This window comes from Ochotona curzoniae, unplaced genomic scaffold, assembly GCF_017591425.1.
Source record: "Ochotona curzoniae isolate NIBS_2020 unplaced genomic scaffold, NIBS_Ocur_1.0 patch22, whole genome shotgun sequence".
Taxonomy (NCBI): Eukaryota; Metazoa; Chordata; class Mammalia; order Lagomorpha; family Ochotonidae; genus Ochotona; species Ochotona curzoniae.
In genome coordinates, this window is record NW_024466773.1 from 1 (window position 1) to 68,926 (window position 68,926).

Genomic DNA, 68,926 nt, shown 5'->3' on the forward strand with positions numbered 1-68,926 from the left:
TCAAAATGGCTGCCTGCACTGCAGCCCCATATGCTACTGCTTCATCAGGATTGATGCTTTTGTTAAGGTCACGGCCGTTAAAATAGTCCTGGAGCAACCTCTGCACCTTGGGGATGCGCGTGGAACCCCCTACCAAAACAATGTCATGGATTTTAGCTTTATCCATCTTGGCATCCCGAAGAGCTTTTTCAACAGGTTCCAAGGTACCCCTAAACAAGTCTGCACACAGCTCTTCAAACCGGGCTCTAGTGATGGATGTGTAGAAGTCGATGCCCTCATAAAGTGAATCAATCTCCAAGTTGGCCTGCGTGCTGGACGACAGGGTGCGCTTGGCCCGCTCGCACGCCGTGCGCAGCCGCCGCACCGCGCGCTTGTTCTGGCTGATGTCCTTCTTGTGCTTCCTCTTGAACTCCTCCACGAAGTGGCTCACCAGCCGGTTGTCGAAGTCCTCGCCGCCCAGGTGCGTGTCGCCCGCCGTGGCCTTCACCTCGAAGATGCCGTCGTCGATCGTCAGGATGGACACATCAAAGGTTCCTCCACCCAAATCAAAGATCAGGACATGTCGCTCTCCCTGACCAGCTTTATCTAAACCATAGGCAATGGCAGCAGCTGTGGGTTCATTGATGATTCTTAGCACATTGAGTCCTGCAATCACACCTGCATCCTTTGTGGCCTGGCGCTGAGAGTCGTTGAAATAAGCTGGCACTGTGATCACAGCGTTGGTCACTGGGTAGCCCAAAAAAGCCTCAGCAGTCTCCTTCATCTTGGTCAGCACCATGGACGAGATCTCCTCCGGGTAGAAAGCTTTTTGCTCCCCTTTATAAGAAACCAGCACCTTGGGCTTGCCCCCTTCATTGATCACTTGGAAAGGCCAAAGTTTCATGTCTGATTGCACAACAGGATCATTAAACTTTCTGCCAATTAGACGTTTGGCATCAAAGACAGTGTTCTGGGGATTCATGGCCACCTGGTTCTTGGCCGCGTCGCCGATCAGACGCTCTGTGTCCGTGAAGGCCACATAGCTGGGCGTGGTGCGGTTGCCCTGGTCGTTGGCGATGATTTCCACCTTGCCATGCTGGAATACGCCCACACACGAGTAGGTTGTGCCCAGATCAATGCCTATGGCCATTCCTTTGGCAGTAGTCATGGTTTTCCGAGGTCTGTGCGGTAAAGAAGAAATATTGTTTTGGTAAAGTGCTTTCAGATTTTCAAAATTTTATTTATTTATTTGAAAGAGTTTTTTTCCATCTATCAGTTCACTTCTCAAATGCTAATGAGAGTCCATACTGGGCCAGGCCAAATGCAGGAGTCCAGAACTCCATCTAGGTTTTCTACATAGATGGCCGGGAACCAAATACTTGAGTGGTCACCTTCTACCTCCCAGCATGCACCTTAGCACTAAGCTGGAATCAGGAATAAATTGGGCATTAAACCCAGGAACCCTGATAATGGGATACAGGTACCCCCAAGAGGCATCTAAATGCTTACAATCATCTCAACATTTTAAAATATATTGTCCATTCACAGTAGTGACCAGTTTATCTCTTGAATTTTCAACTTACAAACCTGAAACCTTATGGCCACTAAAATACCAACTCTTCCACCCTAGTCCCTGGAAACTACTCTTCTTCAGTGTCTGCGAATGTGACAACTCTTACTTAGTAGGCCATATAAGTGTAATTACACATGTTTATCCTTTTGTGACTTGGCTTAATTTCACTGAGCATGACTTTATCAAGTGTTACCCAAGTTGTAGCACATGTGTCATAATTTCCTTTTTTAAAAAAAGGATTTACTTAGTTATTTAAAAGAGAGAGAGAGAGGAAGGGAGAGAATCTTGCATCCAATTGTTCACTTCCTAAATGCACACAATAGTCAGTAGCTGGGAGCTTCATGTGGAACTCCCACAGGGGTAGCAGGTACTCAAGTGCTTGGGAGATGATGTGCCACCTTGCTAGGTGGATTGTAGAAAGCTGGATCAGAAGCAGGATGGCTGAGTCTTCAACTGGCGCTTTTATATGGATGTGGCATCTCCCATGTGCTTCACTGACTGAGCATCGACACCCACTCCACAACTTCCTTTTTAAGCTAAATAATATTTATTATATTTATATACATTTTGCTTGTTCATCTTTGGATGGAAATCTGAATTACTCCCACCCTCTTGGCTAAAAGGGTGAAATACTGCTAGGAACAGGTGTATACAAACATACAGAGAATCTGGCTTTCACAGCAAAGGTGTGACACCTTGGACAGAAATATTCTGTTACTCAAAGGGGAAGGGAGGGAAGTGAGTGTGTATTATGTTCAACTTTTCATAGAGCCTGAATCAAGGACACTGCCCATGTGTCTGTAACATGTTCTATTGTGGAACTTTACTTCTGCTGAACTAAGATTATTTTACATTCTGGTCTCCTTGAGAAGAGCTTTACACTAGGGTTTTGCTGCCTTCTTCAGTTCCATCACTCTCCATCAGATATTCATAGGGAGAAAAGTCAGGCCAGTCTGAGCATGGCAGCTGGAAGCCAAGCAAACCCTTACAAATTTTCTCAGAATAGGTGAGGCACTATGGGTGGTTTCTCTAGTCTCTTCCTGAATAACACTCCTATATTTTTTTCTGGAACAAATAAAAAACCAAGCAATTTTGTAAAGGGTTGTTAGGACACAGCAGGTGAAGTTGCCCCTTGGGATGCCAACATCTTACAGAACTGTTGGTTAGAGTTCAGGTTTCTTGGCTTCTGATCCAACTTCCTCCTAATATAGCTTAGCAGGAACCTGTAATGGCTCAAGTAATTTAAAAAAGACATTTACTTCTATTTTATTCAAAGTCAGGGTTATATAGAGAGAGTGCATGTGAGAGATCTTTGGAAAGAGCTGGTTCTCTTTCCCAACGGTCACAACGAATAGAGCTAAGCTAGGCTGAAGCTAGGTGCTCCATTCAGGTTTCCCATGAGGGTGGCTGAGGGCTCAAGCACTTGGGCCATGCTCTGCTGCTTTCCAAGGTGCAGTAGCAGGGAGGTAGACCAGAAGTAGCACAGCTGAGACTAAATCAGCACTCATAGGCTGTGCTGATGTTGCAGGAATGGCTTAACTCACTACACTATAGCACTGACTCCTGGCTCAAGCATTTGAGTTTCTGCCAGCCATGTAGAAGTTCCTGGCCCCTGCATCATCCTGACCCTGGTGATTTACCAATTTAGGGAATGAAGCTAAATGGTTGGACTTCCTCCCTTTGCCTGAGTCACTCTGTTAATCAAACAAATACATTTTTCAAAAAAGGTGGGAGGGATAGGATCTTTCCATTTCCCCCTCCTTTTTGTTCTGAAGCTACACCACTCCCCTTTCTTGCAGCTCTGATCTATGAAAGTTACCCTCGCGTTCTTCACAAGGACTCTCCTGAGGGGTCCTTGTGGCTTAGCTGGAAGGGTGTCACTGGGGCTCCCACATTCCATTTCAGAGAGCCCACTGGAGTTCTGGCTCTTGGGTTTCAGATCCAGCTTCCCACTAATGCCACCTGGAAGGCCTGAGATGATGCACCTGCTTTTGTGCTACTGTGAGAGATGGTGAGGAGCTTCTGGCTGCCTGCCTCACCCAGCCCTGCTATCGCTTGCATTTTAGGAGTGAACCAGAGGATAGTGGTTTCTCTCTCTCTCTGCCTTTCAAATAAAAATAATCCCCCACCCACCCACCCCAAGTGATTTCCAGAGGCTGGTATTGTGCTGTAGTCAGTTAAGCCATCATCTGAGATGTTGGCTATCCCAAATGCGAGCTGGTTCAGTTCATGTCTTTGCTCCTCCACTTCCCATTCAGCTCCCTGCTAATGCTCCTAGGAAAGCACTGGAAGATGGCCCTAATTCTTGGGTCTCTACACTCATGGAAGACCTGATAAAAACTCTTGGGTTCAGCCTAGTCAAGCTATAGCTTTGCTGTGATTTGGGGAATGAGCCAGCAGACAGAAGCTCTCTCTCTCTCTAACTCTGCCTTTCAAGTAAATCTCCTTAATTTTTTAAAAGGACTTTGGCAATGTCCCCATACCTTAGACTTAAACCCAAATAGTAAATTTGTCATTAAAATTTCTAATGAGCACTTACTAGACTGTAACTATTGCCACCCTCCTTCCAATCAGCCCCTCCTAGCTCACCGAGTGTCTCTTCGTCTTCGATCCAGTTTGGAAATTTCAAGTTATGGAGCCCCTGTGAGCGGTGGCTCCCAAAACATCCAAACTGTTCCGGTGGCGTTCCCCCCACCCCCCACCCCTCCCGGCTCTACAACTTTTGAGCTGTATCCCATGAAGTTACAATACTCCAAAACGGCTCTGAGGTCAAAGGCAGTCCCCCCATTGTAACGTGGATAGAGGAGGTGCCTCAGCCCACACACCTCAACCCCGCCTCAGGGCGTCACCACGCGCCGCCCCCTCACAGCCGGCCCTGCAGACTACCCTAGCCTGGACACTTCCCGCACCTTTCACAATAAGACGCTGGCGGGACGCGGAATCCACAGCCACTTTCCCATGCTGACCCACCCCCCACTTTCCCCTTTCCTCAGGGACTCGTGGAATGCAGGGAATCGCAGAAGGCTGTGGAATTCTGCCGATGCCTGGTTTCGGGTTCCGGGGAGCCTGATCAACGCGAGGCAGAAACCTCGAAATAGTCAGGTCCTGTCCGTCCACTCTGACTTGCTGAGATGACCACCTCTGGAGCACGGGAACCACATATTAACTGGGAAACTCTGCAGGCTCCAGAGAGCGCCTGTGTGGACGGCAGGGGGCTGCAAGAGAAATACTAGAGCCCAGAATATGGCTTTATTAATGAGTAACATACTCCTACTACTTTGTCTTTTAGGTTTTGTTAACCTCAAAAGACTAAGAAAAAAGATGCCAGAACCCGGTTCTCCCTGGGTCTCCACTGCAGTGCAGCCCTCGCCTTCTGCCAGGACGGCTCTATAAAGGGACGTCTAGTGCAGTGGGTAACAGAATCCTTGCCCCTCCCGGCCCGCCAGCAGCAGCGGCTTCAGAGAGCAGCACCAGGGCCAAGGGGACAGGGCCCAGGCTGGCCTGGAAAACCGAGCCTCAGAGCCACCCCCTCCCATCGTCCGCAGGGACCGGCCTGAGGCGGCCTGGGAGCCTTGGACGCCCAGCCCACAGGTCCCAACAACAGGGAGCATGCCGGCCACGGGCGGTGGTAGGGGTGGGGGGCTTCTCCTGTCCGGTTGCTCAGCTTCCCTGTTGCTCAGGCTTGGGTTTCTTGCCCCTATTGTTGGCTGTAGCAGGAATTTTATCTTTAGGCTGGCAGGCAGGGACGGACGTGTCGTTATTATTAGGAACACTGCTCAACCAACAAACTACTCTGCCCGAGTCACCCCATCCCAACCCTGCCAGAATACCAGGCTTAGTCAGGGCTCAGGATCGACTAACCAGAAGGTTCTGTTGGTTGCGTGCCAGCCTTGCAGACTAAGGAGTAATGACGGCTCTGCCTCTTCTGTTTCTGACCTGCCGGCTTGTTCTACAGGGAAGGGGGAAGGCTGGGAGACTCTGGAAGAAGGGGCCAGTGGACCCTGGACAAAGAAACATCCACCAGCTGGTGGCTCATAATGTTCAGTAGGCCTCTTTATCCTCACCTCTTCCTCTGTGTCCAGTTGTTTTCTTCCTTATTTGAAAAAAATTTCACAGGAAGGGCAAAAGAAGAGAGAGGGGCTGGCACTAAATGTAAAGGTTAAGCTTCTTGTCTGTGTTGCCTGTGTTGCTTTCGGTGTCAGATGTTCCATTTCTCCTAGCTCCCTGCTTGTGGCCTGGGAAAGCAGTAGAGGACGGCCCAAAGTCTCGGGACCCTGCACCTGTGTGGGAGACCTGGAAGAGGCTCCTGGCTTCAGATCGGCGCAGTTGTGGCCACTGGGGGTGGAGGTGGGGGTTAATCCTTGGACGGAAGATCTTCCTCTCTGTCTTTCCTCTCTGGTTTTCTAATAAAGAAATCTTTTTTAAAAAACACATTTTTAAAAGATTTTTTATTTTTATTGGAAAGGTAGATATGCAGAGAGGAGGAGAAACAGAGGAAGATCTCTGATGATTTACCCCCTAAGTGGCTGCAACAGCAAGAGCTAAGCTGATCTGAAGCCAGGAGCCTCTTCTGGTTTCCCATGTGGGTGTAGGGTCCCAAGGCTTTGGGCCATTTTCGATTGCTTTCCCAGCATGCAAGCAGGGAGCTAGATGGGATGTGGAGCCACCGGGATTAGAACCAGTGCCCATATGGGATCTCGGCTTGTACTAGGCAAGGACTTTAGCTACTAGACTACCGCACTGGGCTCCCAGGAGCAATATTTTTAGTGCAAATTCTGAAAAGAGGCAATAAAGTAAATGCCCTATTAACTACTGCCGTCACCATCCTGTGAAATAGATGTTAATTCTGTGTATAGATATAAACAGATAAGAGGTATTGTCTTTTATATGAGGGCTTCACCTGTAATAAGAAAAGAAAAACGGTTTCAACAAAGAAGCAGCATCCAGACTGAAAGCCAGGCCTTCTTGCAGGTGTTTTCCACACTGCCAGGAATATCCAGGGCTCCCACATCACTGCAGACTTGCAAATTGGATGTTTAGGATGCCTGCCTGTGAGCTTCACATTAGCTTTCTTGCTTTATTCTGAGTGGACTTAGGATTATGCCATCATTAAAATAAATGCAACTAAAAAATGAATGCAACTGAGAAGAAAATAGTAGTGCTTGAGAAACTATAAGAAAAAGAGACAGAAGGAAAAAAGATCTAGCAACATCAGGGGGAGGAACGTGCCTCGGCTGACTCACTGCTGTGGAAGTCATTGCTTTTACCTACTCCCTGGGCCCCTCCTCCCCTTAAAATTACTTGTCATGGGGCCAACACTGTGGTACAGGGGTTAAGCTGCTACCTGAAACACCAGAATCTGCATGGGAGACCCAGAAGAAGCTCCTGGCTCCTAGCTTCAGATAGTCTGGGCTCTGGCTGTTGCAGCCACCTTGGGTGTGAACCAGCAGATGGAAGATGTTTCTTTGTGTATCTCCTTCTCTCTGTAAAGTTGCCTTTCCAATAAAAATAAACAAGTATTTGAAAATAAATGTTCTTTTTTTTTTTAAAGATTTATTTTTATTATTTTTTTTAATTGGAAAGGCGGATATACAGAGAGGAGAGACAGAGAGGAAGATCTTCCATCCGATGATTCACTCCCCAAGTGAGCACAACGGGCCGATGCTATGGCCGATCCGAAGCCAGGAGCCTCTTCCGGGTCTCCCACGCGGGTGCAGGTTCCCAAAGCTTTGGGCGGTCCTCAACTGCTTTCCCAGGCCACAGGCAGGGAGCTGGAAGGGAAGCGGGGCTGCCGGGATTAGAACCGGCGCCCATATGGGATCCCGTTGCGTGCGAGGACCTTTAACCACTTGCGCCACCGTGCCGGGCCCGAAAATAAATATTCTTTTAAAGATTTATCAATTTTATTTATCAAAGCTATCACTTCTGCCTTGGGAAGCATCCAATCTAAAAGAGAAAACTCAGCTAATTTTTTTATTATGAAGACACAGACATAGAAACTGATGAATAAAGTTTCCAGGCCAAAGAGAAAAACTTTACACAAAAGGTAGGTCAGTTATTGTACTGTAGACTCTGGGCTGAAGTGAGTAGAGGGCTGCCTGATTCCTGAAGGGCTCTTCCAGTGGGTCTTTCTGTGACCTGTTGGCAGCAATGTATAGGACCTTATGACCTTGTCCACTTCCAGGCAGTGGAGAGGTGGTGCTATTTGCTTCAAACTAGTAAAGAAGTGTATTGCAGCGCAGATCTATAGACAAGGACACAGAGAATAGAGAAGTACTCTCATGGTGAGTGAAATTGAGGGTAATTGTTGATTTGGAGAAAGTTTCCAGAGGGACAGTGTGAGGTTAAGAGTGTCTCCAAGTGATAACATTAGATGCTGAAGGTGAAAGTAGGGGGGGAATCCCCAGCCAGAGGCTGTGCTGACAAATGGAAAATTTTTCAAGTTTCACCGGTCTAACTAGGGGCTGTGCCTGACTGTCCAAAAAGTATTGCCTACTTGCAAAGACATGTGCAAGTATACACGCATGTGATTGTTATATCTTGCCATATTGCTTAGATCAGCAAATGAATAAATAATACACAATTAAATGCACTAAGGATAAATGAAAAACAGAGACATGGAGACAGCGACAGAAGCGGAAGGGGTTGGGGACTGTATTTAAGAAAGCTAAAAACAGGCTTTCCTTCACTGAAAACTGAATCCTCTCCCTTGTGCACAAGATATGTGGTGGTGGTAATTTTATCATGGGGTGCCAACTCAACACTTACTTCAATGTCCCTCATATTTTCTTTATCTTTTTTTTTTTTTAAGATGTATTCATTATCAGGCAGATTTACCCAGAGATGGAGAGACTGAAAGGACTTTCATCTGCTGGTTCACTGTCCAACAGCTAGAGTTGAGCTAAACTGAATTCAGGAGCCAGGATCCTCCCTCAAGGGTGCAGGGTCCTAAGGCGTTGGGGCATCCTCTGTTGCTTTCCCAGACTACAAGTGGAAGCTGGATGGGAAGTGGAGCAGCCTGGATACCCACCGCACCCATATGAGATCCCTGTGCTTCCAAGGGGAGGATTAGCTGATTGGGCTAACCTGCTGGGCCCCCTCACATTTTCTATCCAGGCATCTAACACGGAACCTTACAACCCCACAAGTGAGGAAGCACAAAAGGGCAAAGCCAAATTACCAAACGTATTTATGTTTGAAAAAAGAAGAGGGCATGCAGAGCACTGGTATGCAGGGTAAAAGTCTAAATGGGTGAGTTCAGTGCATGATGAGTCACCTGGGGTATTATCAGATCTACAACTGGAATTTGCCTCTGAACCCCTTGTTCCTGTCTCTAAGAGTCTGCTTTACAAGATCCACTGACGCAGCGCTGGGATACACACTGTGTTTGCTGTACAAGCAGCCTGAAGGTGCAGCCAGGGCTCTGTTACATTTAGTCAGAAGGAAGAGAACGAACAACACAGCTGAGAGAACGGCAAAGAAATATTAAACTGAGACACGGAGGTTGAACTGTGGCGCCACTAACCTAGCCAGAAAGCACCAGGGATTGAGAAGGCAAAGGGAGGGACGGGACAGGACACATTGGGAAGGGTGGGAGAACTCGTAAAGGACCACGAAACATTAAAGACTGCAAACTTTTTTTCCCTTTTTTTGCAGGCATCCAAGCAGTCAGAAACAACAGGAGTGACCCTGGCAGGGAGAGGAGCCCTTTCTGATTCACCCATGCCCTCCCCCGCATCCGCTAGAAACAAGCCTTATTCGGTCAAAGACAGCTTCACTTCGTAAACAATGCCTCTCCACAGAATTGTTCTCTTTTAAACTCTAAAGCACCAAACCTCTGTTTACCTCATACAGTACATTAAAAACAATATCCAAAATCAGAGGCATCAACTTTAGCTGAGGTTGAAACAAGACCGAAGTTGCCAAGAGGGAAGCCAAGGGCGGGGAGGGGCAGAGTGTCCCTCAGGCAGCCCACCAAGTCGGCCCCTAACAAAGTGACCCTGCGCCGCACACCGCGGGCACACAGAAGCGCCATCTCCCCTTACTAGAAAACTCCAAGCTTTCTCCGTCCGGGGCGTCCCCGCATTCACGGAGCCCGCATTCCAACCCGACACCGCCCAACCACTTCAGTCCCTCCCTCGGCGCTCACCGCCCCGCGCCCACAGCGCCCGCCCGCCGCCCTGCCCGTCCACAGCCGCCGCCCCGCTCGCTCCCCCGCCCCGCGGCTCCTCGGCTAGGCTCCAGAGAACCCCAGAAGCGTCTGGAGACTTCTGCCGAAGGACGGCCCCCTGCGCTCCCATTGGCCGCCAGAAGCCCGAGGGCCGGGCGCCCGGAGAAACGCCTGGAAGCTTCCCGAGCGGGCGGCCCGGCCGAGCTCGCTGATTGGCTGAGGAGGCGCGGGGCGGGGTGCGGGCGCGACGGATAAAGGCCGCGGCCGGCGGAGCGGGGCCACTGCGCTCCCGCGGTCCTGACGGGCAGCTGAGGGACAGCGGGCGGACAGCAGGCGGATAGCCGACGGACAGCGGCTGACGGACAGCAGGCAGGCGGATAGCCGGCGGGCAGCGGCTGACGGACAGCAGGCGGACAGCGGCTGACGGACAGCAGGCGGACAGCGGGCGGACAGCGGCTGACGGACCGAGGCCAGCAGCGCCACCGCGAGCATCTCCCCCGGCGCGAGCCCGAGCGCGACTCCCGGTCCCTGAGCAGAGGCGGCGAGAGCGAGGCGGCGGCATGGCCAAGACGGTGGCGATCGGCATCGACCTGGGCACGACCTACTCGTGCGTGGGCGTGTTCCAGCACGGCAAGGTGGAGATCATCGCCAACGACCAGGGCAACCGCACGACGCCCAGCTACGTGGCCTTCACGGACACGGAGCGTCTGATCGGCGACGCGGCCAAGAACCAGGTGGCCATGAACCCGCAGAACACGGTGTTCGACGCGAAGCGGCTGATCGGGCGCAAGTTCGGCGACCCGGTGGTGCAGTCGGACATGAAGCATTGGCCGTTCCAGGTGGTGAGCGAGGGCGACAAGCCCAAGGTGCGGGTGAGCTACAAGGGCGAGAGCAAGGCGTTCTACCCGGAGGAGATCTCGTCGATGGTGCTGACCAAGATGAAGGAGATCGCCGAGGCGTACCTGGGCCAGGCGGTGAGCAACGCGGTGATCACGGTGCCGGCGTACTTCAACGACTCGCAGCGGCAGGCGACCAAGGACGCGGGCGTGATCGCGGGCCTCAACGTGCTGCGGATCATCAACGAGCCCACGGCGGCCGCCATCGCCTACGGGCTGGACCGCAAGGGCAAGGGGGAGCGCAACGTGCTCATCTTCGACCTGGGCGGGGGCACGTTCGACGTGTCCATCCTGACGATCGACGACGGCATCTTCGAGGTGAAGGCCACGGCGGGCGACACGCACCTGGGCGGCGAGGACTTCGACAACCGGCTGGTGAGCCACTTCGTGGAGGAGTTCAAGAGGAAGCACAAGAAGGACATCAGCCAGAACAAGCGCGCGGTGCGGCGGCTGCGCACGGCGTGCGAGCGGGCCAAGCGCACCCTGTCGTCCAGCACGCAGGCCAGCCTGGAGATCGACTCGCTCTTCGAGGGCATCGACTTCTACACGTCCATCACGCGGGCGCGCTTCGAGGAGCTGTGCTCGGACCTGTTCCGCGGCACGCTGGAGCCCGTGGAGAAGGCGCTGCGCGACGCCAAGCTGGACAAGGCGCAGATCCACGACCTGGTGCTGGTGGGCGGCTCCACGCGCATCCCCAAGGTGCAGAAGCTGCTGCAGGACTTCTTCAACGGGCGCGAGCTCAACAAGAGCATCAACCCGGACGAGGCGGTGGCGTACGGCGCGGCCGTGCAGGCGGCCATCCTGATGGGCGACAAGTCGGAGAACGTGCAGGACCTGCTGCTGCTGGACGTGGCGCCGCTGTCGCTGGGGCTGGAGACGGCGGGCGGCGTGATGACGGCGCTCATCAAGCGCAACTCCACCATCCCCACCAAGCAGACGCAGACCTTCACCACCTACTCGGACAACCAGCCCGGCGTGCTGATCCAGGTGTACGAGGGCGAGCGCGCCATGACGCGCGACAACAACCTGCTGGGCCGCTTCGAGCTCAGCGGCATCCCGCCGGCGCCGCGGGGCGTGCCCCAGATCGAGGTGACCTTCGACATCGACGCCAACGGCATCCTCAACGTCACCGCCACCGACAAGAGCACCGGCAAGGCCAACAAGATCACCATCACCAACGACAAGGGCCGGCTCAGCAAGGAGGAGATCGAGCGCATGGTGCAGGAGGCCGAGAGGTACAAGGCCGAGGACGAGGTGCAGCGCGACAGGGTGGCGGCCAAGAACGCCCTCGAGTCCTACGCCTTCAACATGAAGAGCGCCGTGGAGGACGACGGCCTCAAGGGCAAGATCAGCGAGGCCGACAAAAGGAAGGTGCTGGACAAGTGCCAGGAGGTCATCGCCTGGCTGGACGCCAACAGCCTGGCCGACAAGGACGAGTTTGAGCACAAGCGCAAGGAGCTGGAGCAGCTGTGCAACCCCATCATCAGCGGCCTGTACCAGGGTGCGGCTGGCCCCGGGGCCGCTGGGGGCTTTGGTGCCCACGGGCCCAAGGGCGGCTCTGGATCTGGCTCTGGCCCCACCATTGAGGAGGTCGACTAGGGGCCTGGCCTCCCTCGGAGCCGTGCAACTGGGATGAAGGGACTGTGTTGTCAAATAGATATATGACATATATAGAAAATATGTATCTTTTTTTGTCGGTCAGTCTGTACTGGTTAAGTTCCTTCTAAAGTGAGGTTCTAACCTCACAGTAACTGTGGCATAGTTATTCTTGTAGAGTGAGACCCGGATGTTCTTTGGAAGCTTTGCAGTTAATGCAAGGTTGGACCTGCACCTTAAGTTCCTCTCAGATGAGGGGTGGGTTAGATAGAGGCCCTTGGTGAGACCCTCACCCACACATGACTTTTGGAGCTAGGGGACACAGACTTAGCTTGTATTCTGTCCTTTCTCAGCTCTGCACTTGATGCGTAATGTGTAGGCATGTACATTTTTCATTCTCCTGCTGAGCTTACTTACTACCAGGTTTCAATGTAGAAGCAACTTTACATTGGTTTTGTATTTTATATGTGCTTGTCTAACTGAAGCCATTGGTTTTATTTTGTGGTAAATAAACTTCAATATAAAATGCATGCTGTCTTGCTGGTTTCTTCTTTCTCTCTTTCTCTCTGTTCATAAGTTCATCAACAATTATGTTACTGTTTGACACCTAAAATCTGCCCCAGTCGGGACAGCAGCTGGAGACACAGTGCTATGCTGCAGCTTCATTTCTGTGTAAAGCCATCAGGTGTGTGTTTACCGTGGCGCTAAAGCAACCTGCTCCTCTGAGTGGCTTCTCTGAGGGCTGAAGGTTGGCATGCAGGTGCACCCCTGTAGAGATGCTGCCCTAAAAAGCTGCTGGGTGGGTTCTTTCTGCACGGGGCAGGGATGTAGTGGCCCTGTCTGGCGTGGTCCGCCCTCAGTGCTGGCCCTTTCATGTGCCAGTCAGGTGCTGTCTTCTGGCCCCACCTGGCCTTCCCCAGCTCTGTTTTCTGTGACAGGTGGCTTCCAGCCTGGCTTGACTCTTCACTCTCTGCCCCCAGCTCTCCTGGTAAACTGGTGGATGTTGCAGTCCCACAGAGGCAAGCCCACAATTCCCCAGCAGAATCTGCTCCCACATCCACTTCTCTCACATTCTGGGGGGTGCTCAGCCCAGCCTCTCATGGCCCACCAGCTGCTCTAACACTCGCAGGAAGGTACTGAGACCTAGCTCAGCCAATCATGACGCCAGCCCAAGCTTTGGTGTGTGCCAGTGGGCAGGAACCAATACTGTTTAGCCCAACCAAATCTCACAGGGGAGGTAACTTGGCCTGACCCAGACACGCCCTCTGGTGTTCCCTCTCTAAACCGCTCCAGCTCAGCTCCCTTGCCTCCCTGAGAGTGTAGAGGCCCAGTGTGTAGAAGACCACAGAGGTCATTCCTTCCCTGTCAAATATGTCCTCAGCTTCTCCCAAGTCAGCACATCCCCAGACCTCCTTCCCCAGGCAATCTGCAGCCTGCAGGCTGGGAATGCATGTCGTGACCTAGAGTTCCTTGCCTCCCCTATTTATCTCAAAAAACCAGTCAATTAATTAATTAATTATTATTTTTTTTTTTTTAAAGTCATCCCGGCAAAATACAAAAATTTCCAGACATCTCTTTCCCTGTGTTCTTGGAACCTATCAGGTCAGACTCTGCCCACCCCTTGCCGCTGACTGCTTATTTCAACTTCCAAAGTTCTGGTGCAGCCCAGAGTTTGACCTGTTCTCCACACTCCCCAGAACTCACCGTAGGGAAACCTCAAACACCTGACCGCTCCCTAGAGTGCACAGCACCCTGCACCTGGGACCTGCCACCCACCACCCCACAGAAGCCCCTGTCCTCCCACAGAGAAGGCAGCAGAACTGCAGAGCCCAAGCCAGGCCCGCACCCACAGCCTCCTCCCGCTCTGGTGACTCTGGACAGGATTCAAAGCCTTCTGATTGAGGAACCGCCTCAAGAGTCGCCTCCTCATGAGCCCTCCCCATTCACTCTGCCTCTTCTAACCCCCAACATGCAAGGTTTAGTTTCCTGCTACGAAGCATCTCCATGAAGAAATGGGACCCTCTGGAACTAGAGTCAATGTCTCCAGCTCAGAAGAATGGGTCGCCCTTGGCACAGCTGCTTCCTGTTAATCCATCATCCCTCCCACCCATGTTCACCTGTATTCAGCTTCCAATCCTGACATCAACCCACTAAGACCAATCACACAGAGAATGAGGGCAAAGCCTTTAATCGTTACATGCAATTACAATAAGAAGCATGACAACTCCAAGTTGTAAAGTTCCTTAGTGTTCTCTTAGCTCCATGAAGAAAGACTTTCTGATGGCACAGTCTCTGAGTCACTTGAAGGAGATGCATCCCATGAGAGAGCTTCATGCAGAGAGGTCTTGGCTCCTGGGTGTGCAGGGCGCAGTTCCAGCACCTAAGCGCCCAGGGACAGACAGTGTGTGAGGCCCACCTTGCTGCTTTGGGCTCCATCCAGGCTGCAGGTTGGAGAGGGGCTTGCTGTGGGCTGTGATGCAGGATGGGGCTCTATTCCTTTCCAGGCTGCTCGCAGATGAAGGCCTCAGTTTTCAGCATCTTCCAGGGGCGGCCGGAGCTCCAGGGCTCGCTCTGGGCCTGGTTCTCTCTTCCTCCGTCGGCTCTGGCATCCGCTGGCTGGGTCAGCCTCCACTGGGCCTGGTGAGAAGTCTGAGTGTCCTCGGTGGTCTTGGTCATTAGCTCCTGCACATCCGGGTCCAGGCAGCGCTTCTGTCCGCGTTGGACGGCGACAGTGGCTCTGCCTCCAAGGCTGGCATAAGCCTCACGACGCAGGACTCTGGCTTTTGAGGTCATGTCTGTGCAGGACTGGAGGCACTGGCTTGAGCGGCTGCACAGCGCATCAAAGTTGTCGAGGGCCCAGGCCCAGGCCTGTTCTGGGTTCAGGCCCAGAGGCATGTGGGGCTCCAGACTGAGCCAGGGCTCTTCCACGCAGGAAGGAAGGAGCGCCATTGCTGCCTTCCCAGCAGGACAAGCCTGGGCCTCCTGGCTGGTTAGCAGAGAGTGCGAGTGAGCCAAGCCCACATGGACTGTGCCTTTTATCAGACCCTACCTGTAGGGTGGGGATGCAGATTACTACATTAGAGTGATGGGACTAAGCCCACAAGTGCATCAGGGACTGCCTTGGGATTGGATCAGATCAGGAAAGAGAAGAAAGGAGCGGGGGTCGGTGGGAAGATGCAGGTTCAGGTCATCTCTTCAGGTAATCCCTTCACTGTGGGGTCAGCCTCTCCTGTTTGTGAGGAGTCTGGACGTGCTGCCTGTTGCATTTCTCCCTTCCAGATGGAGGCTTCAGAGGGGGCCTCAGAGACATGGCAGTGCAAGTGACAGGCCAGGTCCCAGTGGAGCTGCTTGGGGATCTGGACTCATCCTGTCACCACTTACGATCCAGCTCCCTGTGGATGGCTGGGAAAGCAGCAGAGAATGACCCAAGTTCTCAGGATTTGGCACCCACTGGCTGACTCAGCAGAAGCTGCTGGCTCCTGGCTACAGATGGGCTCAGCTCCGGCTGTTGGGGCCCTTGGAGTGAATCAACAGATGGAAGATTTTCCTCTCTGTATGTCAGACTTTCCAATAAAAATGAAGAAAAATTTTTAAAATTAAAGATTCATTCTGAGAAAGGGCTATAATGCAAAAAACTTGTCAATGGTTGTATTTTTTTTTCAATTTAAAACGTCGAATAGTTTTTGGATTTGTTTTTGGATCCTTTCTATGGAATTTTGTTAAAAATAAGTGTCTCACTTTTTGGTATTTGCTGCTTTGAGCAATTCTTTTTATTTCCCTTGTGATACTGTTTACGTATTGAGAGGGATACATTGCCGTGTGGTGCTCTGATTACTGGTGGTGTTGGTCAGGAAGGGAGGAAAGTGGGTGGGAGAGATGTTTCACACTTCTCTCTGTTCCCCAGGGGAGCCCTTGAGTGCCATTCCTTGCTGTCATACTGCATCTCATCCGGGAATCGAGGATAGTGATTTAGTGTCTTCTTTGAGACCCTGATGTTGGGAAGAGTGTTCCAAGGATGTTACTGGGGTGGCTTTGATAGTCCTAAGACATTATTGGCTCATTGCTCCAGGGTTGAGAAAATCTCTCCAAGCTCTATTGCTGTAGGCCAACTCTAGTCAAGCTCGGAGCTGGAGAAGGGTGTGTGGATTGGCAAAACAAAGAAACACAGACACTGTCATTTTGTGCCACCTGTTAACAGCTCAAGAAGCTACCATTTTATTTACTCAGACACGTCACACACATCTGCACAGAATTCGATATTTCTATCTTTTACTCAGGATTGAACCAGCATGCAGATGTTTAAATAATTATTTTTTTTCTTCACGGTCAATCAGGTGCTCTTAAGGATAATTTGGTAAGTTTCTATAACCAGTTTCTTCAAAGCAAGCCATTAGTAGTAGCCATTAGGCAACTGCCAGGACTCCACGGCCAAGGCACATGTGGTTACGTCCTAGTTAGTAACACATTCCCACTACATTTCTGTATAATTTATCTATCATTTAATGGGATCAATACATCAAAAGGGAAAAAAAACCATAAAGGTCCAAGTAAAAAGTTTCACACATTAAATCCCCCTACAACTGCAGGCTCTACAACCCCATAGACAGTCAAACAACAATTAAAAGCTTATCTCTATGATATATTTTTTTAAAGATTTATTTTATTTATTGGAAAGTCAGATATACAGAGAGAAGGAGAGACAGAGAGGAAGATCTTCCGTCTGATGATTCACTCCCTAGGTGAGCACAATGGCCGATGCTATGAGGGGCCGAAGCCAGGATCCAGGAACTTCTTCCCGGTATCCCACGTGGGTGCAGGATCCCAAAGCCTTGGGCCATCCTGGACTGTTTTCCCAGGCCACAAGCAGGGAGCTGGATGGGAAGTAGAGCTGCAGGGATTAGAACCAGCACCCATATGGGATCCCGGTGTGTTCAAGGCAAGAACTTTAGCCATTAGGCCACGCTGTCGGGCCCCAAATCTCTAGGATATTAATAAAAGCACCCTGTCATTCCTTTAGCCAAAAAAATTGTAGAAGTCGCTAAAACAGACACATTTTCTATGCTCCAAAGAATTGCAATGATGGGCTACCTTTTAAGGTCACAATAAATTTATCTATTGCCTTAGCAGTTAGCTAATACTCCCATCCGTTGCATTAATTTCTAGAATACATATCAAGCCATTTCCCAGTAGGCATGCTACATGTCTCGGCCAGATTCTCGGGCAGTCGTTAGGCACACAATAATGTGCCAGAAAAGGCATGGGCTTAATTGGACTCCTGTGTTTAAATTGTTTTTTTTTTTTTTTTTTTTTTTTTTTTTTTTTTTTTAAAGATTTATTTTTATTATTTTTTCATTGGAAAGGCGGATGTACAGAGAGAGGAGAGAGAGAGAGGAAGATCTTCCGTCCGATGATTCACTCCCCAAGTGAGCGCAACGGGCCGATACTATGCCGATCCGAAGCCAGGAGCCTCCTCCGGGTCTCCCGCACGGGTGCAGGTTCCCAAAGCTTTGGGCCGTCCTCCACCGCTCTCCCAGGCCACAGGCAGGGAGCTGGAAGGGAAGCGGGGCTGCCGGGATTAGAACCGGCGCCCATATGGGATCCCGGGGTTGCAAGGCGAGGACTTAACCACTTGCGCCACCGCGCCGGGCCCCTGTGTTTAAATTGTTAAAGGCCCACTCACCAAGACATTATCAGCAACATTAACTCCCCGGTTCACATTGGTTACAAAATCCATCTCACAGGGGCACAAACCAACAATGCCTTGATAGAGTACAGAATTTTTAGCAGGGTGGTTGGGTGTTCATGCAAAAAGGGGGTGAAACCGCATTGAGGTGGTTGGAGAGACATCCGCCAGGTTCTGCATTGCAGGTGGAAGCTTCATGAAACCTTGCCAACAGGGAGCTGTTCTTTTCACACCGTCGTGTCAGCCATACCCACTGCACAGATCCCAGCACTCTATCGGTTGACAGAGTCAGCTTTAGTGTATTCACAGATCCAGGAACATGCTGTTAGCTCGGCCAGGAGAGTGATCCAAACTTTTCTACTTTCCATCCACTGATGAGGCTCTCAACATCTCTTGCTGGCCTAGGTGAGCAGGCTCCCATGTCCCCTTGGTGATCTTGGAATGCTGTCCACTAAACAGGTATTAGAAACTGTGAGGAGTAGGTGTGGTCCAAAGTTTGACCGTACACCTTGTGATTTTCCCTGTGGCTTGGATCTGAGTCTAGCATTACAGTTGGGGAGTCCCCTAAGAAATCTTGTGTGGAGTTACCTCAGACTCCATTCCTGTGTGTTCCAGCCAGTGCAGTGTCAGGTTTGGTTTGTTACCTGCAACAGCCAGTGCACAAGCCAGTGGATGCAGCTGCGCGGTCAGCCTCAACCTGTTTCTCTCATGAATCAAAGCAAGAGATGCCGTATACCAACCCACCTGCCTGCCACAGACATGGTATATATGTACACAAGCAGGATGTCGTGACGGCCTAGTTGGGGATGACCCTTAATAACTCCCACCAGGGCGGCTGCCCAGACTAACATGGCTGGGGTCCAAGTCCTGGCACTGCTACCTAACTCCATTGGCCTGCCCCCATTCTGGCTCTTAGGAGCACTAGCAGCTACTGGAGTCCTGTCTGACCTGACCCACCACCAGACCCAGGCCACACACATAGCACTGGATGGACACTGTAGCTGTGCCCAGCCTGGTCTGCTCATAGCCTCAGCTCTCATAATCATCAGTGGGAGTTGAGCCCAGAAGGGGAGTCCCCAGAGTTCCTCCAACTCAGGTCTTGCTGCCAGGTGCTTTCACCCAGCCTGGTATGGCAAACCCACAACCTCAGAGTTCAAAGCCAGGAATTACAGCTTAGTCTGGCAAGGCATGGCTTACACCCTGTCCTGGCTCTTATACTTCTCACCAGAAGTTACAATTCTTAGTGGAATTCCTCAACGTTCCCTACCAGGCCTGCTCCCAGCACTGAATCCCATGCATGCTGGCAGATGTGGAGGCTCTCTTGAGATTATATGCCCTCAGTACCAGCACTTGGATGAGCTGGAAGGCACTGCCCTCAGGCTCGACCGCGTTACCTCCCAGTCTGAGCTTCCAAAAGTGTTATGTGGCTTCCTGGGATTAGAACAGGCATACATATGGGATTCTGGCACGTGCAATACAAGGATGTTAACCACCATGTTATAAATCCGGGCAGTAAACATGTTTTAAAATACTTCAAGAGAATAGAGAAAGAAAGAGGAGTCTTTAATAATTAGACATGTGAGTGTTAAATGAACCCAACATACAGAGTCTCAAACATAAGCCATCCTCCGCTGCTTTCCTAGCCATCCACAGGGAGCTGGATCGTAAGTGGTGACAGGATGAGTCCAGATCCCCAAGCAGCTCCACTGGGACCTGGCCTGTCACTTGCACTGCCATGTCTCTGAGGCCCCCTCTGAAGCCTCCATCTGGAAGGGAGAAATGCAACAGGCAGCACGTCCAGACTCCTCACAAACAGGAGAGGCTGACCCCACAGTGAAGGGATTACCTGAAGAGATGACCTGAACCTGCATCTTCCCACCGACCCCCGCTCCTTTCTTCTCTTTCCTGATCTGATCCAATCCCAAGGCAGTCCCTGATGTACTTGTGGGCTTAGTCCCATCACTCTGATGTAGTAATCTGCATCCCCACCCTACAGGTAGGGTCTGATAAAAGGCACAGTCCATGTGGGCTTGGCTCACTCGCACTCTCTGCTAACCAGCCAGGAGGCCCAGGCTTGTCCTGCTGGGAAGGCAGCAATGGCGCTCCTTCCTTCCTGCGTGGAAGAGCCCTGGCTCAGTCTGGAGCCCCACATGCCTCTGGGCCTGAACCCAGAACAGGCCTGGGCCTGGGCCCTCGACAACTTTGATGCGCTGTGCAGCCGCTCAAGCCAGTGCCTCCAGTCCTGCACAGACATGACCTCAAAAGCCAGAGTCCTGCGTCGTGAGGCTTATGCCAGCCTTGGAGGCAGAGCCACTGTCGCCGTCCAACGCGGACAGAAGCGCTGCCTGGACCCGGATGTGCAGGAGCTAATGACCGAGACCATCGAGGACACTCAGACTTCTCACCAGGCCCAGTGGAGGCTGACCCAGCCAGCGGATGCCAGAGCCGACGGAGGAAGAGAGAACCAGGCCCAGAGCGAGCCCTGGAGCTCCGGCCGCCCCTGGAAGATGCTGAAAACTGAGGCCTTCATCTGCGAGCAGCCTGGAAAGGAATAGAGCCCCATCCTGCATCACAGCCCACAGCAAGCCCCTCTCCAACCTGCGGCCTGGATGGAGCCCAAAGCAGCAAGGTGGGCCTCACACACTGTCTGTCCCTGGGCGCTTAGGTGCTGGAACTGCGCCCTGCACACCCAGGAGCCAAGACCTCTCTGCATGAAGCTCTCTCATGGGATGCATCTCCTTCAAGTGACTCAGAGACTGTGCCATCAGAAAGTCTTTCTTCATGGAGCTAAGAGAACACTAAGGAACTTTACAACTTGGAGTTGTCATGCTTCTTATTGTAATTGCATGTAACGATTAAAGGCTTTGCCCTCATTCTCTGTGTGATTGGTCTTAGTGGGTTGATGTCAGGATTGGAAGCTGAATACAGGTGAACATGGGTGGGAGGGATGATGGATTAACAGGAAGCAGCTGTGCCAAGGGCGACCCATTCTTCTGAGCTGGAGACATTGACTCTAGTTCCAGAGGGTCCCATTTCTTCATGGAGATGCTTCGTAGCAGGAAACTAAACCTTGCATGTTGGAGGTTAGAAGAGGCAGAGTGAATGGGGAGGGCTCATGAGGAGGCAACTCTTGAGGCGGTTCCTCAATCAGAAGGCTTTGAATCCTGTCCAGAGTCACCAGAGCGGGAGGAGGCTGTGGGTGCGGGCCTGGCTTGGGCTCTGCAGTTCTGCTGCCTTCTCTGTGGGAGGACAGGGGCTTCTGTGGGGTGGTGGGTGGCAGGTCCCAGGTGCAGGGTGCTGTGCACTCTAGGGAGCGGTCAGGTGTTTGAGGTTTCCCCATGGAGAGTTCTGGGGAGTGTGGAGAACAGGTCAAACTCTGGGCTGCACCAGAACTTTGGAAGTTGAAATAAGCAGTCAGCGGCAAGGGGTGGGCAGAGTCTGACCTGATAGGTTCCAAGAACACAGGGAAAGAGATGTCTGGAAATTTTTGTATTTTGCCGGGATGACTTTTAAAAAAAAAAAATTAATTAATTAATTAATTGACTGGTTTTTTTTTTTTTTTTTTTGAGATAAATAGGGGAAGCAAGGAACTCTAGGTCACGACATGCATTCCCAGCCTGCAGGCTGCAGATTGCCTGGGGAAGGAGGTCTGGGGATGTGCTGACTTGGGAGAAGCTGAGGACATATTTGACAGGGAAGGAATGACCTCTGTGGTCTTCTACACACTGGGCCTCTACACTCTCAGGGAGGCAAGGGAGCTGAGCTGGAGCGGTTTAGAGAGGGAACACCAGAGGGCGTGTCTGGGTCAGGCCAAGTTACCTCCCATGTGAGATTTGGTTGGGCTAAACAGTATTGGTTCCTGCCCACTGGCACACACCAAAGCTTGGGCTGGCGTCATGACTGGCTGAGCTAGGTCTCAGTACCTTCCTGCGAGTGTTAGAGCAGCTGGTGGGCCATGAGAGGCTGGGCTGAGCACCCCCAGAATGTGAGAGAAGTGGATGTGGGGGCAGATTCTGCTGGGGAATTGTGGGCTTGCCTCTGTGGGACTGCAACATCCACCAGTTTACCAGGAGAGCTGGGGGCAGAGAGTGAAGAGTCAAGCCAGGCTGGAAGCCACCTGTCACAGAAAACAGAGCTGGGGAAGGCCAGGTGGGGCCAGAAGACAGCACTGGCAGACACATGAAAGGGCCAGCACTGAGGGCGGACCACGCCAGACAGGGCCACCACATTCCCAAGTATGCGTGATATCCATGGTTGGGAGCAAGCCTGGTAGGAGAACTTGGGGAAACTTCCCTACTAGGCTGCAGTTCCTGCTGGGGAGCATAAGAACCAGGGCTGAGGGCGAACCGAGCCAGACAGCGCTACAGCAGTCATCAGAATCTGTGTGGATCCAGTCTAGGGACAGGCTGGGCTGGGCCAGGCCTCAGCACCCACTGGTGCACACAAGAGCCAGAATGGATGTGGAACAGGCTGAGTTAGGTTGCAGCACCCTCTGGTTCACATGAGTCAAGATCTGGGGGAGGACTAGACTGAGCTAGGCTGTAGCACCCATTGATGAGAGCTAGAATGGGTGCGGGCCATTGGGCTCGGCCACATTACATGCCAGTGAGTGCCAGGACTGGGGACTGACAATGTCAGTCTGGGCAGCAGTACCTGCTGGGACCTGTGCGTCTGTAGCTGGGAGCAGACTGGTAGGGGAACTTGGGGGAACTCCTGCTAGGCACAGTTCTTCCTGGTGAATACAAGAGGTGGGACTGGGAGCAGGCCACGCGAGTTTGGGTTGCAGCACACATTGGCATATGTGTGAGCTTGATCTGGGAGCAGGCCAGGCAGAGGTAGCATGAACGAGAGCCAGGACAGGGTGCAGACCAGGCCAGGCTGCATCACAACACCGGCCAGTCCACATGAGGGCAGTTGCTAGGCGTGGACCCGTCTGGGCTCGACTGCTTCACCTGCTTGTCAGAGCCCAGACGTGGGGTCAGACCATCGCTGTCTGGGCTGTGGCACAGGACCCAGGACTGGGAATGGGCCTGGTAGGGGAACTTGAAGGACTACCTTGCTGGGCTGCTGTTTCCATGGGTGAGTATGAGAGCTGGTAATATCCTCAGAAAATAGTTCCCCACGTGAGGGTTCTCTACAGGGACATCAATGACCGACCCTTGTTCCCAGAGGCTGATGTAGTTTGATACCAAAGTGTTCACCACTTTCCCACTTTTCCATGGTTGAACAAGAGGAAAAAAATGTGAAACATTTGTTGCACTCATTTTATCCCACACTTGACCCCCAACCACCCTAATCAGAGGCCCACATGGAAAGGCCTCCCTCTCAGTTTGTTAATAACAGTGAAAGAAAAATAGATAGAATTACAAAGGAAAAAAAAACATGACAAGGGCCTGGTGGCATGGCCTAGTGGCTAAAGTTCTTGCCTTGAATGGGCGCTGGTTCTAATCTCGGGAGCTCCACTTCCCATCTAGCTCCATGCTTGTGGCCTGGGAAAGCAGTTGAGGATGGCCCAAAGCTTTGGGACCCTGCAGCTGTGTGGGATACCGGGAAGAAGTTCCTGGATCCTGGCTTCGGCCCTTCATGGCATCGGCCATTGTGCTCACCTAGGGAGTGAATCATCAGACGGAAGATCTTCCTCTCTGTCTCTCCTTCTCTCTGTATATCTGACTTTCCAATAAATAAAATAAATCTTTTAAAAAATATATCATAGAGATCCAATAAATAAAATAAATCTTTTAAAAATATATATCATAGAGATATGCTTTTAATTGTTGTTTGACTGTTTATGGGGTTGTAGAGCCTGCAGCTGTAGGGGGATTTAATGTGTGAAACTTTTTACTTGGACCTTTATGGTTTTTTTTCCCTTTTGATGTATTGATCCCATTAAATGATAGATAAATTATACAGAAATGTAGTGGGAATGTGTTACTAACTAGGACGTAACCACATGTGCCTTGGCCTTGTAGTCCTGGCAGTTGCCTAATAGCTACTACTAATGGCTTGCTTTGAAGAAACTGGTTATAGAAACTTACCAAATTATCCTTAAGAGCACCTGATTGACCGTGAAGAAAACAATTATTCAAACATCTGCATACTGGTTTAATCCTGAGTAAAAGATAGAAATATCGAATTCGGGCCCGGCGCGGTGGCGCAGTGGTTAAGGACCTCGCCTTGCACGCCTGGGATCCCATATGGGCGCCAGTTCTAATCCCGGCAGCCCCGCTTCCCTTCCAGCTCCCTGCCTGTGGCCCAGGAAAGCAGTCCAGGACGGCCCAAAGCTTTGGGACCCTGCACCTGCGTGGGAGACCCAGAAGAGGCTTCTGGCTTTGGATCGGCATAGCATCGGCCATTGCGCTCACTTGGGGAGTGAATCATCGGACAGAAGATCTTCCTCTCTGTCTCTCCTCTCTGTATATCTGCCTTTCCAACAAAACATAATAAAAAATAAATCTTTAAAAAAAAAAGAAATATTGAATTCTGTGCAGATGTGTGTGACGTGTCTGAGTAAATAAAATGGTAGCTTCTTGAGCTGTTAACAGGTGGCACAAAATGACAGTGTCTGTGTTTCTTTGTTTTGCCAATCCACACACCCTTCTCCAGCTCCGAGCTTGACTAGAGTTGGCCTACAGCAATAGAGCTTGGAGAGATTTTCTCAACCCTGGAGCAATGAGCCAATAATGTCTTAGGACTATCAAAGCCACCCCAGTAACATCCTTGGAACACTCTTCCCAACATCAGGGTCTCAAAGAAGACACTAAATCACTATCCTCGATTCCCGGATGAGATGCAGTATGACAGCAAGGAATGGCACCCAAGGGCTCCCCTGGGGAACAGAGAGAAGTGTGAAACATCTCTCCCACCCACTTTCCTCCCTTCCTGACCAACACCACCAATAATCAGAGCACCACATGGCAATGTATCCCTCTCAATACGTAAACAGTATCACAAGGGAAATAAAAAGAATTGCTCAAAGCAGCAAATACCAAAAAGTGAGGCACTTATTTTTAAGAAAATTCCATAGAAAGGATCCAAAAACAAATCCAAAAACTATTTGACGTTTTAAATTGAAAAAAAAAAAAAAACAACCATTGACAAGTTTTTTGCATTATAGCCCTTTCTCAGAATGAATCTTTAATTTTAAAAATTTTTCTTCATTTTTATTGGAAAGTCTGACATACAGAGAGGAAAATCTTCCATCTGTTGATTCACTCCAAGGGCCCCAACAGCCGGAGCTGAGCCCATCTGTAGCCAGGAGCCAGCAGCTTCTGCTGAGTCAGCCAGTGGGTGCCAAATCCTGAGAACTTGGGTCATTCTCTGCTGCTTTCCCAGCCATCCACAGGGAGCTGGATCGTAAGTGGTGACAGGATGAGTCCAGATCCCCAAGCAGCTCCACTGGGACCTGGCCTGTCACTTGCACTGCCATGTCCCTGAGTCCCCCTCTGAAGCCTCCATCTGGAAGGGAGAAATGCAACAGGCAGCACGTCCAGACTCCTCACAAACAGGAGAGGCTGACCCCACAGTGAAGGGATTACCTGAAGAGATGACCTGAACCTGCATCTTCCCACCGACCCCCGCTCCTTTCTTCTCTTTCCTGATCTGATCCAATCCCAAGGCAGTCCCTGATGCACTTGTGGGCTTAGTCCCATCACTCTAATGTAGTAATCTGCATCCCCACCCTACAGGTAGGGTCTGATAAAAGGCACAGTCCATGTGGGCTTGGCTCACTCGCACTCTCTGCTAACCAGCCAGGAGGCCCAGGCTTGTCCTGCTGGGAAGGCAACAATGGCGCTCCTTCCTTCCTGCGTGGAAGAGCCCTGGCTCAGTCTGGAGCCCCACATGCCTCTGGGCCTGAACCCAGAACAGGCCTGGGCCTGGGCCCTCGACAACTTTGATGCGCTGTGCAGCCGCTCAAGCCAGTGCCTCCAGTCCTGCACAGACATGACCTCAAAAGCCAGAGTCCTGCGTCGTGAGGCTTATGCCAGCCTTGGAGGCAGAGCCACTGTCGCCGTCCAACGCGGACAGAAGCGCTGCCTGGACCCGGATGTGCAGGAGCTAATGACCGAGACCACCGAGGACACTCAGACTTCTCACCAGGCCCAGTGGAGGCTGATCCAGCCAGCGGATGCCAGAGCCGACGGAGGAAGAGAGAACCAGGCCCAGAGCGAGCCCTGGAGCTCCGGCCGCCCCTGGAAGATGCTGAAAACTGAGGCCTTCATCTGCGAGCAGCCTGGAAAGGAATAGAGCCCCATCCTGCATCACAGCCCACAGCAAGCCCCTCTCCAACCTGCAGCCTGGATGGAGCCCAAAGCAGCAAGGTGGGCCTCACACACTGTCTGTCCCTGGGCGCTTAGGTGCTGGAACTGCGCCCTGCACACCCAGGAGCCAAGACCTCTCTGCATGAAGCTCTCTCATGGGATGCATCTCCTTCAAGTGACTCAGAGACTGTGCCATCAGAAAGTCTTTCTTCATGGAGTTAACAGAACACTAAGGAACTTTACAACTTGGAGTTGTCATGCTTCTTATTGTAATTGCATGTAACGATTAAAGACTTTGCCCTTATTCTCTGTGTGATTGGTCTTAGTGGGTTGATGTCAGGATTGGAAGCTGAATACAGGTGAACATGGGTGGGAGGGATGATGGATTAACAGGAAGCAGCTGTGCCAAGGGCGACCCATTCTTCTGAGCTGGAGACATTGACTCTAGTTCCAGAGGGTCCCATTTCTTCATGGAGATGCTCCATAGCAGGAAACTAAACCTTGCATGTTGGAGGTTAGAAGAGGCAGAGTGAATGGGGAGGGCTCATGAGGAGGCGACTCTTGAGGCGGTTCCTCAATCAGAAGGCTTTGAATCCTGTCCAGAGTCACCAGAGCGGGAGGAGGCTGTGGGTGCGGGCCTGGCTTGGGCTCTGCAGTTCTGCTGCCTTCTCTGTGGGAGGACAGGGGCTTCTGTGGGGTGGTGGGTGGCAGGTCCCAGGTGCAGGGTGCTGTGCACTCTAGGGAGCGGTCAGGTGTTTGAGGTTTCCCTACGGTGAGTTCTGGGGAGTGTGGAGAACAGGTCAAACTCTGGGCTGCACCAGAACTTTGGAAGTTGAAATAAGCAGTCAGCGGCAAGGGGTGGGCAGAGTCTGACCTGATAGGTTCCAAGAACACAGGGAAAGAGATGTCTGGAAATTTTTGTATTTTGCCGGGATGACTTTTAAAAAAAAAATTTAATTAATTAATTGACTGGTTGTTTTTTTTTTTTTTTTGAGATAAATAGGGGAAGCAAGGAACTCTAGGTCACGACATGCATTCCCAGCCTGCAGGCTGCAGATTGCCTGGGGAAGGAGGTCTGGGGATGTGCTGACTTGGGAGAAGCTGAGGACATATTTGACAGGGAAGGAATGACCTCTGTGGTCTTCTACACACTGGGCCTCTACACTCTCAGGGAGGCAAGGGAGCTGAGCTGGAGCGGTTTAGAGAGGGAACACCAGAGGGCGTGTCTGGGTCAGGCCAAGTTACCTCCCATGTGAGATTTGGTTGGGCTAAACAGTATTGGTTCCTGCCCACTGGCACACACCAAAGCTTGGGCTGGCGTCATGACTGGCTGAGCTAGGTCTCAGTACCTTCCTGCGAGTGTTAGAGCAGCTGGTGGGCCATGAGAGGCTGGGCTGAGCACCCCCCAGAATGTGAGAGAAGTGGATGTGGGGGCAGATTCTGCTGGGGAATTGTGGGCTTGCCTCTGTGGGACTGCAACATCCACCAGTTTACCAGGAGAGCTGGGGGCAGAGAGTGAAGAGTCAAGCCAGGCTGGAAGCCACCTGTCACAGAAAACAGAGCTGGGGAAGGCCAGGTGGGGCCAGAAGACAGCACTGGCAGACACATGAAAGGGCCAGCACTGAGGGCGGACCACGCCAGACAGGGCCACCACATTCCCAAGTATGCGTGATATCCATGGTTGGGAGCAAGCCTGGTAGGAGAACTTGGGGAAACTTCCCTACTAGGCTGCAGTTCCTGCTGGGGAGCATAAGAACCAGGGCTGAGGGCGAACCGAGCCAGACAGCGCTACAGCAGTCATCAGAATCTGTGTGGATCCAGTCTAGGGACAGGCTGGGCTGGGCCAGGCCTCAGCACCCACTGGTGCACACAAGAGCCAGAATGGATGTGGAACAGGCTGAGTTAGGTTGCAGCACCCTCTGGTTCACATGAGTCAAGATCTGGGGGAGGACTAGACTGAGCTAGGCTGTAGCACCCATTGATGAGAGCTAGAATGGGTGCGGGCCATTGGGCTCGGCCACATTACATGCCAGTGAGTGCCAGGACTGGGGACTGACAATGTCAGTCTGGGCAGCAGTACCTGCTGGGACCTGTGCGTCTGTAGCTGGGAGCAGACTGGTAGGGGAACTTGGGGGAACTCCTGCTAGGCACAGTTCTTCCTGGTGAATACAAGAGGTGGGACTGGGAGCAGGCCACGCGAGTTTGGGTTGCAGCACACATTGGCATATGTGTGAGCTTGATCTGGGAGCAGGCCAGGCAGAGGTAGCATGAACGAGAGCCAGGACAGGGTGCAGACCAGGCCAGGCTGCATCACAACACCGGCCAGTCCACATGAGGGCAGTTGCTAGGCGTGGACCCGTCTGGGCTCGACTGCTTCACCTGCTTGTCAGAGCCCAGACGTGGGGTCAGACCATCGCTGTCTGGGCTGTGGCACAGGACCCAGGACTGGGAATGGGCCTGGTAGGGGAACTTGAAGGACTACCTTGCTGGGCTGCTGTTTCCATGGGTGAGTATGAGAGCTGGTAATATCCTCAGAAAATAGTTCCCCACGTGAGGGTTCTCTACAGGGACATCAATGACCGACCCTTGTTCCCAGAGGCTGATGTAGTTTGATACCAAAGTGTTCACCACTTTCCCACTTTTCCATGGTTGAACAAGAGGAAAAAAATGTGAAACATTTGTTGCACTCATTTTATCCCACACTTGACCCCCAACCACCCTAATCAGAGGCCCACATGGAAAGGCCTCCCTCTCAGTTTGTTAATAACAGTGAAAGAAAAATAGATAGAATTACAAAGGAAAAAAAAACATGACAAGGGCCTGGTGGCATGGCCTAGTGGCTAAAGTTCTTGCCTTGAATGGGCGCTGGTTCTAATCTCGGGAGCTCCACTTCCCATCTAGCTCCATGCTTGTGGCCTGGGAAAGCAGTTGAGGATGGCCCAAAGCTTTGGGACCCTGCAGCTGTGTGGGATACCGGGAAGAAGTTCCTGGATCCTGGCTTCGGCCCTTCATGGCATCGGCCATTGTGCTCACCTAGGGAGTGAATCATCAGACGGAAGATCTTCCTCTCTGTCTCTCCTTCTCTCTGTATATCTGACTTTCCAATAAATAAAATAAATCTTTTAAAAATATATATCATAGAGATCCAATAAATAAAATAAATCTTTTAAAAATATATATCATAGAGATAAGCTTTTAATTGTTGTTTGACTGTTTATGGGGTTGTAGAGCCTGCAGCTGTAGGGGGATTTAATGTGTGAAACTTTTTACTTGGACCTTTATGGTTTTTTTTCCCTTTTGATGTATTGATCCCATTAAATGATAGATAAATTATACAGAAATGTAGTGGGAATGTGTTACTAACTAGGACGTAACCACATGTGCCTTGGCCTTGTAGTCCTGGCAGTTGCCTAATAGCTACTACTAATGGCTTGCTTTGAAGAAACTGGTTATAGAAACTTACCAAATTATCCTTAAGAGCACCTGATTGACCGTGAAGAAAACAATTATTCAAACATCTGCATACTGGTTTAATCCTGAGTAAAAGATAGAAATATCGAATTCGGGCCCGGCGCGGTGGCGCAGTGGTTAAGGACCTCGCCTTGCACGCCTGGGATCCCATATGGGCGCCAGTTCTAATCCCGGCAGCCCCGCTTCCCTTCCAGCTCCCTGCCTGTGGCCCAGGAAAGCAGTCCAGGACGGCCCAAAGCTTTGGGACCCTGCACCTGCGTGGGAGACCCAGAAGAGGCTTCTGGCTTTGGATCGGCATAGCATCGGCCATTGCGCTCACTTGGGGAGTGAATCATCGGACAGAAGATCTTCCTCTCTGTCTCTCCTCTCTGTATATCTGCCTTTCCAACAAAACATAATAAAAAATAAATCTTTAAAAAAAAAAGAAATATTGAATTCTGTGCAGATGTGTGTGACGTGTCTGAGTAAATAAAATGGTAGCTTCTTGAGCTGTTAACAGGTGGCACAAAATGACAGTGTCTGTGTTTCTTTGTTTTGCCAATCCACACACCCTTCTCCAGCTCCGAGCTTGACTAGAGTTGGCCTACAGCAATAGAGCTTGGAGAGATTTTCTCAACCCTGGAGCAATGAGCCAATAATGTCTTAGGACTATCAAAGCCACCCCAGTAACATCCTTGGAACACTCTTCCCAACATCAGGGTCTCAAAGAAGACACTAAATCACTATCCTCGATTCCCGGATGAGATGCAGTATGACAGCAAGGAATGGCACCCAAGGGCTCCCCTGGGGAACAGAGAGAAGTGTGAAACATCTCTCCCACCCACTTTCCTCCCTTCCTGACCAACACCACCAATAATCAGAGCACCACATGGCAATGTATCCCTCTCAATACGTAAACAGTATCACAAGGGAAATAAAAAGAATTGCTCAAAGCAGCAAATACCAAAAAGTGAGGCACTTATTTTTAAGAAAATTCCATAGAAAGGATCCAAAAACAAATCCAAAAACTATTTGACGTTTTAAATTAAAAAAAAAAAATAACAACAACCATTGACAAGTTTTTTGCATTATAGCCCTTTCTCAGAATGAATCTTTAATTTTAAAAATTTTTCTTCATTTTTATTGGAAAGTCTGACATACAGAGAGGAAAATCTTCCATCTGTTGATTCACTCCAAGGGCCCCAACAGCCGGAGCTGAGCCCATCTGTAGCCAGGAGCCAGCAGCTTCTGCTGAGTCAGCCAGTGGGTGCCAAATCCTGAGAACTTGGGTCATTCTCTGCTGCTTTCCCAGCCATCCACAGGGAGCTGGATCGTAAGTGGTGACAGGATGAGTCCAGATCCCCAAGCAGCTCCACTGGGACCTGGCCTGTCACTTGCACTGCCATGTCCCTGAGTCCCCCTCTGAAGCCTCCATCTGGAAGGGAGAAATGCAACAGGCAGCACGTCCAGACTCCTCACAAACAGGAGAGGCTGACCCCACAGTGAAGGGATTACCTGAAGAGATGACCTGAACCTGCATCTTCCCACCGACCCCCGCTCCTTTCTTCTCTTTCCTGATCTGATCCAATCCCAAGGCAGTCCCTGATGCACTTGTGGGCTTAGTCCCATCACTCTAATGTAGTAATCTGCATCCCCACCCTACAGGTAGGGTCTGATAAAAGGCACAGTCCATGTGGGCTTGGCTCACTCGCACTCTCTGCTAACCAGCCAGGAGGCCCAGGCTTGTCCTGCTGGGAAGGCAACAATGGCGCTCCTTCCTTCCTGCGTGGAAGAGCCCTGGCTCAGTCTGGAGCCCCACATGCCTCTGGGCCTGAACCCAGAACAGGCCTGGGCCTGGGCCCTCGACAACTTTGATGCGCTGTGCAGCCGCTCAAGCCAGTGCCTCCAGTCCTGCACAGACATGACCTCAAAAGCCAGAGTCCTGCGTCGTGAGGCTTATGCCAGCCTTGGAGGCAGAGCCACTGTCGCCGTCCAACGCGGACAGAAGCGCTGCCTGGACCCGGATGTGCAGGAGCTAATGACCGAGACCACCGAGGACACTCAGACTTCTCACCAGGCCCAGTGGAGGCTGATCCAGCCAGCGGATGCCAGAGCCGACGGAGGAAGAGAGAACCAGGCCCAGAGCGAGCCCTGGAGCTCCGGCCGCCCCTGGAAGATGCTGAAAACTGAGGCCTTCATCTGCGAGCAGCCTGGAAAGGAATAGAGCCCCATCCTGCATCACAGCCCACAGCAAGCCCCTCTCCAACCTGCAGCCTGGATGGAGCCCAAAGCAGCAAGGTGGGCCTCACACACTGTCTGTCCCTGGGCGCTTAGGTGCTGGAACTGCGCCCTGCACACCCAGGAGCCAAGACCTCTCTGCATGAAGCTCTCTCATGGGATGCATCTCCTTCAAGTGACTCAGAGACTGTGCCATCAGAAAGTCTTTCTTCATGGAGTTAACAGAACACTAAGGAACTTTACAACTTGGAGTTGTCATGCTTCTTATTGTAATTGCATGTAACGATTAAAGACTTTGCCCTTATTCTCTGTGTGATTGGTCTTAGTGGGTTGATGTCAGGATTGGAAGCTGAATACAGGTGAACATGGGTGGGAGGGATGATGGATTAACAGGAAGCAGCTGTGCCAAGGGCGACCCATTCTTCTGAGCTGGAGACATTGACTCTAGTTCCAGAGGGTCCCATTTCTTCATGGAGATGCTCCGTAGCAGGAAACTAAACCTTGCATGTTGGAGGTTAGAAGAGGCAGAGTGAATGGGGAGGGCTCATGAGGAGGCGACTCTTGAGGCGGTTCCTCAATCAGAAGGCTTTGAATCCTGTCCAGAGTCACCAGAGCGGGAGGAGGCTGTGGGTGCGGGCCTGGCTTGGGCTCTGCAGTTCTGCTGCCTTCTCTGTGGGAGGACAGGGGCTTCTGTGGGGTGGTGGGTGGCAGGTCCCAGGTGCAGGGTGCTGTGCACTCTAGGGAGCGGTCAGGTGTTTGAGGTTTCCCCATGGAGAGTTCTGGGGAGTGTGGAGAACAGGTCAAACTCTGGGCTGCACCAGAACTTTGGAAGTTGAAATAAGCAGTCAGCGGCAAGGGGTGGGCAGAGTCTGACCTGATAGGTTCCAAGAACACAGGGAAAGAGATGTCTGGAAATTTTTGTATTTTGCCGGGATGACTTTTAAAAAAAAAATTTAATTAATTAATTGACTTTTTTTTTTTTTTTTGAGATAAATAGGGGAAGCAAGGAACTCTAGGTCACGACATGCATTCCCAGCCTGCAGGCTGCAGATTGCCTGGGGAAGGAGGTCTGGGGATGTGCTGACTTGGGAGAAGCTGAGGACATATTTGACAGGGAAGGAATGACCTCTGTGGTCTTCTACACACTGGGCCTCTACACTCTCAGGGAGGCAAGGGAGCTGAGCTGGAGCGGTTTAGAGAGGGAACACCAGAGGGCGTGTCTGGGTCAGGCCAAGTTACCTCCCATGTGAGATTTGGTTGGGCTAAACAGTATTGGTTCCTGCCCACTGGCACACACCAAAGCTTGGGCTGGCGTCATGACTGGCTGAGCTAGGTCTCAGTACCTTCCTGCGAGTGTTAGAGCAGCTGGTGGGCCATGAGAGGCTGGGCTGAGCACCCCCCAGAATGTGAGAGAAGTGGATGTGGGGGCAGATTCTGCTGGGGAATTGTGGGCTTGCCTCTGTGGGACTGCAACATCCACCAGTTTACCAGGAGAGCTGGGGGCAGAGAGTGAAGAGTCAAGCCAGGCTGGAAGCCACCTGTCACAGAAAACAGAGCTGGGGAAGGCCAGGTGGGGCCAGAAGACAGCACCTGACTGGCAGACACGTGGCAGGCACATGAAAGGGCCAGCACTGAGGGCGGACCACGCCAGACAGGGCCACTACATCCCTGTCCCGTGCAGAAAGAACCCACCCAGCAGCTTGTTAGGGCAGTATCTCTACACGGGTGCACCTGCATGCCAACCTTCAGCCCTCAGGCAAGACAAGCCACTCAGAGGAGCAGGTGGCTTTAGCACCACGGTAAACACACACCTGATGGTTTTACACAGAAATGAAGCTGCAGCCTAGCACTGTGTCTGCAGCTGCTGTCCCGACTGGGACAGGTTTTTGGTGTCACACAGTATCATAATTGGTGATGAACTTATGAACAAAGAGAAAGAGAGAAAGAAGAAACCAGCAAGACAGCATGCATTTTATATTGAAGTTTACTTACCACAAAATAATACCACTGGCTTCAGTTAGAAAAGCACATATAAAATACAAAACCAATGTAAAGTTGCTTCTACATTGAAACCTGGTAGTAAGTAAGCTCAGCAGGAGAATGAGAAATGTACATGCCTACACATTACACATCAAGTGCAGAGCTGAGAAAGGACAGAATACAAGCTAAGTCTGTGTCCCCTAGCTCCAAAAGTCATGTGTGGGTGAGGGTCTCACCAAGGGCCTCTATCTAACCCACCCCTCATCTGAGAGGAACTTAAGGTGCAGGTCCAACCTTGCATTAACTGCAAAGCTTCCAAAGAACATCCGGGTCTCACTCTACAAGAATAACTATGCCACAGTTACTGTGAGGTTAGAACCTCACTTTAGAAGGAACTTAACCAGTACAGACTGACCGACAAAAAAAGATACATATTTTCTATATATGTCATATATCTATTTGACAACACAGTCCCTTCATCCCAGTTGCACGGCTCCGAGGGAGGCCAGGCCCCTAGTCGACCTCCTCAATGGTGGGGCCAGAGCCAGATCCAGAGCCGCCCTTGGGCCCGTGGGCACCAAAGCCCCCAGCGGCCCCGGGGCCAGCCGCACCCTGGTACAGGCCGCTGATGATGGGGTTGCACAGCTGCTCCAGCTCCTTGCGCTTGTGCTCAAACTCGTCCTTGTCGGCCAGGCTGTTGGCGTCCAGCCAGGCGATGACCTCCTGGCACTTGTCCAGCACCTTCCTTTTGTCGGCCTCGCTGATCTTGCCCTTGAGGCCGTCGTCCTCCACGGCGCTCTTCATGTTGAAGGCGTAGGACTCGAGGGCGTTCTTGGCCGCCACCCTGTCGCGCTGCACCTCGTCCTCGGCCTTGTACCTCTCGGCCTCCTGCACCATGCGCTCGATCTCCTCCTTGCTGAGCCGGCCCTTGTCGTTGGTGATGGTGATCTTGTTGGCCTTGCCGGTGCTCTTGTCGGTGGCGGTGACGTTGAGGATGCCGTTGGCGTCGATGTCGAAGGTCACCTCGATCTGGGGCACGCCCCGCGGCGCCGGCGGGATGCCGCTGAGCTCGAAGCGGCCCAGCAGGTTGTTGTCGCGCGTCATGGCGCGCTCGCCCTCGTACACCTGGATCAGCACGCCGGGCTGGTTGTCCGAGTAGGTGGTGAAGGTCTGCGTCTGCTTGGTGGGGATGGTGGAGTTGCGCTTGATGAGCGCCGTCATCACGCCGCCCGCCGTCTCCAGCCCCAGCGACAGCGGCGCCACGTCCAGCAGCAGCAGGTCCTGCACGTTCTCCGACTTGTCGCCCATCAGGATGGCCGCCTGCACGGCCGCGCCGTACGCCACCGCCTCGTCCGGGTTGATGCTCTTGTTGAGCTCGCGCCCGTTGAAGAAGTCCTGCAGCAGCTTCTGCACCTTGGGGATGCGCGTGGAGCCGCCCACCAGCACCAGGTCGTGGATCTGCGCCTTGTCCAGCTTGGCGTCGCGCAGCGCCTTCTCCACGGGCTCCAGCGTGCCGCGGAACAGGTCCGAGCACAGCTCCTCGAAGCGCGCCCGCGTGATGGACGTGTAGAAGTCGATGCCCTCGAAGAGCGAGTCGATCTCCAGGCTGGCCTGCGTGCTGGACGACAGGGTGCGCTTGGCCCGCTCGCACGCCGTGCGCAGCCGCCGCACCGCGCGCTTGTTCTGGCTGATGTCCTTCTTGTGCTTCCTCTTGAACTCCTCCACGAAGTGGCTCACCAGCCGGTTGTCGAAGTCCTCGCCGCCCAGGTGCGTGTCGCCCGCCGTGGCCTTCACCTCGAAGATGCCGTCGTCGATCGTCAGGATGGACACGTCGAACGTGCCCCCGCCCAGGTCGAAGATGAGCACGTTGCGCTCCCCCTTGCCCTTGCGGTCCAGCCCGTAGGCGATGGCGGCCGCCGTGGGCTCGTTGATGATCCGCAGCACGTTGAGGCCCGCGATCACGCCCGCGTCCTTGGTCGCCTGCCGCTGCGAGTCGTTGAAGTACGCCGGCACCGTGATCACCGCGTTGCTCACCGCCTGGCCCAGGTACGCCTCGGCGATCTCCTTCATCTTGGTCAGCACCATCGACGAGATCTCCTCCGGGTAGAACGCCTTGCTCTCGCCCTTGTAGCTCACCCGCACCTTGGGCTTGTCGCCCTCGCTCACCACCTGGAACGGCCAATGCTTCATGTCCGACTGCACCACCGGGTCGCCGAACTTGCGCCCGATCAGCCGCTTCGCGTCGAACACCGTGTTCTGCGGGTTCATGGCCACCTGGTTCTTGGCCGCGTCGCCGATCAGACGCTCCGTGTCCGTGAAGGCCACGTAGCTGGGCGTCGTGCGGTTGCCCTGGTCGTTGGCGATGATCTCCACCTTGCCGTGCTGGAACACGCCCACGCACGAGTAGGTCGTGCCCAGGTCGATGCCGATCGCCACCGTCTTGGCCATGCCGCCGCCTCGCTCTCGCCGCCTCTGCTCAGGGACCGGGAGTCGCGCTCGGGCTCGCGCCGGGGGAGATGCTCGCGGTGGCGCTGCTGGCCTCGGTCCGTCAGCCGCTGTCCGCCTGCTGTCCGCCTGCCTGCTGTCCGTCAGCCGCTGTCCGTCGGCTGTACGTCAGCTGCCCGGCAGGGCCGTGGGAGCGCAGTGGCCCCGCTCCGCCGGCCGCGGCCTTTATCCGTCGCGCCCGCACCCCGCCCCGCGCCTCCTCAGCCAATCAGCGAGCTCGGCCGGGCCGCCCGCTCGGGAAGCTTCCAGGCGTTTCTCCGGGCGCCCGGCCCTCGGGCTTCTGGCGGCCAATGGGAGCGCAGGGGGCCGTCCTTCGGCAGAAGTCTCCAGACGCTTCTGGGGTTCTCTGGAGCCTAGCCGAGGAGCCGCGGGGCGGGGGAGCGAGCGGGGCGGCGGCTGTGGACGGGCAGGGCGGCGGACGGGCGCTGTGGGCGCTGTGGGCGCGGGGCGGTGAGCGCCGAGGGAGGGACTGAAGTGGTTGGGCGGTGTCGGGTTGGAATGCGGGCTGCGTGAATGCGGGGACACCCCGGACGGAGAAAGCTTGGGGTTTTCTAGTAAGGGAAATGTGGAGTTTATGTGAAGGGACCTCACATAGAGTCCAATGCGCGCCTTATTCGTACCTGGCGATCTGGCTTGTCTGAGAGACCCGCTGCCTCTGCCGTTTACACACACTGTCTCTTCAGCTCTCTCAGTTAAACTCCATTCGCTTAGTTTTACACGCAAACCCGAGGGAAAATTAGCATCATTAAGTTTTGTACATCGTTTATAATCTTCGCGGATAGATTATCCATTCAAACGGGCTTGTGAGTTAAAAGAATTGAGTCCTGGGGACAGTGTAGGGCAATGTAATATCCCTAGCCAAGCGAGGGACTCCGCGCTCGGGAGAGTTGGGTTAGTCTGTCACGCCCCTCTTTGCAGACGCCTTCACTGCCTTTTGCCTAGTGCTTCAGTTGAATGTCAGTAAGAAAAAAAAAAAAAAAAAAAAAAACTCTTCCCCAGCCTGTACCATGTGCCATGCTTTAATACTTTTGTACTTCTCGGGTTCCCTCACTCGTCCCAGCCTGGGTCCCACTCTGCCCCTCCACCTTTTCTGCATCTGTTCAGTGGCAGACTCTTTGTGGCTCATTGAATCATCTGGAGTTACTTATCCTTGTCCCAGTTTAATTCCGGCTTTCTAGAGGAGCTGCTGCTGTCCCTTTCAGCGTGTGCAGGGACCTCGCCGAGGCCAGGGCGCCCTGGGTCGCTTTGCTGTGGGCCGGCTCGGGGCTGCCTGAGTGATGCTCTTTTCTCCCAGCCACAGGTCTCCCACCCCACCACGCTAGGTCACTTTAAAAACGGAACCCCAGAGAAAGAGAGCAATCTGTACGGATGGGTTATCTAGAGCTATGCGTCTTTTAGTTTAAAATAAAAGGGTTCTGTAGAGAGGCAGTGTTGGGATAAGGGGCATCTTGTTGGAATGCCGTGCTCCGCCGTGCTCCGCCGTGGGGCAGGAAGGGTGGCGGCAGCCCTGAGTCATTTGTGTGTGCCTGTCCCTGCCCGGGGTCACCTCCCTTAGTTAGCCTCAGTCTGGACCTGGGTGTAAATAGGAAAAAAATTTTCCACTGAACGCATATGGACTTTTAAGGCTTATTCCTCCTGTTTCCTCACCCTCCCCAGCCCGGGGTCGGCTTGGTGCCATTCTACTTGTCAATGTCTGGCTCCTTTTTGCTTGGTGGTTGGAACCAGACTTCATCTGCTTCAGAGACCCGATTCGTTCTTAAGTGTGTCTCTGTGGCCCCTACACTGGAAACTACTTTTAGACTACATGTAACAGTGGTAAGTTCTTCCACAGGAAACATCACTGCTTTTTCAAGGGCTTGGCTAAAAGCCAAATTCTAGTTTTAATTCCTGCTGAGGTTACTTGCCATGCAGTTAATTCGGCCATTTAGGGTTTTAGCCCAGAAACCAACGCCCTGCGACTCCCCTCCATGTTTTAAACACCTATTGCGTTTGGTAGCCACCTTCACCCGTTTTGTCCTTCCTGTGTGGGAGTCCTTGTTAGGCTCTTGAATGTGATGTGAAAGGAACAGTGAGGAGTACACAGCCTGTGAAGAAATTAAACCTGTTGCACAACTGGCAGGAGCTTGTTTTGATTAAGGAAGCCTGTATGCCCTCAATTGGCATTTTCTTTCTTTAAACAAAGAAAACAGGTTTATTTTTATTTGAAAGGAGGAGTTGCAGACAGAGGAGGAGAGGCTGAGAGTTAGAGCAGGAGAGAGAGCATGCCTCTATTCACAGCTCACTCCTGCAGCAAGCGCTGCAGGTAGAGGCTTAATTTGGTAAACCACCATGCTGCCCCAATTATCATTTTCAAGCACACACCATCATACCCATATTCATTCTCCTCCCGTGCCTCTCTTTTCCACAATAAAACACTTTTTTTTTCAGGGATCCCTGGGTATTTATTTTTTATTCATCATTTGCTAATCTAAACTGTGCCTGGGTGTGTACCTGTGTTCTTTGATAATCAGGTGCAGCTCCCAGTAAGTCCCATTCTAATCTGATCAGCCTGTGACACTTGAGGAATTATCCATTTCCCTGCGCAATCTCTGGCTGCGGGTTCCCTCACCCTTGCTTCTTCTGTGTCCAGAGACTCCCAGTCTTACCCCCTCACTCAGAAAGCTTCCTGCTCATCAGCTGCAACCCTCACTATCATCCATCACCACTGGCAGTTATGGATTCACTTCCTTCTTTTCTATACAACTGCATTTTAGAATACTCTGCTGGAGCCCTCTGACTCCCCTAAGGAAAAGGGAAATGGCAGGGGGAGGCATTCACATCTCCACTGCACTAAACATGGTGGTAAGACCCTGGCACTGCTACCACAAGGGTAACAGGAAAAGTCCACTAAAATATCCCCCAGGAACCAAACAATCGTCTAGGCGTTGTGACCAAGTGTCTACACTTCTATACTGGTCTTTCTTTTTTGTGAAGTTCCTCTATTTTTCCAAGTATTCTTTTATTTGAAAGGCAGAGTTACAGAGAGAGGGAGAGAGAGAAATCTTCCAACTGCTGATTCACTTCCCAAATGCCTACAATGGCCAGGGCTGGGGCAGGAAGCCAGGAGCCAGGAGTTTCATCCAGGGGCCCTATGTGAATGCAGGGGCCCAGAGCTTTAGGGCCATCCTCTGCCACTTTCTTAGGGCACAAACAGGGAGTTGGATTGCAAGTGAAGGAGTGGGGCTCAAACTGGCATGCATGTGTGATGCTGGCATGATGGACAGTGACTTAACCCACAACATCAGCCCTCAATTTCCTGTTTATGGATTGGCCTAGAATGCTACTTATCTATAATCTTTATTTCTTGGCAAGAAGCAGATCAGTTGGATTTTCTCTTTTATACTGGATGCTTCACAAGGCAGAAACCCAGTGACAGGTTTGATTGTTATGTACGGTGAGTATAACAACTGTAAGAAGTTATTTTGGTTAATTATAGAATTATATTTTTTGCTAGATTTGCTGTTTGGCAGGAAGGAGACTTAGCTTTCCTAAGCTGGTGGCTGCAGTGACTAGAGCTGAGCCAATCCAAAGCCAGGAGCCAGGAGCTTCCTCTGGGTCTCCCATGTGGGTGCAGGGTCCCAAGACGTTGGGCCATCCTCTACTGCTTCCCCATGCCAAAAGTAAGGAGCTGGGTGGAAGTGGAGCAACCGTGATACAAACCAGTGCTTATGTGGGATCCTGGCTCATGCATGGCTAGGATTTAGCCACTAGGCTATTGCCCTGGGCCCAAATGTCAGGCTTTTACATTTTTATTTATTTTTATATAAAGTTAACAAGTTTTTCATATTTTAAGACACAATTATAGGAGCAGAGTGATACTTCCTATCCTACCCTCCTTCCTGCCCACATGACCCAACCACCCTCTTCCTTCCTTTTTTTTTTAATGTCCCATATAGACATTGTTAAGAGGAGGAGGGGACCAGAGAGCAGAGTGTGGCAGGGGATGAGGTTGGTGACAGCAGTGTTTCTCACCCAGGTGTTACAAGATCCTTATCTATTCTCTCTCCTTTTCTTATGATTTCTTAAACTGTAGTGTTTTCCTCTCTGTTCACTTTAAGGTAGAATAATTCTAAGTTTATCCAGAAGAGAGCAAAAAAATTAGAATCTGAATCCTATGAACAAGTCTTGCAAAAGCCACAGTGATGCGGGAGCCCTGGGTATTTCCAGTAGCATGGAAAAAACTGGAAGAGCTGGGTTTCTATCTGGACTCTGCTTCCTTGTTGAAGCTGTTTTTCTTTTCCCAGTAAAGTACTAGTACATTAAACGTGTAAGTCTCTTATCTGCTTATGTCTAAAACAGAATTCATGTCTGTTTTTCTGGCTGGTGATAGAGATGAACAGGGCAGTGCCTTACTGCCTGTTTCAGAGTTTGCACTTGGGAGTTTGCTCTTCCTTTCCTTTTTGTCGAAGGTCCACACTTCCACATCTGACATCCCAATCCTTTCTTTTCCTTATTCTTTTGTAGGATTTTTAAATTTGTTTGAAAGGCAGAGTTATATATATAGAGGGAGACAAAGAGAGGCCTCTCATCTTGTGGTCCATTCCCCCAAAGCCTGCGATGGTCAGGGCTGACCCAGGCTGGAGCCAGAAGCTCAGAGCTTCATTCAAGTCTCCCACGTGGGTGGCAAGGACCAAAACAGGCAATCCTCTGCTGCTGTTCCTGGGCCATTGTCAGAAAGCTGCATCAAAAGTGCAACAATTACGTCTTGAGCTGGTGCACACATGGAATGCCAGCATCACAGGTGGAGGCTTAAGCTACTATACCACAACACTCACTCCCATAATCCTAATAATTCTTCTTTTTTTTAATACTTATTTATTTTTTTATTGTAAAGTCAGATATATAGAGAGAAGGAGGAGAGACAGAGAGGAAGATCTTTTATCTGATGCTTCACTCCCCAAGTACCCGCAATGGCTGGTGCTGCACTAATCCAAAGCCGGGAACTCTTTCGGGTCTCCCACACGGAGCAGGGTCCCAAAGTTTTGGGCCGTCCTCGACTGCCTTTCCAGGCCACAAGCAGGGAGCTGGATGGGAAGCGGGGCTGCTGGGATTAGAACTGGCGCCCATATGGGATCCTGGCACATTCAAGACGAGGACTTCAGCCACTATGCCACGGCATTGAGCCCAATCATTCGTCTTGATATGCTTACTAGGCTGAGGGACACTACTACGGATTATGGAATTAGTTTTAGATGAGTCTAAAAATCATCCTAAGATCTTTAGGTACATTGCATTCAGCAGAACCTTTTCTTTCTTTTTTTTTTTTTTTAAGATTTATTTATTTTTATTGGAAAGTCAGATGTAGAAAGAGGAGGAGAGACAGAGAGGAAGATCTTCTGTCCATTAATTCACTCCCCAAGCGACCACAGTAACCAGAGCTGCGATGATTCAAAGTCTGGAGCCCAGCACCTCTTCAGAGTCACCCACGGGGCACAGGGTCCCAAGTCCTTGGACTGTCTTCAACTGCTTTCCTGGGCCACAAACAGCGAGATGGGTGGGAGATGGGGCTGCTGGGATTAGAACCTGTGCTCATGTAGGATTCCGAGTGTGTGCAAGGTGAAGACTTTAGCTACTAAGCTACCGTGCCATGTCCTGTTTTATTTTCTAAAAGGAAGAAAACAGCAGTCAGGATTATGGCATAGCAGCTTGCAATTCTAACACCCCTTGTGAGTGGCCATTTGGTTCCTGGCTGTTCAGTTTCCAATCCAGCTCCCTGTTAATGCACTTGGGAAAGCAATAAAGGACAGTTCAATGACCTGGGCTATGTCACCCATGTGGGAGACTCAGACATGTTTCTGACTCCTGGCTTAGTCCGAGCCCAAGCCTTGACTAGTGAGCCAATGGAGGCAAGATCTCTCCTGATCTCTCTCTCCCTGTAACTCTTCTTTTCAAATAGATGAATAAATATTTATGGACAAAAAAAGGGATGTGTTGACAGAGACTGACTGCTTAGAGATTCTCATAGTTGCACAAGAAATAATACAGATGTGAAACAGAGTAGCAGCAAACCTGCTGTCTAGTTACATGGCAAGAAATAATGAGAAAGGTGCTCGTGGTAGACAAGGCAGGCATCTCAGGGGAGAACTGAGGGTCCCACTGTATTCAAACTGGAATTGTTATGGACATGGGTAAGGGTCCTTGTTCCTTTTCTCCTTTATTCTCTTCTGGGAAACTTGTGAATGGGGTCTTTGTGGATACAGAGTTCCTGAAAATGCTCCCAGGACCTTATCAGAGCAGCAGTACTTGACCTACAGGTGAGTGAAGGGGGAGTCCCTGAGCTGTCCCCAGGGAAAGGGCTGAAACCCATCTGACTGTTTATAGAACAAAAGCTATTCTCTGGGTGTAAATGCTGGCCCATTTCAGGGCTATTTGTTCGGTCTTTAAAAAAATTCAATTTTCTTTAAAAATATTCATCTTCTTGAACTCTGGATGCACAAGCTAGATCTACCTAACCTCCTTACATAGACAAAGAAGAGGGGAATAAAGAGCAGGCTTACAGGAGCATTATGCGCACTTTGGGGGAGGTGCTCGCCCCTCAAGCACCCACCCTTCCCCTCCTTCCAGCATCTCCCAGCCTAGTCCTGCCCACTTCGCTAAAGAACAGGCTGGAGGTCAGAAGCAAGAGGCAGAGCCCCATTACTCTGCAAGACTAGTACACAACCAACAGAACCTTCTGGAGAGTCAATCCTGAGCCCTGACTAAGCCTGATATTCTGGCAGGGTTTGGGTGGGGTGACTCAGGTGGAGCGGTTTGTTGGTTGAGCAGTGTTCCTAATTATAACTACGGGACGGTCCCCGCCTGCCAGCCTAAAGAGAAAATTCCTGCTACAGCCAGTAATAGGGGAAGAAGCCTGAGCCTAAGTGAAAGACAAGCCTAAGCGGGGCAACGGGGCGGGAGGCCAGGTGGGAGGCAGAGCTGTGCAAAGCTGCATTCTTCCAGGTTTTCCTGTTGGAATCCAGGGAGTGCACGCTCTAAAAAAGGGTGTCACTTCGGGACTCCAGGACGCGACTAGCAGGTGGCAACAAGGGAGAAGTCCTGAGCCCTGGGCACCCGCGGCTGGCGCGCTCGCTGCAGGAAGGGAGGGGAGGGTTGGGTGTCCGAGGCCTCTTGGTGCTGCTGCCTCCCGGCCGCCACCATGCCTTGTTTTCCCTGCGGGTGGTGGGAGGGAAAGGCTCTGAGTCTCTGGGCTCTGGGTAGAGCCAGCCTGGGTCCTGTCCTCTTGGCCCCTGTGTAGTTGTCTGAGGCAGCTAACCTGGGTGGCCGGGGAGGGATGTGTACTCTGTACCTGAGGCCATTGCTACCTGCTGCACTGAATGTCCATTTATACAAAGATCCTGGCAGAAGGCAGGAAGACCCCCAGGGCAGATTGGTCACCTAAGGGATGATGCTGTTGCAGTTTTAGGCAGCTAGTTCAGGATCTGGAGCTTAACAGCCACGCCTCCCCCACCGAAGGGTTCCTTTCTGCCCACCAGTGATGCTCACCTATCACCTGGAACCTGAGAGTGAATGGTGTTGTGGTGTTGTGCTGTTGTGCAACTATCTCCCTCACAAGCCCCCATTAAGGCCCATGGTAGGGAAGGGCTCTGTCTTGGTCACTTGGTTCAGTTGTGCTTTGCACTCCGACTCTTACCTCCCCAGTACCTGTTTGCTCTCTGGCTTCCCCGCAGGCAGACACTGAAAGCAGGTAGCCCCTGAGCTTGGCCCCTGTGTGTAGGTATTCCTTACCCTCTGTTCACTGCTTGGGTGAGTCAGTGAAGATGCAAATGCTAAGATGCTTTGTATTTCTAATTTGGGTACTTTCCAGAGTTCCAGGATAGATGAGGCCTAGCGGTAATGGAATGTGGACAAAGTCAAGAGAAGGTGAGTGTCTGCAGCTTCCTAAGTGTGCCCTGATTGTTCACTGCACCTCTCTTAGGATAATTTATATTGCTAGGAAAGCTAGGACATAGACCTTCAGTTTAATGGATGGGTTTCACAGTAATGATCATTTGTTCCTCTCAGGGTTTCAATTCAGACTGGATTGCCATTGGGCTTGCATTTGTTCATTTCTAGTGGGCTCTGTTATCACCAAGTTTGGTTAATAAAGACTCCTTAAAGCATCCTAGACTTCTCTGGTGTGATTTTGCTTGCACCTTGCAAAAATGACAATTGAGGGCCTGGCACTGTGGCCTAGCAGCTAAAGTCCTCACCTTGAAAGCACTGGGATCCCATATAGGCACCAGTTCTAATCCTGGCGGCCCCACTTCCCATCCAGCTCCCTGCTTGTGGCCTGGGAAAGCAGTCAAGGATGGCCCAAAGCTTTGGGACCCTGCATCATGTGGGAGACCTGGAAGAGGATCTGGGTTCCTGGCTTCGGATTGGCTCAGCTCCAGCCGTTGCGACCACTTGGGGAATGAAACATCAGATGAAAGATCTCTCTGTCTTTCCTCCTCTCTTTATATATCTCACTTTGCACTAAAAATAAATAAATCTTTAAAAAAATGACAATTGAAAATGTTTTACTACCATAGCCTCCTGCCTTTTGACGACTGGCTCAGAAAGTCTGTAGAGGACTTGAAGCAAGGAAGATATTTTAGTTTAAAATTTTTATTCTTTTGAAAGGCAGGTCTTTTTCCACATCTTCACGTGGTTACAGAGGCCTAAGCACTTGGGCCATCCTCCATGCTTCCCCAGGCCATAATCAAGGAGCTGGATTGGAAGTGAGGCATCCAAGTCTCTAACCACCCCCCCCAAATGAGATGCCGGTTCTACAAGAAAAGACTTAACCTCTTATGTCACAGTAGTGCCCCAGATATTTTATTTGTAATGACTTACTCATATTAAAGTAGAGTGAAAACAAAGGAAAGGAGAAACAGAAAAATCTTACATATCCTTAGTCATTGTCTAAATGCTTAGATAAGTCAGAGTCGGCTGGGCTTAAAATGGGAAAAACAAACTCCATCCCACTCTCAAACATGGATCGTAGGGTCTCTAACACTTGGGCCATCATTTGCTCCTTCCCACGTGCGTTAGCAGGTAGCTGGATTAGAGGAAAAATAGTCATAAATCCAAACAGGCCCTGAGAACCGAGATGTAGGCATCCCCAGGGGTGTCTCAACCTGCTGTGTCACAACATCCCCCCCCCCCGATATTTGGTTTAAACTTCTCTCCACAGCTATAGTGATTTTTCCTGATGCCCTTCTCTCTCTTCAGAATCCCTCTGGTACCCCAAATATCATCTCTTCCACGGATGGATGGCTGTAGAAGGACATTATGACCCTGGAAGGTCAGCGAGCACAGGATTACAACTGATTGGATAGTATTTGTATGAAAACAACCGAATGGATACCTTTTGTATAACTGATTGGATATCATTTGTATGAGAACAGTTGAGTGGACAGCATGTGAATGAGAACAATTGGTAGAATACACGAAACAAAACAAAATTCCAAACAAAAATACAGAAACAGTTGATGGGTTCTGTTGATAAGCTCAATACTCCCTCCCTTATCCCATATGACCCTCAGTGTATAAAGTCTGATGCCACTAATAAACTTCGGCTATTGACCATCAGAGTCCACGCGTGTTATTATCGGCTCCGTGCACCAAGTCCATCGCTGCAGGACAGTGACAGATGGGTCTGAAAGGTCTTTATTAATTCTATAGCTCCCTCAACCTATGTTCCAGGAGGTCATAAAGTGAATTTACTTTCTAGGTATATAGGCAGGTAATGGCCAGTTTTTAGACAACCAGTGATAACCTTGCTTGATCTGGTCAGGGAAGCTCTCTTTTCTCCATTCTGGTTATTTAAACCTTCATCTCTAATGAGAGGTGTTTGGTAGGTCCTTCCAATATGTACCCGTTTCTGAACATCCCCCTGAATTCCAAGGAGTGGTATCGGCCACTGGTTTAACAAGACACTAGATGCCATCATTTGTTTTGCTTTATTTTATTTTTAATTTTTATTGGAAAGTCAGATATACAGAGAGAGAGAGAGAGAGGGAGACAGAGAGGAAGATCTTCCATCCAATGGTTCACTCCCCAATAGGTTACAATGGCCAGAGCTGTGCCAATCCGAAGCCAAGAGCCTGGAGCCTCTTCTTAGTCTCCTAATGCGGGTGCAGAGTCCCAAGGCTTTGGGCTTTTTTCTACTTCCTTCCCAGGCCACAAGCAAGAAGCTGGAAGGGACGTGGTACCAGTGCCCATATGGGATCTCAGCAGGTGCAAGGCAAGGACTTCAGCTGCTAGGCTACCATGCTGGATCTAATTAGTTTTATTTTAACAATAAAAATATATGGCTATTGTTGAGGTTTAGCATGTTTAACCATCACCTACAATGCTGGTATCCCATATGAGCACTGGTTCCAGACCCGGATGCTTCATTTCTAATCCAGCTCCCAGCAAATGTGTCTAGGAAAGTAGAGGGGATGCCCCAAATGTTCCTCTGCACCCTTATGGGAGACCCAGGTAAAGCTCCTGGTCCCTGGCTTTGGTCTGACCCAGCCCCAGCCATTGTGATCCTTTGGAGAGTGAACCAGGAGATGGAAGATCTACCTTTCCTTCTGTAATTCTACTTTCTAAATAGATAAATTAAAAAATAAAACTGAAAATAAATAAATAAATGAACCAAATACAAGAAATCAGTAGAGGCAATAATTGGATAAGATTGTATAGATACTAGTGACTATTTTTGACAACACAGGACAGTAAAACAGTCCAGGTTGTGTTGCAGCAGGCTTAGGCTGTCACTTGTGAAGCCGAATCTCATATGGGAACCACTTCAAATCCCAGTTGCTCCACTTCAGATCCAACACCTTACTAATGCGGTGAGGAAAGCTGTAGAAGACAGTCCCTGCACTTGCACCTCCGTGGGAGACCAGATGGAGTTCTAGGTTCTTGCTTCCTCCTGTACTAGACTCAAGTATTGCAGCCTTTCGGGGAGTAAACCATCTGATGGATGTTCAATGTCTCTTGCTTTTCCCTTTCTCTCTTTCTGTAATTCTGCCTTTCAAACAAATACAATGAAACTTAAAAAATATATAAATACTGGGCCCGGCACGGTGGCGCAAGTGGTTAAAGGTCCTCGCCTAGCACGCCCGGGATCCCATATGGGCGCCGGTTCTAATCCCGGCAGCCCCGCTTCCCTTTCAGCTCCCTGCCTGTGGCCTGGGAAAGCAGTTGAGGACGGCCCAAAGCTTTGGGAAGCTGCACCCTGTGGGGGACCCGGAAGAGGCTCCTGGCTTCGGATCGGCATAGTATCGGCCCGTTGCGCTCACTTGGGGAGTGAATCATCGGACGGAAGATCTTCCTCTCTGTCTCTCCTCTCTGTATATCCGCCTTTCCAATGAAAAAATAATAAAAATAAATCTTTAAAAATATATATATAAATACTTATCATCAACCTTATTTATTTGGCATCATGGTTTAGGATTATACAGAATACAGGCAACAGAGCTAACAGGCTGTAATGGAATAGCAGTGTCATGGCATAGCAGGTTAGGGTGTCACCTGTGGTGTTGGCATCCTTTATGAATACTGATTTGACTCCTGATTACTAGCTTTGGCCAGGCCATTGAGGCCATTTGAGGAATGAGCCAGTGGATGGAGGATATCTCTTTATATCTCTCACTCTCTGTCTCTGTAGCTCTGTTTCAAATAAACAAACAAATCTTTAAAAAATTAACTAGGAGAGAAATGTAACCTAGTGCCAGACATTCAGAATAAAACCCTATGAACTTCGGACTGTATGGCAAAGATCTCCAAGAAATCCTGAATTGAAATCCAAGTCCTTCACCTTTGCTGAAGCAGGGAGTTGGGTTGTTGTTTTTTCCCAGTCTGTAAGCAGCTTCAGTTAAGGTGCAATTTACAAGTCTCCCTGTATGTTTGCCTGTGAAAGTCAACACCACATAATGAAATATGGTAGAGTAATATCAGAGGCATTAACAGTCAATTCTTTGTCTCAGTGCATGAAGAATCATGAAGCAGACCATGGAGGGGCCAGGTGGGAAGGAAGATGTTTTTAAAAATGATATTCTCACTGAAACGAGATTCCTGTTTACCATGAGGGTGTCCAAGGTAGGGACCCATCAAGGCCTGTGAACTAGGAGCTTACACAGGGAGCTAGCAACTGACCAGTTCTCTCTTTTATTTATTTGAAAGGTAGAGTTACACATAGAGAGAGGATAAAGACAAAGGGAAGGAGACAAAGAGAGAGAGAGATCTTTCATCCACTGGTTTACTCCCCAGAGGGCTGCAATGGCCAGGGCTGGGCCAGGCTGAAGTTAAGTGATTCAACTAGATCTTGCATGTCAGTGCAGAAAACCAAGGACTTGAGCCATTATCTACTGCTTTCCATGTGCATTCCAATGTACAGGGAGCTGGATCTGAAGCAGAGCAACTGGGACTCAAACAGCACCCATACAGGATGCTGGTGGGTGCTGGTGCTGCGAGAGAGTTAACCTACCACCTGTTAGGCAATAACACTGGCTCCTGATCCAATTCTTCTACATAGTTTTACTACGTCAGGGGTCTGATTTAATTATTGTCTGTCTCTTGTGTAGCAGTCATGATTCCTGACAAGTTAACAAACATTATTATACCATCCACTTGGGAGATGTCATTAGTGAGAAACATTTTTGTCCTTACAAATTAAGATAGGTTATTTCCAACTTGTTGAACTTTGAGACTTGTGGCCTAGTTTATTGTATGGTTTCCTATCCAATGGAACCCATTGTGTGCCCCAACTTTCAACTTTTTTTCATTTTCTTGGGGCAATGACTTATCTAATCAGCAGATGGCAGGTGTCACACAAACATTTGGTTCCTACCGGGGTCTTTCCTAATTGCCCACTAACCTCCTAACTCCTCACAAAGGTGCCCTAAATTACTGTAAGGGATTAGGGGATGATGACTGCGGTGGCAACTTCCTGCTTATAAGGGGCCTAGATCTGGACTGGCAGCAGAACATTTTTCTGAGTGTTGGTCTAAGGATCCCTGGTAGAATGAGATTCCACGGGGGCTCCATCTGCAATACCATCTGTAGCTTGGGAGCCTCCATTTGAGCAGAGATAAATTTTACAAGAGGGATAAATATACAGAGTTTTAAGGCTGGGGCTTTTAGGAGAAACATGTAAAAAGGTTTGAGGTAAAAGTAAAAGAATAACCAAAGTGATAATGGTAAAAAGTATGCCTAGCTTTTTAGCCATGCACTGTTATGCAATTGTCAGACACCCATGCATAAGAACTCTTCCTGGACCTTTCTACGTTTACTTGCTGGATATTAAAATTAGTGGCAAATTAAGCCTATCAGTATAGAGTGGTGTGTTGCTGTGGCTTGACTGGTTTAGTTGCTGCCTGCAGCACTGGTATTCCATATGGACACTGATTCAAGTCCTGACTGCTTCACTTCAGATCCAGCTAATGTACATAGGAAAGCAATGGAGTATGACTCAAGTGCTTGGACCCGTGTGGGAGACCCAGCTGAAGCTTCTGGCTCCAGGCTTTGACCTGGCTTTCTCCTGGCCATTATGGTCACCTGGGGAGTGAACCATAGGATGGAAGACTCTTCTCTTTGTCTCCTCTATCCTGTAACTCTCCTTTTCAAATAAATAGGTAAATAGATCTTTACAAAAAGTAAACATAAACTTAATTTAATAATATAAGTATAAAAATCAAATAAAATAATCATCATGACTAGTAACAATACAATAAGATCATCAGTGTATCAAATTTTTAGATTTTGCATCAATGGAATAAGCTTATATTTATACATAATTTTAGGGCTTGATATGGTGGCTCAGTGGCTAAAATCCTAGCCTTGTATGGGTACCAGTCCGTATCAGAGCTGCTCCACCTCTCATTCAGTTCCCTGATTGTGGCCTGCAAAAGCAAAAAAGGATGGCCCAAAGCCTTGGTATCCTGCACTCACATGAGAGACCTGGAAGAAGCTCCTGGCTCCTACCTTTGGATCAACTCTGCTCTGGCTGTTGCAACCAATTGGGCAGTGAACTAGCAGATGGAAGTTCTGTCTCTCTGTAAATCTGCCTTTCTAATAAAAAAATAAAATAAATCTTTAAAAAATAATTTTAACTCTTCTAAGACTCAATTTTTGGACCCAGCATGGTAGCCTAGTGAGTAAATCCTCACCTTGCATGTGTCAGGATCCCATATGGGCACCAGTTTGTGTCCCAGTGGCCCTGCTTCCTATCCAGCTCCCTGCTTGTGGCTTGAGAAAGCAGTGGAGAACAACCGAAAGCCTTGGGACTCTGTGCCTGCATGACAGACCTGGAACAAACTCTGGGCTCCTGGCTTTAGACCAGCTCAGTTCTGGCTGTTGCAGCTGCGTGGTGAGTAAATCATAGGACAGATCTTTTCTCTGTATATCTAACTTCCCAATAAAAATAAATGTTTAAGAAAAAAAAAAAAGACAACGCTCTCTCTCTTAAGAAAAAAAGAGAGAGAGAGAGAGAGAGACAGAAGGGGTTGGCACAGTAGCCTAGTGGCCAAAGTCCTTGCCTTGCATGTGCTAGGATCCCATATGGAAGCCAGTTCTAATCCAGTCAGCCTTGCTTCCCATCCAGCTGCCTACTTGTCAAGGACGGCCCAAAGCCTTGGGAGCCTATGTCTGTGTGGGAGACTCAACTGAGGCTCCTGGCTTCTGCTCAGCATCAGCTGTTGCAGCCACTTGGGGAATGAGCCAGGGATGGAAGATCTTCACTCTGTCTCTCCTTCTCTCTGTATATCTGACTTACCAATAAAAATAAATAGATCTGGGCCTGGCGTGATGGCACAGTGGTTAAGATCCTCGCCTTGCACGCCCGGGATCCCATATGAGCGACGGTTCTAATCCCGGCAGCCCCGCTTCCCATCCAGCTCCCTGCCTGTGGCCCGGGAAAGCAGTCCAGGACGGCCCAAAGCTTTGGGACCCTGCACCTGCGTGGGAGAACCAAAAGAAGTTCCTGCCTCCAGGCTTCGGATCGGCATAGCATCGGCTGTTGCGGGTACTTGGGGAGTGAATCATCAGATGGAAGATCTTCCTCTCTGTCTCTCCTCTCTGTATATCCGCCTTTCCAATAAAATAAAATAAATCTTAAAAAAAAATAAGTATATCTTAAAAAAAAAAGAAAAGAAGAAGAATCAACTCTTTCCAACAATCAGAGCTTAAGAAAGACAATAGAGAACACAAGAAAATAAATTTTTTTAAGGAGCCAGAATGGACGATCTACGACAAGGTGACCCTCAAGGTGCAGTTGCAGTAACATATGGAGACTGCCATCACTCCTTCAGTGCTCTATAAATCTATCCCAGGGATTACCTTTGTTGCACAGCCACCATCTTCTCTTAGGACCACTCTCTAAACTGACGTTTAGTGCAGCGGGCAGCAGTTGCCTCAGATGCAGAGTCCTCTCTCACCTCTCGCTATGAGCCCAGATCAGCAGCAGCAGCATGGGGCCAAGGGCACAGAGTCTGAGGCTGGCTCCTAGGGCAGCCAAGAGCCATTCCCTCCCACCTTCTGCAAGGGGAACCAGGCCAGGAGACGGCCATAGAGGTCAACAACTCAGCGAATCCACTCCCATCAGCAACCAACCGGCTGGCCACTGGCACCCAGGCCGTTTATTGCCTTCAGGAGCCCTGAAACAACACTGCTTTTTGGTTCTTCCACTCCCTCCCATGTTCTCCCTGAATTCCAGAAGGAAAAACCTGGGGAATGCAGCCTCTCCCAGCTCCATAACTCACCCCATCACCCAACCTGATGCCCCAAGTCCTTGTAGCTCAGTTCAGGCTTCTCACTCCTATTGTTAGCTGTGCCAAGAATTATCTGTCATGGTTGGCAGGCAGGGACTGTTGTTATAATTAGGAACTCTCCTCACCCAACAAACTACTCCACCCAAGTAACACCACTCCAACCCTGCCCCAGAATATCAGACTTAGTCAGGACTCAGGATTGACTATCCAGAAGGTTCTGTGAGCAGGGTGCCAGCCTTGCCAAGTGAAAAACAGGGCTCAGCCTCTTTCCTCATGATTCTGACCTGCCAACCTCGATTATATGGAAGGGGACTGGGCTGGGAGACACTGGAAGGAGAGGAAGTGGGCACTTGATGAGGGGAGCACATACCCCACAGTGCACATAGTGTTCACACAGCCTGCTGTAAGAAGAGGAGAGAGAGGGAAGACAGAGAATCTGTGATCTTCCACTACAGTTTCACTGCCCAAATGGCTGCAATGGTCAAGCAAAAGCCAGGAGCCTGGAACTCCACCCATGTCTTCCATCGGGTGGCAAGGTTCCAGGTACTTTCCACTGCTTTCCCAGGTGTGCTGGCACAGAGCTGGGTCAGAAGCTAACCAGTCAGAACTGGAATTACGCTCACTTTAGATGCTGGCATTATACACAGCCAAGCTACACCCTCTCCCTGTTAGTGAATAAAACATTAGGTGCCCTTGCTGATTCTGTATTTACTTGTCATTTGCGTGACCATAGGAGGCCTCAGAACCTCTTGCATCATTGCCACTCATGTTTGAGCAGGGAAAGGCTGGATTCAGCAAGTGGTGCTTGTTTTGATTCAGCTGAAAGTAATGTCCTAGCCCTGCTGGTGGTCCCAGCCATGTAAGAACATCAGGATGATGACTGGGGTGTCAAATGACACAGTGTGGGAGAAGGGAGCCACCTTCTGAGTACATACTCTGAAACGGAAAATAAAGCACTGTCCCATTAATTCCTGATGCCATCATCCTGGAAAACAGACCTTGATTCTGCCCTAGAGATAAGCAGATAGAGACTTAAGTGTTTACTGTACAAATACTTCACTGGAAAAACAGAATAAAAGTGGTTTTAACAAAGACGCAGCATTCAGGCTGAACCCAGGTCTTGCTGCAGGTTTTCCACACTACTGGACACATTCAGGGCTCCCCTATTACTGCAGCTTTTGCAGCTTGGCTGTTTAGAATGTCTGTTTGTGGGCTTCATGTGTTAATGCCTTTGCTTTCTTCTGGATGAACTTGGAATTATACCATCTGTTGGAGAAATTGAGCAAAAACAGAGAAGAATCTATAAATCTTTTTTTTTTGTTTGTTTTAAAGATATGTCTTTAAAAATAGCAGAGAGAAGGAAAACATCAGGCTGAGGGTGATGCCTTCAGCAGAATCTTACCAGTGTGGAAGACACTGTTCTCTCTCTGGTCCCTTCTTCCTGTTCAATGTGTGTGATGGCTCCTCCAGGCTTAGGAAGCTGGATCTCATTCCTTCCAAGCACCATACCCAGCAAAAATCTAATTCCATAATTAATCAAGTTAAAATCTCCTTGGTGTTCTTGCAGTCACCTTAAATGGATAAACAAATCCCATTACTGGATGTCTGCCCTGGGAAGCATCCAGTCCATAAGACAAAGTCCTGATAACCCTTGTCTCATCAAGAACAGGTCCAGAATATAGACGTGTGTCTTTCCACGCCCATCCTTGGAGACAAACTTGACACAAAAGGTAGGTCAAGTCTGGTATTATATAGGCCAATGTGATACTGACTGGCTAATCCTCAGCCTCGCAGCGCTGTCATTCCATACACAGCAGTTATATGCTGGCTGCCTTCCGTCCTATCAGCTCCCTGATTATAGTCTAAGAAGCAGTTGAAGATGGCCCAGGTGCTTGAACTCCGCACCTGCATGGAGATCTGGAAGGACCTCATCACTCCTGGTTAATGATGGGCTAAGCTCTGGCCATTGTCTTTTTCTCTCTGCAAAACTTGCTCTTCCAAGAAAAACAAGTAATTTAAAGATCTAGTAGTGTACTCTGGTCTACTATGTGTAGATGACTGTCTAACGGCTGAAGGATAGTTGCAGTGGATCTTTTTGTGCTACTCCAGCAGCATCAAGATGTAGACCATTATCATTTCAACTTGCCAGGCAGTGGGGAGATGATGCCCAATACAGATTGATGCTAAACTGCAGATGTAGGGACGGAAGGAGTGAATCCAGAAATGCCTTGGTGGGGCTTCAAGGTAACAGAATCCAAAATGAGGGGATGAGACAAATGGTGAGAACCTCAGATACTGAAGGTGAAAGCATGGGGGAATCCACAGCCACAGAGTGTATGGAAATATACAAAAACCTCCATGGAGTTCTGGCAGTCACCTTAGATGGATAAGCAGGACCTTCTACTGGCTTTCTGCCTTGGGAAGCAACCAGTCCAAAAGATAAAATCCTGATAACCATCCTCTCATGAAGAAACAGGTACAGAATATAGATGTGTAATTTTCCAGGCCAATCTGTGGAGGAAAACCTGACACAAAGAGTAGGTCAATTCTAGTACGGTGGCCTTGACCTCAGTGTATGGAGGTCTGAATCCTGTAACGCTTTCCGGTGGGTCTTTTTCTCCCATTCCAGAGCAGCACAAAATGTAGAGCCTTAGCATCAATTCCACCTGCCAGGCAGTGGAGATGTGATGTCCCAGAAGGGAAATAGTTTAAATTGCAGATGTGAAATCAGAAATGCCAGTGCTGGTGCTTGATGGTGACAAAGATTGCAGAGTGAAGGGGTGAGACAGAATGTCTCTGGAAGCAGTAACCTTAGACATCGAAGATGAAATTGTGGTCAGAGAAGGCACAAATGGAAATTTCCTCTGGTTTAACCAGTCTGACTGGACTGGGAGGGGGTTCACTCAGGAGCTCCATCTGATTGTCAAAGAAGCACTGCCTACCAGAATAGTCACACGCCTACACACATACAAACACACACACACACACACGGTTGTTATCTCCTGCACTATACCTTTAGATCAGCAAATTACACTTGAATGAACAACTGAATACCCTCGCATCCCAGGGGGAGTGTGCTGATTGTGGACTTGAGAGAAAGCAAGGCAGAGGGAGCTTGAAAGGCATATGGAGGGCAAGCAGGCCTTCTTCATCTGGATCCGGCTCCCTCCACTTGGGCCAGAACAAGTTTTTTGTGGGGTGTGAACTCAGTTCCATCGATGTCCCTCACTTTTTCAAATTTCAGACACACAACACAGAGTCTTGCCTCACAAAAAAGGATGAAGGAGAAAAGGGGTAAATTGCCAGATGTAGTGCTGCTTTAAATGGGGGGATGGGAGGAAGCCACACAGGGCCTTGGTTCTGTGATTAAACCTCAATGGTGAGCTAACTGCTTGACCAATAACCTCAGACCCACAGCACTTAGAACTTGAATTAGGTGTTCAGCCCCTTCTGCCTTGCCCTGAGGCTTTGCTTCCACCAGGCCCCCTGCCCACAGCTCTGGTGTTTGCTGTTGAAGAAGCCTGCAGGCTAAGCCCCCACCCTGCAGGCTCACCTAGCCCTACATTTAGTCTAAAACTAGCTAAGAGTTCAGGTGACACAGCCACCAGGGTCGAATTGAATTGGGACACAGATGAATTAACTCTGGATCATTCAGTGACCCAGGAGTTCAGCTCCGAGGAGTAGAGGTAAGGCAGGACGGGCTAAGTGGGACCCATCTGGGAAGAGAGAGAGAACCCAAGAAGCCAAATAACATTAAGGCTTACAAAATGGTAAGGAATGCGTAGGAGTTTTTGCTTATTGACATCTACCTCAAAACACCAAGAAAGGACAGTGACTGCGTCTGCAGAGTACTGACTCACCTACTACAAACTCGGAGCCCTTTCCTTTCCCAGAAATATTTTCCCGTGCTAAACACCCTCTGTCTTCAGAAATCCTTTTTATTTAATCAAAAGCCCCTGGGACTGGATAATAGTACAACAAAGAAGAAAAGCCTTGTCCAAAACTACACAGTGCACTCTATCCCGCAGGCTCTGTGTTAACTAAGAAAACAGAACTGTTCACGGGGGAGGAAGAGCCAATGTGTGCAAATGGGAGAGGCAGGACGTCCCTAGCCCCCACCGCCCAACTTAGACCAAAGGGATCCAACGCGGTGTTTGCCTCTCAAGAAAACTCCAAGCTTTCTCCGTCCGGGGCGTCCCCGCATTCACGCAGCCCGCATTCCAACCCGACACCGCCCAACCACTTCAGTCCCTCCCTCGGCGCTCGGCGCCAGCGCCCACAGCGCCCGCCCGCCGCCCTGCCCGTCCACAGCCGCCGCCCCGCTCGCTCCCCCGCCCCGCGGCTCCTCGGCTCGGCTCCAGAGAACCCCAGAAGCGTCTGGAGACTTCTGCCGAAGGACGGCCCCCTGCGCTCCCATTGGCCGCCAGAAGCCCGAGGGCCGGGCGCCCGGAGAAACGCCTGGAAGCTTCCCGAGCGGGCGGCCCGGCCGAGCTCGCTGATTGGCTGAGGAGGCGCGGGGCGGGGTGCGGGCGCCACGGATAAAGGCCGCGGCCGGCGGAGCGGGGCCACTTCGCTCCCGCGGTCCTGACGGGCAGCAGACGGGCAGCTGACGGGCAGCAGACGGACAGCGGCTGACGGGCAGCGGGCGGACAGCGGGCGGACAGCAGCTGACGGGCAGCGGCTGACGGACAGCAGGCGGACAGCGGCTGACGGGCAGCTGACGGACAGCGGCGGCTGACGGACAGCAGGCGGACAGCGGGCGGACAGCGGCTGACGGACCGAGGCCAGCAGCGCCACCGCGAGCATCTCCCCCGGCGCGAGCCCGAGCGCGACTCCCGGTCCCTGAGCAGAGGCGGCGAGAGCGAGGCGGCGGCATGGCCAAGACGGTGGCGATCGGCATCGACCTGGGCACGACCTACTCGTGCGTGGGCGTGTTCCAGCACGGCAAGGTGGAGATCATCGCCAACGACCAGGGCAACCGCACGACGCCCAGCTACGTGGCCTTCACGGACACGGAGCGTCTGATCGGCGACGCGGCCAAGAACCAGGTGGCCATGAACCCGCAGAACACGGTGTTCGACGCGAAGCGGCTGATCGGGCGCAAGTTCGGCGACCCGGTGGTGCAGTCGGACATGAAGCACTGGCCGTTCCAGGTGGTGAGCGAGGGCGACAAGCCCAAGGTGCGGGTGAGCTACAAGGGCGAGAGCAAGGCGTTCTACCCGGAGGAGATCTCGTCGATGGTGCTGACCAAGATGAAGGAGATCGCCGAGGCGTACCTGGGCCAGGCGGTGAGCAACGCGGTGATCACGGTGCCGGCGTACTTCAACGACTCGCAGCGGCAGGCGACCAAGGACGCGGGCGTGATCGCGGGCCTCAACGTGCTGCGGATCATCAACGAGCCCACGGCGGCCGCCATCGCCTACGGGCTGGACCGCAAGGGCAAGGGGGAGCGCAACGTGCTCATCTTCGACCTGGGCGGGGGCACGTTCGACGTGTCCATCCTGACGATCGACGACGGCATCTTCGAGGTGAAGGCCACGGCGGGCGACACGCACCTGGGCGGCGAGGACTTCGACAACCGGCTGGTGAGCCACTTCGTGGAGGAGTTCAAGAGGAAGCACAAGAAGGACATCAGCCAGAACAAGCGCGCGGTGCGGCGGCTGCGCACGGCGTGCGAGCGGGCCAAGCGCACCCTGTCGTCCAGCACGCAGGCCAGCCTGGAGATCGACTCGCTCTTCGAGGGCGTCGACTTCTACACGTCCATCACGCGGGCGCGCTTCGAGGAGCTGTGCTCGGACCTGTTCCGCGGCACGCTGGAGCCCGTGGAGAAGGCGCTGCGCGACGCCAAGCTGGACAAGGCGCAGATCCACGACCTGGTGCTGGTGGGCGGCTCCACGCGCATCCCCAAGGTGCAGAAGCTGCTGCAGGACTTCTTCAACGGGCGCGAGCTCAACAAGAGCATCAACCCGGACGAGGCGGTGGCGTACGGCGCGGCCGTGCAGGCGGCCATCCTGATGGGCGACAAGTCGGAGAACGTGCAGGACCTGCTGCTGCTGGACGTGGCGCCGCTGTCGCTGGGGCTGGAGACGGCGGGCGGCGTGATGACGGCGCTCATCAAGCGCAACTCCACCATCCCCACCAAGCAGACGCAGACCTTCACCACCTACTCGGACAACCAGCCCGGCGTGCTGATCCAGGTGTACGAGGGCGAGCGCGCCATGACGCGCGACAACAACCTGCTGGGCCGCTTCGAGCTCAGCGGCATCCCGCCGGCGCCGCGGGGCGTGCCCCAGATCGAGGTGACCTTCGACATCGACGCCAACGGCATCCTCAACGTCACCGCCACCGACAAGAGCACCGGCAAGGCCAACAAGATCACCATCACCAACGACAAGGGCCGGCTCAGCAAGGAGGAGATCGAGCGCATGGTGCAGGAGGCAGAGAGGTACAAGGCCGAGGACGAGGTGCAGCGCGACAGGGTGGCGGCCAAGAACGCCCTCGAGTCCTACGCCTTCAACATGAAGAGCGCCGTGGAGGACGACGGCCTCAAGGGCAAGATCAGCGAGGCCGACAAGAGGAAGGTGCTGGACAAGTGCCAGGAGGTCATCGCCTGGCTGGACGCCAACAGCCTGGCCGACAAGGACGAGTTTGAGCACAAGCGCAAGGAGCTGGAGCAGCTGTGCAACCCCATCATCAGCGGCCTGTACCAGGGCGCGGCTGGCCCCGGGGCCGCTGGGGGCTTTGGTGCCCACGGGCCCAAGGGCGGCTCTGGCTCTGGCTCTGGCTCTGGCCCCACCATTGAGGAGGTCGACTAGGGGCCTGGCCTCCCTCGGAGCCGTGCAACTGGGACGAAGGGACTGTGTTGTCAAATAGATATATGACATATATAGAAAATATGTATCTTTTTTGTCGGTCAGTCTGTACTGGTTAAGTTCCTTCCTTCTAAAGTGAGGTTCTAACCTCACAGTAACTGTGGCATAGTTATTCTTGTAGAGTGAGACCCGGATGTTCTTTGGAAGCTTTGCAGTTTTTTCAAGTTTTGTACCATAACGTCTTTTTCTTCCTCAGATTAATCCACACTGCCACCCTCTGTACAGCTTTTGCATTGTAAAACACTTCATTGTTAAGCATCCTTAATTTTATAATTTTTTTATTCAGAGATTTAAAAATAAAGTCCTGAAGATGTAGTCTCTTCTTGTTTGTGGATGAGTTATATAGAGTCTCCGTGCTGTAGCTGAGACAGTGCCACATAGGGAGATGCATGTAGTTGGGGACATGGCTGTGGATATTTTTGTCGTGTGTTCACTGAGTTGGTAAATGACATGCATTAGGGACGGAATAGGTTGCAAACATTTTTCTCCACTTCATGATCCTGTCCAAGCTGTGATGATTTGTTTTAGGTTAGATTCTTAATTAAGGCTGACCTAATAACAGTATAGGTATAACAATAGTAAATTTAATTTGCAGGAGAGGAAAAGAAAAGCTGTAAACACAGCTTTGGAGTATTAAGGTCATGTGGCTTTATCTCCGACAATCCTGAGGGGAGCTTCCTACTCAAGCAGGTGGAATCCTTCACATTCTGCCAGCCTGAGAAAATCAAATATCCCTTTTCACCAAATTACAGCCTGGAAGTATGTCAGAAAGTTTGTTTCACATGCATGTTCCAGCTTCATTAAATCCTCTATTTGTGGTGGAAATATTTTAGCAATGATAAAATACAGAAACACTCTTGGAAAACCTGACTTTGGTTTCTGAACCAACTCTCAAAACTTAGTAACAGTGGTAATCATTAATGAAGCTCTTGTCCCTGACCACAGCATATACTAAATATTTAACTGCTGCAATAAGAATTGGGACTTTTTTGTTTGTTTGTGTCTTTAAGATTTATTTATTTTTATTGGAAAAATAGATCCACAGCGAGCAGAAGAGACAGATTTTCTGTCAGCTGGTTCACTCCAGGAGTCAGGAACTTCTGTGTCTCCCTCGTTTGTGCAGGTCCCAAGGCTTTGGGCCCTCCTCAACTGCTGTTCCAGGCCACAAGAGGGAGTTGGAGGGGAAGTAGAGCAGCAGGGACAGTAACTGTTGCTCATGGCATCCTGGTGCATGCAAGGACTTTAGCCACTAGGCTATTGTACCACGTCCATTTATTTGTGTTTTTGAGACAAGGTCTAGGTGTTGGAGGAGGAGAGGGGGTTACCCAGTTCTTGGACTGCATCTCACACTGTTCACTGTCTGCACATACTAGACCTTGAGTTGCCATGACAACCGAGGCAATAAGAGTCTCCCTCTGCTTCTCTGCCCAGACCTAGGGAGTGGGAGGCTGCAGGCCATGCTCCCAGACAGGACAAGACAGTCACCTGACTACTCTCATTCAAGATATCTCCTAAGGCCATCACCTGGATCCCATACGTTGTTCCTTAGGTTCAAAGAAAGGGAGAAAAACAAAACAAAACTTTAAAAAAGCCCAAGTCATTTCCCTTAAAGCCATTATCCAGTCAGCCTTTTCACTTCCCTACTCCTTCTTGCAGCAACACTTCCTGCCGCTTTGCTCTGAGTAAAGAATTATACTTGTACTTGTTTCCTGGCTTTTTATTTCCATTCTCAGCCAAGGAAAGAACCCACTAAGCTTTGCCAGTAACATGTTTTTGTTTTGTTTTGTCTTTTAAGTGACATGCAGTAGGAGGAGCAATTCCTTCGCTTCAAGCTGTTAAAGCCATGGTATTCTACTCTAGTGGTAGAATAAATCAAGTGGAGGAAAAACATCAAAAAACACAACTGTCAGGCCACTTCAAAATCTTAGTCTGTATTTGTATTTAAAGCTGCCCAGTATTTCTAGAGTGCAGCACAGGTTGACAGAAACCAGTCAAGGAGAGGCTCTTGTTGATTTTATGTATAAGAGGGTTAGGAAGTGGGAAAGGGAGGATGGGAAATTTCCAGCTACAGTACAATGAGCTGAAGAATTTCGGGATTTGGCGGAATAAATTTGGGGCCCCCTTCTTAGGTCTGACAAGTAGCAGTATCTGAATGGGAGAAATCATGGCCTATTTGTACACATACACAGGTTGTTGACTCAAAATAATTTGGAATATCACCCCAGGTGGACCTTGGCCTGTGGGTGTGCTGAAATTCATCAAATAAGTACCACAAAAGTCTTAGAAGACAACTTCATATATTTTATATAAGGCTCAAACCTTGATGCTTGAAGAGGAGAGACCAAAACAACTGCAAGGGATGAGAGAGGTTTGCTGTGCCCACAGTGACCTCCTTCCAAATGCTACTCTTAGCTTCTTGCACCTGTGTTACAGAAGTGCAAAGGATGACCGATTCTGCATGGCTTAGCTCCCCCATTTCATCCTCTGATAGAATTTTCAACAAAGATAAACATGCCCAATTAGAAATATATGCATTTATAAACAAAGGGGAATCGTGAAGGGTCTACAAGGTACAATCTGGAATTTAAGTTGGAGGGATTGGGTGGCAAGAGCAAAACAGTGAGGAAGAGGGGAAAGCAGAGGATGAGGCCTGGCTGTTGCCACTGCACACCAGTTGGGCCCCGGCTTCCAATTCCCCTGTGGCCTGTGCTAGTAAGAGGGTGCTGAATGCTTTCACCATTGTGGTCCCAGACCACTCACTACACATTAAAAGGACAGGAAGCAGAGAAAACAGGAAGCAGTGTTGAATGGGTATAGCTTTCCAAGTTGGGGAAGATGAAAACGTTTTGGAGACACACTGTACTTAACACTCCTGAAAAGATGGTGTCTACAGTTTATTACAACAATTTATTCCATATTTTCTAAAAAACGAGAGGAGTTTCAAAAGTGCAATGCCAAAAAAACTGATATATGATTAAAGAGGCAGAAATGCTGATTGATTTACTGTACATTATGCAAATATAGTTATCAAATGGTAAGCCATAAGTATGCACAATTTCCTAAAACAAATATTTTAAATTTAAACTTCAAAAAATCGTTTTCCAACATAGGCAGTTTAATAAAATTAAAAGGCTCAAAGCTTAAGGAGTGTGACAGGTGTGTATCTCCAGTGCAGGGGAGGGGGGCAATTCGGAACAAGGCAGCTGGGAGTCGGGGGGGAGTGGGGGAAGGGACGGACTCCAAGCAGGGACCCCCAGAAGGGAGAACGGTCGGGACAGGGCAGCTGGGAGCCGGGTGGGGGGCACGGACCCCAAGCAGGAACCCCCCACAGAAGGGAGAACAGTCGGGACAAGGCAGCTGGGAGCCGGGTGGGGGGCACGGACCCCAAGCAGAGACCCCAGATGAAGGGAGAACAGTCGGGACAGGGCAGCTGGGAGCCGGGTGGGGGCACAGACCCCAAGCAGGGACCCCCAGAAGGGAGAACGGTCGGGACAGGGCAGCTGGGAGCTGGGTGGGGGGCACGGACCCCAGAAGGACGGGGAAAGTCCGCCCCACCCACCTCAACGAGCCGCGGGCGGCGACGAGCTCTCGCGGGAGCGGCCGCAGGGGCCTTATTTGTGCCTGCTTTTCAAATTTCACAAAAAAAACCTTCAAATAGTTGCAACATGCCTGTGAAATCTGTACAACGTACGGTCAAGGCCTTTCTTTTCGCTTTGTTTTATTCCGGTTTAGACAAACGACGCACAAGACGCTGCCCGCCGAGCCAGGCATGCGGGAAGACAGCCATGGCCCTCAGGCCCCCGGCGCGGCGCGGCCTTAAATAGCCCGCGCGGGGCGGGTCGGCCTCTTTGTGTGGTGGGATCGTGCTCGGCCTCCGGCATTATGGGGTCTCGGGAGCGTGCGGAAGGCCAGGGCCCGACCCCGGCCGCAGACGCCCTCCCGCAGGTGCCGCGGGGCTCCGCCGGGGGTGGGGAGTGCAGTCCCGGGCTGAGCGGGATGAACGACTATAACAGACTAGAGTTTCTGAGGTGTCCGTGACGCCATTGCTTGGAACTGACCCAGCCCGGGGCGCGGGGGGACGACGCTGGGGTGTCCTCTGCGCCTGCTAATGCCACAATGTCTTTACAGGCTCCCCTTCCGCGCTGGCCGGCCCGCAGCGTCCTGATGGGTGGTGAGTGGATTGCGCGGGTGCCTGGCCGCCTTCATGTGGGACCACGAGGGTAATGATGACCTTAGGTGATTCTGAGTGCCATCGCTGACGCCATCACCGCAGCGCGCTGACCGCCCTCTGCCCCCGAGGTTGGGGTCCTAGGCCCTGGGCTGGGGGAGGTTGGTGGCAGGAGGGGCTCCGTTGCTAATGGTGGTATTTCTTTCCCTACTAGGGGTTGCAGGACCGCCCTCTCCCGTGTTATCCGTGAGCAAAGGTGAGTGTTATCTGGGGGGCTGGCCTATACCCTAGGTTACTCGGGAAACGGTTGCCGGGACCGGAAATCCGTCCCTCTCCCATGTGGGTGGCTGGAACTTGAACCAGCACCTAAGCTGGGAGTTTGGAAGTACAATGGCTAGAGCTACCCAACGGTCTGGTGTGGGATGCGCGGCCTCCCGTCCAGTGATATAACCCACATCCTGGATCTGCCTGATGTGAATGAGCTTGTGGAACAATATGAATATTCCACCTGGTGATCGAGGCCCTGCTTCTCGCACCCTCTTTTCTTTGTAGCTGTGGCTTGATTTCTAACTTGTATTTAATAGCCTGGGCTTCTGTTTGAGCCTGTCTAGACTTTGTCTCCACCATTTGGGGGCGGGGGGAATCGGTGGATTTAAGGTCTGGTCCCCCCCCCCCAATGGCCTTAGGCACCTTTGCAGTTTTAAATTTATTCTCTACATCTTCCTTCTGAAATTTGTTTAAAAAAAAATCTGTTTAGCACAGATGTGTAGAGATACTGACTGCATCCGCTGGTTTACTGGCAAAATGACCGCAGCAGCCAGGTCTGGGTCAAAGCTGGGAACCTGGAATTCAGTCTTGGAGTCCATGTGGAAGATGAACGCTTCAATTATCTTTCCGGGTATATTTGGCTTTAGTTGTCAGGAGCAGAGTGGTCAGGGTTAGTACTCTGATGGGATGCTGTCATAAATCAAAAAGCAGGTTATCCTACCCCACAATGTAAGCCCCAGCCCCTCGCTGGAACTCACACTGGATCCATTTCCTACTTTGGCTGCCCTGATCCAAGTCTCTAAACTGGGAGTGATGATCTCACAGACTAGAGTCTCTGACACTGGTCCTGATGTCAAGCTTAAGTTCTGACTCATTTAGGAGACTGGATACTTGGCTTCCTGGGGGGCACAAGGGAGAGCCATGGTTCTCATTCTTAGTAATTCTACTTGTGTCTTTCTAGGATGAGAGCTCTGGGACCCCAGCTGGGGTAGTGTCCCTTCATGCAAGTTTTGGAGCTAGCCCATTAGTCATACAGACAGGCCTGGCTATGTGATGATTCCTGCTGCTGCTTCATCCTTGGGCTGTGACGGGTGGAGAGGAAGCCCTTCCTGCGGCAGCAGTAAGTGTCATTGCCTTTGGTTGTCCGGTGGAGTGGTAATGATGACTTCGTTGGACTAGAGTCTCTGAGCTTTCTCTGAGGATCTTTAAAACCACCTGATCCACTCCGGCTTCCCCAGCACCCTGTGGGGCATGTCCCTTGCAGTGTGGTTTCCCTGCTGGTTGCTACCATGGTTCTAACACATGTTCCATTTGTGAAGTTGCAGAATTTGGCTGACAAGGATGTCTTCTCGTGTGGAATAGATCTTCAGAACTGAAGCCTTCTGGGTGTTTCCTGAGTGGTTATCAACAAATGCAAAAATACTGGAAAGAAATTCTGAGGCCCAAACATGCCAAGTAGAAAGCTTGATTTTTGTTTCGTGCAAGTACCTAATTAAAGATTTCAATAAAACTATTTGAAGTAAATAATGGATTGGTCTCATTGGAAACAAGATGTGGTACAAGATTAAGGGGAGTGGAGGGTGACACCCACCAGTAAACAGTCAAAATAGTTGGCATACGTGAGATTATTTAACAGGTGGAGTTGGAGAGTCAGGTATACAGAGAGAAGAGATGGGAAGATCTATTGTCCAAAGGCTCACTCCCCAGGCAGCCTCAACAGCCAGAGCAGAGCTGAAAGAAAACCAGGATACTCTTCAGGTCACACACAGGTGCAAGGCCCCAAGGCTTTGGGCCTGCTGTCCCAGGGAGCTGGAAGGGAAGCTGGGGTGCTGGGATTAGAACCAATGCCCTTGTGGGATCCCAGAGTTCAAGGCAAGGGCTTTGAAAACTAGGCCTTTGTGCTGGGTCCTCATTCTCAGTTTTACCAGCCATACATGTTCAATAGTTGGGTCTAGAAATCTAAGGACTGAACCAATAGATGGTAGTTACTGACTTCAAGTGGGTGTGGCGGTGTAGCGCATTTAGCCACTGCTTGGAACACTCGCCATCACATGCTGGTTTGAGTCCTAAGTTCAGGCCACTGCTCTTGGTTCCCGTGACCCACCTGTGGGAGATGGAGCTCCTGTCTGACTTCAGCCTGCCCCAGCCTTGGCTGTTGAAACCAAGGGAAGTTGGGAGGATGAACCAGAAAAAGATGTGTCGTCCACCCTTTTAAATGAACAGATGTTTGAAAATGATAATGTGCATTTTACATAAGACTGGTTTGGAGAATTGTTTTTGTCATTTTTGAAGGGCAGAAATCCTGCATCCATTAGTTCCCCAAATGCCCGCATTGGCCAGGATCCCAGAAACTAACTGAGGTTTTTTTGTTTTTTAAGATTAATTGTCACTGGAAAGGCATATTTATGGACAGAAGGAGATACAGAAAAATCTATCTGGTTCACTCCCCAAGTGTCTGAAACAGCAGGAATTGAACCAATCCAAAGCCAGAAGCCAAGGGCCACCTTGAGGCCTCCAGTGTGGGTGCAGAGTTCCAAGGCTTTGAGCCACGTATTAATCCTTGCCCTGGCCACAAGCTGAATGGGAAGCAGAGCAGACCAGACATGAACCTGTGCCTGCATGGGATCCCAGTACTAGTAAGACCAGGATTTAGCCCATCGTGCTGGGGCCCCTAATCTGGTCTTGAACCTGGGTGTTCCAATATGGAGTATAGCAGTGGCGTTATGCAAAAACCTGCCTTGATTCTACACAGTTCTGGGCCTTTTGGAAGCTGGCATATACTACACTGAAGGTTGTAGCTACGTGGGCTGAGACTATGGAAGCTGACAAGCAGAAGGGATGTTAACAGGGGGCTCATATCTCCAAACTATTTTTTAAATTTTTATTCCAAAGCTTTTCTTGATAGGTTTGAAACAGTTTGTGATCTGTGATTCCCAAAGGATTGGGCAGAAGCTAACACTTGGAGCTCCTTTGAGAGACAACCACTAGAAGCCAGTATCAGGCCCGGCAGCGTGGCCTAGTGACTAAAGTCCTCACATTGAACGCCCCGGGATCCCATATGGGCACCGGTTCTAATCCCGGCAGCTCCATTTCCCATCCAGCTTCCTGCTTGTGGCCTGGGGAAGCAGTCGAGAATGGCCCAAAGCTTTGGGGCCCTGCACCCATGTGGGACACCCAGAAGAAGTTCCTGGATCCTGGCTCTGGACCGGCATAGCATCGGCCATTGCTGTCACTTGGGGAGTGAATCATCGGACAGAAGGTCTTCCTCTCTGTCTCTCCTCCTCTCTGATATATCTGACTTTCCAATAAATAAATAAATCTTAAAAAAAAAAAGAAGCTAGTATCAAAGTCACAAGGAAACCTAGTCTCAGAAACAAACCAGCAGGTGCAATAAAAGTGATATAACATCCAGGAAACAGCTGTTCACTAGATAGAGTAAGGAGGCTGGCAGTGTTCTGGAATAAAAAACTTAATCCTCTGAGCACGAACAGGGCATCATGAAAAAAGAGTAGACGAACAGGAGGCAGAAAAGAAAGCAAGTTGCAACTAAATAATTGAAATCAGAAAATGGTGAAATACAACCAACAGGTTAAATAGATGGAAAATTACTGAATTAAACTCTAGAGGGCCCAGCACAGTAGCCTAGTGGCTAAAATCCTCACCTTGCATGCCAGGGATCCCATATGGGTGTCGGTTCATGTCCCAGTGACCCCGCTTCCCATCCAGCTCCCTGCATCTGGCCTGGGAAAGCCGTTGAGGACAACCAAAAAAGCTTTGGGACCCAGCACCCACCTGGGAGACCTGGAAGAAGCTTCTGGCTCCTGCCTTCGAAAAGCTCAGCTTGGGCCGTTACAGTTACTTGGGGAGTGAATCTGCAGACACAAGATCTTCCTCTGTGTAAATGTAACTTTCCAATAAAAATAAATCTTTCAGGAAGAAAAAAAAAAGAGAAACCCTCGAATCTGCACAATGACTTCAACTATCTAATCCTCTGCCTCCAAGTGCCAGCATCTCTTGGTGCCAGTTCATGTCCCAGCTGCTCTACTTCCCATCCAGCTCCCTGCTTGTGGCCTGGGAAAGCAGTCCAGGACGGCCCAAAGCCTTGGGACCCTGCACCCGTGTGAGAGACCTGGAGGAAGCTCCTGGCTCCTGGCTTCGGATCGGCTCAGCACCGACCATTGCAATCACTTGGAGTGTGAATCATTGGACGGAAGATCTTCCTCTCTGTCTCTTCTCTCTGTATATCTGACTTTGTAATAAAAATAAATCAATCTTTAAAAAATAAAACAACAACAAAAAGGATAAATGCAAGTATACAAATGTGTTCTTGATGAAAAGGTTACAAAGGAGAGTTTTTTGGATAAAAGAAAAAAGGACATGGCTTATAAAATATTCTGTCCTACAGGAGAATGGCTATGTTAGACTGCAACGCTGAAGAGGACAAAATATTTACAGGATAAAGTTTGTTGAAGAAGGGATGGGGAAGCCATGGAGGAAGTGAAAGGAATACATCTTGTATGATTTATATGCAATATAATTAACCATCGTCTTTAAAACAGTGTTTGCAGCATTTTCTAAAATATTCATCATTGATGTATGGAATTAAAATCTGATCCTCTGTCACAGCAACAAAGTTTTAAAAGCACATGTTATTATAACATCTCCTCTTAAATGTTTTTATCTAATTAATGATTAAATTTTTCTAGTTAGCTCCAGTGAACTCCAGACCTGACTTTGCTGAAGTGTCTCAGAATATGATAAGCTCCTGTATTGAGGTGCTCTTAGTGTTTTCTGCCTTTCAGTATGTTCACATTGCTTAAGATTGATAAGTTATGTGCTTATTTTACAGATATTTAGTGATCACTCAATGCCAATAATTAAATCTAATCTATATTGTGTTATATAAAGAGATCCTATTTCAACTAGATATTATAAGTCTTGACATCCTTGATATGCATCTAAAAAATTCAAAAGTTTCATTTAGTAGATACAACAACTGAGTAGGCTTTTGGATTATATTAAAGATACTGTCAGATGCCAAGTGGGGCAAAATTTTGTCATATCAAAAAAATACTACAAAAAATCTATTTTTTACAGAAATCTGATTCAGATTTCTGTATTTCCAAAAATTCCAGGACAGGATAATGCTTAACAACAATGGAATGCAAGCCAAAAGCCAGGAAAGGATAAATGTTTACAGTTTTGCAAATGAGTCCAGGCTGTCAACTGCCTGTCTCTTAGGCTAATTTATGTTGTTGGGATAACTGAAATCAGCGTCTTCAGTAATGATCAATTTTTTTCTCTCAGGGTTTCAATTCAGACTGAATTATCATTGTTGACTTTTCACTTACTAATTTTAATGGGTACTGCTATCACCAAGCTTGGTTTATAAAGGCGCCTTAATAAATTCTAAATTTATCTGACATGAACTATATTGTACTTTGTAACATTTTGGAGGCCTCAGTCAGAGAGTAGTGGCCATCCTGTGTTCTGGAGCCTGGCTTGGTCGTCTGGGGAGGCCACCGTGATG

The 68,926-nt window shown here is 50.4% G+C and overlaps 4 protein-coding genes, 2 long non-coding RNA genes and 2 other non-coding genes across 16 annotated transcripts; 6 read left to right on the forward strand and 2 right to left on the reverse strand.

The window, feature by feature from the left end:
• Window positions 1–7: 7 nt before the first annotated feature.
• Window positions 8–1,147, reverse strand: LOC121166759 (heat shock 70 kDa protein 1-like; the record flags this gene model as incomplete). Its single annotated transcript, XM_040996038.1, has 1 exon — window positions 8–1,147. A coding segment is annotated over exon 1 (1,140 nt), but the record flags the coding sequence as incomplete, so codon positions are not given.
• Window positions 1,148–10,133: 8,986 nt separating this feature from the next.
• LOC121166758 (heat shock 70 kDa protein 1-like) lies at window positions 10,134–12,746 on the forward strand. 3 transcript variants are annotated; one of them, XM_040996035.1, is made up of 2 exons: window positions 10,205–11,910; window positions 11,945–12,746. In XM_040996035.1, the coding sequence occupies exons 1-2, from the start codon at window positions 10,283–10,285 to the stop codon at window positions 12,252–12,254; spliced, it is 1,938 nt and encodes a 645-aa protein (XP_040851969.1). In that variant the 5' UTR covers window positions 10,205–10,282; the 3' UTR covers window positions 12,255–12,746. The 3 variants fall into 3 exon arrangements, with proteins under 3 accessions (XP_040851971.1, XP_040851969.1, XP_040851970.1); XM_040996036.1 differs by having other exon boundaries at window positions 10,205–10,693; window positions 10,751–12,746; XM_040996037.1 differs by having other exon boundaries at window positions 10,134–12,746.
• Window positions 12,747–33,817: 21,071 nt separating this feature from the next.
• Window positions 33,818–36,368, reverse strand: LOC121166761 (heat shock 70 kDa protein 1-like). Of its 3 annotated transcripts, none has more exons than XM_040996039.1 (2): window positions 34,644–36,368; window positions 33,818–34,609 (listed from the first exon to the last, which is right to left on the reverse strand). In XM_040996039.1, exons 1-2 carry the CDS (start codon window positions 36,269–36,271, stop codon window positions 34,300–34,302), a joined length of 1,938 nt encoding a protein of 645 aa, XP_040851973.1. In that variant the 5' UTR covers window positions 36,272–36,368; the 3' UTR covers window positions 33,818–34,299. The 3 variants fall into 3 exon arrangements, with proteins under 3 accessions (XP_040851973.1, XP_040851975.1, XP_040851974.1); XM_040996041.1 differs by having other exon boundaries at window positions 33,853–35,803; window positions 35,861–36,368; XM_040996040.1 differs by having other exon boundaries at window positions 33,853–33,986; window positions 34,293–36,368.
• Window positions 36,369–56,826: 20,458 nt separating this feature from the next.
• LOC121166762 (heat shock 70 kDa protein 1) lies at window positions 56,827–59,267 on the forward strand. 5 transcript variants are annotated; one of them, XM_040996045.1, is made up of 2 exons: window positions 56,827–58,591; window positions 58,626–59,267. In XM_040996045.1, the coding sequence occupies exons 1-2, from the start codon at window positions 56,964–56,966 to the stop codon at window positions 58,960–58,962; spliced, it is 1,965 nt and encodes a 654-aa protein (XP_040851979.1). In that variant the 5' UTR covers window positions 56,827–56,963; the 3' UTR covers window positions 58,963–59,267. The 5 variants fall into 5 exon arrangements, with proteins under 5 accessions (XP_040851979.1, XP_040851980.1, XP_040851976.1 ...); XM_040996042.1 differs by having other exon boundaries at window positions 56,870–58,802; window positions 58,851–59,267; XM_040996044.1 differs by having other exon boundaries at window positions 56,870–58,541; window positions 58,641–59,267.
• A 3,548-nt stretch (window positions 59,268–62,815) lies between these two features.
• Window positions 62,816–64,191, forward strand: LOC121166757. The gene is made up of 4 exons (XR_005885469.1): window positions 62,816–62,906; window positions 63,090–63,260; window positions 63,344–63,385; window positions 63,892–64,191. It is a non-coding gene; the product is annotated as an uncharacterized LOC121166757 (long non-coding RNA).
• LOC121166765 lies at window positions 63,181–63,244 on the forward strand. The gene has a single exon (XR_005885473.1). It is a non-coding gene; the product is annotated as a small nucleolar RNA SNORD48 (small nucleolar RNA).
• A 7-nt stretch (window positions 64,192–64,198) lies between the features above and the next one.
• On the forward strand, window positions 64,199–64,920 carry LOC121166756. The gene is made up of 2 exons (XR_005885468.1): window positions 64,199–64,516; window positions 64,716–64,920. It is a non-coding gene; the product is annotated as an uncharacterized LOC121166756 (long non-coding RNA).
• LOC121166763 lies at window positions 64,203–64,269 on the forward strand. The gene has a single exon (XR_005885472.1). It is a non-coding gene; the product is annotated as a small nucleolar RNA SNORD52 (small nucleolar RNA).
• Window positions 64,921–68,926: the final 4,006 nt, after the last annotated feature.

Excerpts from the sequence above, each read along its gene's own strand:
- LOC121166758 (XM_040996035.1), top strand. The coding sequence starts at position 10,283 with ATGGCCAAGACGGTGGCGATCGGCATCGACCTGGGCACGACCTACTCG. Across the intron at positions 11,911-11,944 it reads GCGGCCAAGAACGCCCTCGA|GACGACGGCCTCAAGGGCAA; the intron begins GTCCTACGCCTT and ends AGCGCCGTGGAG.
- LOC121166761 (XM_040996039.1), bottom strand. The coding sequence starts at position 36,271 with ATGGCCAAGACGGTGGCGATCGGCATCGACCTGGGCACGACCTACTCG. Across the intron at positions 34,610-34,643 it reads GCGGCCAAGAACGCCCTCGA|GACGACGGCCTCAAGGGCAA; the intron begins GTCCTACGCCTT and ends AGCGCCGTGGAG.
- LOC121166762 (XM_040996045.1), top strand. The coding sequence starts at position 56,964 with ATGGCCAAGACGGTGGCGATCGGCATCGACCTGGGCACGACCTACTCG. Across the intron at positions 58,592-58,625 it reads GCGGCCAAGAACGCCCTCGA|GACGACGGCCTCAAGGGCAA; the intron begins GTCCTACGCCTT and ends AGCGCCGTGGAG.